At 55.6% G+C, this 70,495-nt stretch overlaps 2 protein-coding genes across 2 annotated transcripts; one reads left to right on the top strand and one right to left on the bottom strand.

Moving 5' to 3' along the window:
- Window positions 1-26,088: 26,088 nt before the first annotated feature.
- Window positions 26,089-28,324, top strand: LOC133887340 (UPF0481 protein At3g47200-like). The gene is made up of 2 exons (XM_062327269.1): window positions 26,089-26,763; window positions 27,465-28,324. Exons 1-2 carry the CDS (start codon window positions 26,164-26,166, stop codon window positions 28,212-28,214), a joined length of 1,350 nt encoding a protein of 449 aa, XP_062183253.1. The 5' UTR covers window positions 26,089-26,163; the 3' UTR covers window positions 28,215-28,324.
- A 168-nt stretch (window positions 28,325-28,492) lies between these two features.
- Window positions 28,493-36,037, bottom strand: LOC133887091 (uncharacterized). Its single transcript, XM_062327008.1, has 13 exons — window positions 35,820-36,037; window positions 34,748-34,885; window positions 34,538-34,619; window positions 34,317-34,393; window positions 34,070-34,182; window positions 33,840-33,951; window positions 33,403-33,519; window positions 32,175-32,266; window positions 32,034-32,100; window positions 29,634-29,712; window positions 29,435-29,526; window positions 28,823-28,966; window positions 28,493-28,709 (listed from the first exon to the last, which is right to left on the bottom strand). Exons 1-13 carry the CDS (start codon window positions 36,021-36,023, stop codon window positions 28,683-28,685), a joined length of 1,344 nt encoding a protein of 447 aa, XP_062182992.1. The 5' UTR covers window positions 36,024-36,037; the 3' UTR covers window positions 28,493-28,682.
- Between the last annotated feature and the right edge of the window lie 34,458 nt (window positions 36,038-70,495).

The following is a 70,495-nucleotide window of genomic DNA, read 5'->3' on the forward strand; positions in this document are numbered from 1 at the left end:
GTTTATCCGCGGCATCACCAGCCGCTTTGGCGTCCCGAACCGGATCATCACCGACAACAGCACCCAGTTCACAAGTGCTTTGTTCGGGGACTATTGCGAAGACCTCGGCGTCAAGCTCTGCTTCGCTTCCGTCGCTCATCCTCGGAGTAACGGGCAGGTCGAGCGCGCCAACGCAGAGATACTGAAGGGCCTCAAAACCCGGACCTATAACGTGCTCGCTAAGCACGGGAAGGGATGGGTGGATGAGCTGCCAGCCGTGCTGTGGGCTAATCGGACTACGCCAAGCAGCGCCACCGGGGAGACTCCGTTCTTCCTCGTCTATGGCGCCGAAGCAGTCCTCCCCTCCGAGCTCACTCTGGGCTCCCCTCGAGTACATGCATACTCTGAGGGTGAGCAGGAACGGCAAAGACACGACGACGTGGACTACCTGGAAGAGCACCGGCGGCGTGCCGCTGTCCGGGCGGCTCTGTACCAGCAGAGCCTACGGCGTTATCATCTGCGCCATGTCCGGGCCCGGTCTTTCGAGGTAGGAGACCTAGTTCTCTGACGCGTCCAATCGCGCGAAGGAATGAATAAGCTATCCCCTGTGTGGGAAGGTCCCTTCACCGTGATCGCGGTCCCCCGGGCGGGTTCTTTCAGGTTAGCGACGGAAGGGGGATAGCCACTCCTAAATTCGTGGAATATCGAGCATCTCCGACGCTTCTACCCGTAGAATGGTCGTGCTCGCAGCTCAGGTCGGCAAGGCCGGGGGCTTCTCCCCGTCCAAGTAGTCCAAGGGCTCCGACCCCTTGGGTAAGTTGCTATCACCCAACCTTGTAAATATTGTACATTCAGTATTTCAATAAGCAATCACTGTGTCGAAATACTTTTTATGGATTCCGTATGTTTAATCTGTCTGGTGAGGTGCTCGGTTGTGCGAGAAAAAGTTCGCTCTCTCATTTTCCCCGCTGATAAAAGAATCCCAATCGGTATGCATGCGAGCAGTCGCCGCTGACTTACGTCCTGCATGGTAGGCTGTGGTGTTCGGTGTCGTGACAGGTTCCCGGGCACTACCAAGTTTCGGGGTCCTCTGGGTAATCCCATCGCTCGAGCTACTCGAGTAGTCCGGAGCTCGGGCCCTCGGAGCGGGCTGTCGGTGCTCGGTCTGGTCTGTCATACCCGGGCGCCACCGAACCATAGGACCTCTGGGTTATGCCTCTGTCCGCTCTTGTCCGCCGGTTTGGGTATTCGAGAGGTCTCGGGTCGAAAACGAGAGCAGTCTATAGCAAGTACCGCACTAACAGAGCGCACCAGACAAAAAATTCTATATTCTCTCTTAAGTCACAGGCTGGCAATCACGAGCAGTTCGGCCGCGAGGGCTTCAATGCCCCGGTCTCTGGTTGGCCCCAAGGGTCCTCGGGTGGTCCTACCACTTAGGCATGGGAGGTCGAGATCACCCGACCCTAGGAGCCTCGTATGCCTCTGTGCGCTCGGGCGCTCCGTTGAAAGAATCAAGTCCCCGAGCACCCGAGCTCGGAAGCACACTCCTCCTGGATCGGTGGGCCGGAAGGCCGACAGCTGTCCGGTGAGTGGTTATATTCAGATAAGTCTGCTTTCAGTAAATTTATCTTCCCGAGTCATTCTCGGGGGCTCTCGCGCCTTAATCTGTTCGGTGAGGTGGTTTCCTCGCACGCAAAAACCCTGCCGCGCGTCTACTTTTTCCCAGAACGACAGAACAGTTTGCAGAAAGGAGTAGCGCGCGTGCGGTAATGTCTGACCGAAGCCCTTCGTGGTGGTCATGGTGTTCGGTCCGCTTTTAAGGACCCCGAGCACTACCGAGTCCTCGGGTACCCTGGGTAATCCTATCGCTCGAGCTGCTCGGGTAGTCCGGAGCTCAGGTCTCGGGGGCGGGCTGTCAGTGCTCGGTCCAGCCCGTTTTAAGCCCGGGCACCACTGGACCGCGAGGACTCTTGGTCACATTCTCGCCCGCACGCGTCTACCTTCTACTAACTGAGCGGTCGCAAAGTGAAAAAGTGTTCACTAGGTATGGCGTGTTCCGAGCGGGATCGATCTATCTCCCGGGCAAGGAAGTCTGTGTCTTTGTTTCTTAACTTAGGCAATGCGGACTCGCGAGAGCTCGAAGGCCGACTACGCCAGCAGCAGCGATCAGGACAACTTCATTTTCGGGGACGGGAAGGTCGGGAACGGCCCGACTGAGTACTCCCCGGGACTTCCGGACAAAACACCAGAAGAAACATCAAACACTCAGAAAAACTGGAGTTGCGAGCCCAAGGAAAAACTGCCATTAGTATTCACAGGATATATACAAGGCATTTTCTAAGGGTTCACTCCTACATCTACATTCATCAAGACAACAAAAGAAAAAAGACTACAAAAGGTCTAGTCGGCCGCAGAGGCGTCGGCTGATTCCTCTGAGTCGTCCCCGGGGGCTGGCGGTGGCGGCACCTCTCGCCTGAAGCCGGCCGCCACCACAGCGACGGTACTCCGGACCGCTACCCGGGCGGCGTCTCCCTCAGCCTCGACCACTCCCTCCCGCGCCGGCTCCAGCGGGAAGTTTGGGTCCCTGCTTCGGTAGCAGGCCAGAACGTGCTCGGCCACTGCATGTGCCAAGCCACGTCCCTCCAGGGCGGCGAGTTCCTGGACTGCCCAAGGCAGGGCCTCGAGGCGCTCGCAGACCTGCTGCAGCCCCAACACCTATCGTGCGGGGCCGTCGCCCTTCTCGCCTTCAACGAGCCGTCCGAGACCACCCTTCTCTACTGCCCGCCGCATCCGCCGGAGTACGTCTTCCAGCATATGCTCGAGGTTGACCCGCGAGACAAAGGCGGTCTCGAGTTCTCCTTGGCGGCCCGCAGCTGTGCCTTAAGTCCCTGGTCCCCGACCGGACCGGAAGAACCGCCAACTGCTGCGGGGGCGGCAGCCTGCTTCGCCTTGGCCACCATCTCGGATAAAGCACGTTCACGGGCAGTCAGTACCGCCTCGTGCTTCGCGTTCTGCTCCGCCCTAGTCGCCATGGCCGCCGCCGCCGCGTCAGCCTCGCCCTCTCGACGACTCAATTCGCCTTCTCGGTGACTCAGCTCGCCCTCCCGCCGGGCCAGCGCGTCCTCCTTCTCGGCCACCGAATCCTCCCGAGCACCGAGATCCGACGCCGACAACTCATTGTCCACCTCCTGGATGGAGACATTCTCCTCCCAGCGGTAGATCTCTTCTCTGATCTTCCGGAGGTCGTCTTCCCAGCGCTGGAGGTCGGCGCGCGTCTTCTCAGCCGCGCCCTCCCGGCTTGCCGCTCCTCCGCCGCCTGCTCCCGAGCTGCGACTGCCATCTCCCTCTCCTGCGCCTGCCCCATCCTGGCAAGGGCCTCGGTAGCTTGCTGCTTCGACGCCTCAGCCAGGCGGGCGGCGTCTTCTCGTCCCCGCACGGCCTCTGCCCGCACGGTCTTCAAAATTTCTTGTTCCCGCGCGGCTTCCGCGCGGATGTCTTCCAAGAGCTTCTACTCCCGTGCGGCCGCCGCACGGGCCTCCTCCTGGGCGCCCGCCAGCTGCGCCTTCTCCAACGCCAGGCGGGCGCGCTCAGCTTCAAGCTCCCCCTCCTTAGCGTCCACCGCTGCGCCCAGCCGCCCGACCGCTACTTGGACGCCTTCAATGGCGGCTAGGAAAGGGTCGACGGGCTGGCCGGGCGCCGGTGGGGCCCAGGCTTCTCCGCAGAGTGCCTCCAGGGGGGCCGAGCTCTCTGCAGGGCCCTGCGCTGCCATCCGCCCCGGGCTCTGCCTGCCCGGGGTAGGCTCCGCTGGCGCCGAAGACTCGGACAGCGGCCGCATTCCCGCATCGGCCGCCCTGTCCACCGGCCCCGGCAGGGCATCCACCTCCACCGTCATCCGCCCCGGGCTCTCCGCGCCTGGGGTAGGTTCCGCCGGTGCCAAGGATTCGGACGGCTGCTCCGCCTCTCTCCCGCTGGCCGTCGCCTCCGCCTCTCTCCCGCTGGCCGCCACGACAATTGGCGCCTCCGCCGTTCCGGTGCCTGCCTCCGACGCAATGGCAGGCGGGCTCGGTTCTGGTCTCGGCGCCCGCTCTTTCTCCGTCGCAGTAGCGCCTGCGACCGGCCTACGGGAGACAAATGAAAAATGCCGAAGCTTAGTTCGGGCCAGAAATGCCCATGAAAAAGCAAGAAAGGAGACTCACCGATACCGCCATTTGGCCGCTGGGAGCCTGATGTCCGGGTCCGGCGCCGTCGGTCCGGACTCCTCCCGCCGCCTCTTCCGCTGGGGGCTCGGCTGAACCGCTGCGCAGGCCTCAGGTGCCGCCGCGCGGGTCCCAGTTTCCGCCATGAGGGTCGCAGGCGCCGGCGCAGGCCCCATCCGCACCAAGCGGGGCTCCAGTACCGGGAATGCCGCCGCTGCCGTTGGCGACGGCGGAGAGTCTGGCACTAGGATCAGGGCCCGGGGACGCTTTCCCCGATCTCCCGGTGCCACCTCTTCGACGACTTTAGTCGCGCCCTCCTCCCTGGCACAGCGGCTGCTGCCTGCGGCGACCCCTTCACCAGCCCGTGCCGAGCTGCCAGCGACCTCCTCGCCAAGTAGCTCCTCCAGCCCGGGGAGTTCGGAGGCCTCGGGACTCCGGCTTCTTGGCCGATCCACAGGTCCCTGGGCGTCGAACTCCGGCAGCCCCGCCATAATGGCTACCCGGTTGGGGTTGGCGCAGAGCGCCATCTCCGGCCACGGGAGCTCCGTCCGACCCATGTCCTCCGTTCCGGTGATCACCCGTGTCATCCCCCGCAGTTCCGCCTGCCCCAGATCCCAGCTCGCGCCGATCTGGGTCCTGGTGATGTCCTCCGACCCGGTATAGAACCAGCTCGGCCGGGCCCGCTCTCGCAAAGGCGCCAGCCGACGGCGCAGGAAGTCCACGACCACCATGACGGAGGTCAGCCCGGACTCGCGCAGCTCCAGGATGCGCTCCAGCACCGGCTTCAGCCTCGCATGTTCTGGTGGCGGCGCCTCCCACGTCGATCGCCGAGGTTCCGCCGCCGCCTCCGGCAGCTCGAGGCGCTCGTGGGGGTCAACATCGACGAAGAACCAGTCCCGTCGCCACTCCTCCCACTTGCTGCGCAGCACCTGGGGAATGTAATGATCCCCCAGGCTGTCCCGGAGCCGAAGGTTGCAGCACCCCGCGACGTCCGTCGTGGAGTGCCCCCTCTTCTTCCCCACCGGTCGAAGGACGAAGAAATGGCGAAGCAGCGTCGCCGACGGCATCACCCCCACGAACATTTCGCAGAAATGCGCGAAAGTCGCCAGCGCCACCACAGAGTTGGGGCTTAGGTGCACCAGCTGAATACCGTACGTCTCCAACACTTGCAAGAAGAAGGTGGAGAACGGCGGCACCAACCCCACCGCCACAAAAGAAGTGAAGAGGATGATCCGCCCAGGGACGGTCGTCGCCAGCGTCAGAGTCGCCGGCCTCACCACCACAGCACCTTCTTGCCCCTCCGGCACCAGCAGCTTCCTGATTTTGTCCGCCACCTCCTCGTTCCTCAGACGAGACTCCGGCAAGATGCTGACCGAAGCCTTGTCCCGGCGTCCTCCTCCAACCCTCGTCATCTCGGCAAGGATGGAAGGTATTTTGGTGGTGGAAAGAGAGAGAGAAGGAAGAATGCTCCGGTTGCCTGAGAATTTCCTAAGGGCTTCGGAGCACAAAGAAGGCAAGAGCACGAGTCCAAGAAAGCGTAAAGAGGGGAACGGACCGATCCATTCCCCCTTTTATATCTCAAAGTTCAAAAACTGCCGCCCAAACGGTTCGCTCGGCGAAGCGTCGCCTCGATCGACGCAACTGTCAGGCGAATCTCCCGCCGATCGCGCGATATCAGCGGCTGCCAGGCGTATTTTCCTCGATCTGCGCGGCGACCGCGCGTGCCGCCCGTATGGTCATCATACACTTCGGAAGTTGTGTGGACACGCGTCCACTCATTTTCCCGTTGGGGCGTACTTGAGGTCTGGGTCTGCAAGGGCCACCTCTCGAAAGCTTGCCACATGACGTTTGCACCAGCCTCGGCCTCGGCCGCGACGAAGGGCCCATTCGCAGTCTCCGTCCCGTCACCTACCAATGGACCCGGGGGCTACTGTCGGTGTATTAGGAACCAGGGGTCCCTGAGTCCCGAGACCGGACCGGCCGTCCGCCACATGTCACCATCCCGCGGGGTCCACCCTGCGGGAGAAGAAGAAACTAAGTACCGGGGGAAGGTGCTCGAGGCCGTAGCCTCTAGGTTCCCGACCACCCCGCTTCCCCGATGATCCGCAGAGTCCAAATACCGGGAAGGAAGTACTCGGGACAGAGCACTTGGGGCTGCACGTGGCAGCCCCCGAGGACTCGGTTTCCTGAAGGTCTCATCCAAGTGCTCGGGAGAGAGTGCTCGGGGCTGCACGTGGCAGCCCCCGAGGACTCAGTTCCCCGAAGGTCTCATCCAAGTGCTCGGGGATGCGCGTGGCAGCCCCCGAGGACTCGGTTCCCCGAAGGTCTCATCCAAGTGCTCGGGAGAGAGTGCTCAGGGCTGCACGTGGCAGCCCCCGAGGACTCGGTTCCCCGAAGGTCTCATCCAAGTGCTCGATAGCTAGTGCTCGGGGCTGCACGTGGCAGCCCCCGAGGACCCGGTTCCCCGAAGGTCTCATCCAAGTGCTCGGGAGAGAGTGCTCGTGGCTGCACGTGGCAGCCCCCGAGGACTCGGTTCCCCGAAGGTCTCACCCAAGTACTCAGGAGAGAGTGCTCGGGGCTGCACGTGGCAGCCCCCGAGGACTCGGTTCCCCGAAGGTTCGCGCAAGATCGTCCGACGACTCGAAGGGTCCCATCGTCGGGGTGTCAGCCAGTCAAAGGCCCAATGCCGCATTTAATAGGCACGCGCGGCCTGACATCCTGACATCCTGACATTCTCAGCTGCCCACGCCCCAGTGTCAGACCCTGCCATGCACTGGCAAGAGGGCGTGGGTCCATTAAATGCACGGGTCCCGTCCCGTTTTTATCTGGATGCCTCGGGATAACGTTGCCAGAATCGAAGCGCTCTGCCTGCCACCCTTCCCTGGCAGAAGAACAAGACAGGGTGGGCGCACCGGGCACCTTTGAGGCTGCACGGTGGGCCCCCTTAATGGCGCCGGAGGGCATCCACAGTGGCGGGTTGCCGGATGCGCGCCGCATTTTTCCACCGCCTCTGTCACTTCGCCAAGATGGAATGATAACACCTTTCTCCGTGGCACCTTGGTATTTGCGCCCCCTCTTTCCCATTCTGGATAAGTCAAGGTCGGCACGCCTATAAAAGAAAAGGATGGAGAGCTCTCGGTAGACAGACGAAAAAACAAGGAAAACAAGGCAAGGAAGCCTAGATAAAAAGGCGAAGAACATCACAAACAAGAAAAAGCCAAGCTAGAACACGAGAACCTCAAGCTCTCTGTAGGTAGCTCACCCCTGTAACAGATACATCTTTGAAGAATTCCCTTCAAGAAGAGATATAACACACACACAGGAGTAGGGTGTTACGCCTCCGTGCGGCCCGAACCTGTCTAAACCCCGGTGCACCCATCTTTCTCGCACTAGGGCGATTATCTCCCACCAGCCACTGCATTTATTTCCGTTCTCGCTTATTTCCCAAACAAGCTTATCCAGGATCATCTCCCCGGCCGAATCTCTAAAAAGGGGTCTGTCGGAGGGTGAACTCCTGTCGCAGGGATCCCGAGAGACCCCTTTTTAGAGATTCGGCCGGGGGGATGATCCTGGATAAGCTTGTCTGGGAAATAAGCGAGAACGGAAATAAATGCAGTGGCTGGTGGGAGATGATCGCCCTAGTGCGAGAAAGATGGGTGCCCCGGGGTTTAGACAGGTTCGGGCCGCGCGGAGGCGTAACACCCTACTCCTGTGTGAGTGCTATATCTATCCTTGAAGGGAATTCTTCAAGGATGTATCTGGTTACAAGAGAGAGCCACTTACAGAGAGCTTGAGGCTCTCGTGTTCTAGCTTGGCTTGAGCTGGTTCGAGCGTCTGCGTCCTCTTTCTTTTTTTCCTCCTTTTTACGTGTTCTCCATCCTTTCCTTTTATAGGCGCGCCGACCATGACATATCCTAAATGGGAAAGAGGGGATGCGAGTGCCAAGGTGCCACGGAGAAAAGGCGTCATCTTTCCGTTTTGGCGAAGTGACAGGGGCGGTGAAAAAATGCGGTGCGCATCCGACCACCCGCCACTGTGGATGCCCTGCGGCGCCATTAAGGGGGCTCACCGGGCAGCCTCAGAGGTGCCCGGTAAGCCCACCCTGTCTTGTTCTTCTGCCAGGGCAGGGTGGCAGGCGGAGCGCTTCGATCCTGGCAACGTTATCCCGAGGCATCCAGATGAAACGGGACGGGACCCGTGCATTTAATGGACCCACGCCCCCCTGCCAGTGCATGGCAGGGTCTGACACTGGGGCGTGGGCAGCTGAGAATGTCAGGATGTCAGGATGTCAGGCCGCGCGTGCCTATTAAATGCGGCATTGGGCCCTTGACCGGCTGACACCCCGACGATGGGACCCTTCGAGTCGTCGGACGATCTTGCGCGAACCTTCGGGGAACATAGTCCTCGGTGGCTGCCACGTGCAGCCCCGAGCACTCTCTCCCGAGTACTTGGGTGAGATCTTCGGGGAACCGAGTCCTCGGGGGCTGCCACGTGCAGCCCCGAGCACTCTCTCCCGAGCACTTGGGTGAGACCTTCGGGGAACCGAGTCCTCGGGGGCTGCCACGTGCAGCACCGAGCTCTCTCTCCCGAGCACTTGGATGAGACCATCGGGGAACCGAGTCCTCGGGGGCTGCCACGTAAAGCCCCGAGCACTCTCTCCCGAGCACTTGGGTGAGACCTTCGGGGAACCAAGTCCTCGGGGGCTGCCACGTGCAGCCCCGAGCACTCTCTCCCGAGCACTTGGGTGAGACCTTCGGGGAACCGAGTCCTCGGGAGCTGCCACGTGCAGCCCCGAGCACTCTCTCCCGTGCACTTGGATGAGACCTTCGGGGAACCGGGTCCTCGGGGGCTGCCACGTGCAGCCCCGAGCACTAGCTCCCGAGCACTTGGATGAGACCTTCGGGGAACCGAGTCCTCGGGGGCTGCCACGTGCAGCCCCGAGCACTCTCTCCCGAGCACTTGGATGAGACCTTCGGGGAACCGAGTCCTCGGTGGCTGCCACGCGCAGCCCCGAGCACTAGCTCCCGAGCACTTGGATGAGACCTTCGGGGAACCGAGTCCTCGGGGGCTGCCACGTGCAGCCCCGAGCACTCTCTCCCGAGCACTTGGATGAGACCTTCGGGGAACCGAGTCCTCGGGGGCTGCCACGTGCAGCCCCGAGCGCTCTCTCCCGAGCACTTCCTTCCCGGTATTTGGACTCTGCGGATCATTGGGGAACTGGGGTGCTCGGGAACCTAGAGGCTACGGCCCCGAGCACCTTCCCCCGGGACTTAGTTTCTTCTTCTCCTGCAGGGTGGACCCCGCGGGATGGTGACATGTGGCGGACGGCCGGTCCGGTCTCGGGACTCAGGGACCCCTGGTTCCGAATACACCGACAGTAGCCCCCGGGTCCATTGGTAAGCGACGGGACGGAGACTGCGAATGAGCCCTTCGTCGCGGCCGAGGCCGAGGCTGGTGCAGACGCCACGTGGCAAGCTTTTGAGAGGTGGCCCTTGCGGACCCAGACCTCAAGTACGCCCCAACGGGAAAAAAGAGTGGACGCGTGTCCACACAACTTCCGAAGGGTATGATGACCATACGGGCGGCACGCGCGGTCGCTGCGCAGATCGAGGAAAATGCGCCTGGCAGCCGCTGACATTGCGCGATCGGCGGGAGATTCGCCTGGCAGTTGCGCCGAACGAGGCGACGCTTCGCCGAGCGAACCGTTTCGGCAGCAGTTTTTGAACTTTTGAGATATAAAAGGGGGATATGATCGGTCCGTCCCCCTCTTTACGCTTTCTTGCTCTTGCGCTCTTGCCTTCTATGTGCTCCGAAGCCCTTAGGAAATTCTCAGGCGACCGGAGCACTCTTCCTTCTCTCTCTTTCCACCGCCAAAACACCTTTCATTCTTGTCGAGATGACGAGGGTTGGAGGAGGACGCCAGGACAAGGCTTCGGACAGCATCTTGCCGGAGTCTCGTCTGAGGAACGAGGAGGCGGCGGACAAGATCAGGAAACTGCTGGTGCCGGAGGGGCAAGAAGGTACCGTGGTGGTGACGCCGGCGAGCCTGACGCCGGCGACGACCGTCCCGGGGCGGATCGTCCTCTTCACCTCCTTTGTGGCGGCGGGGTTGGTGCCGCCGTTCTCCACCTTCTTCCTGCAAGTGCTGGAGACGTACGGCATTCAACTAGTGCACCTAAGCCCCAACTCTGTGGTGGTGTTGGCGGTCTTCGCGCATCTCTTCGAAATGTTCGTGGGGGTAATGCCGTCGGCGACGCTGCTTCGCCATTTCTTCGTCCTTCGGCCGGTGGGGAAGAAGAGGGGGCACTCCACGGCGGACGTCGCGGGGTGCTGCAACCTTCAGCTCCGGGACGACCTGGGGGATCATTACATTCCCCAGGTGCTGCGCAGCAAGTGGGAGGAGTGGCGACGGGACTGGTTCTTCGTCGACGTCGACCCCCACGAGCGCCTCGAGCTGCCGGAGGTGGCGGCGGAACCTCGGCGATCGACGTGGGAGGCGCCGCCACCAGAAGATGCGAGGCTGAAGCCGGTGCTGGAGCGCATCCTGGAGCTGCGCGAGTCCGGACTGACCTCCGTCATGGTGGTCGTAGACTTCCTGCGTCGTCGGCTGGCGCCCTTGCGAGAGCGGGCCCGGCCGAGCTGGTTCTATACCGGGCCGGAGGACATCACCAGGACCCAGATCGGCGCGAGCTGAGATCTGGGGCAGGCGGAACTGTGGGGGATGACACGGGTGATCACCGGAACGGAGGACATGGGCCGGACGGAGCTCCCGTGGCCGGAGATGGCGCTCTGCGCCAACCCCAACCGGGTGGCCATTATGGCGGGGCTGCCGGAGTTCGACGCCCAGGGACCTGTGGACCGGCCAAGAAGCCGGAGTCCCGAGGCCTCCGAACTCCCCGGGCTGGAGGAGCTACTTGGCGAGGAGGTCGCTGGCAGCTCGGCACGGGCTGGTGAAGGGGTCGCCGTAGGCAGCAGCCGCCGTGTCAGGGAGGAGGGCGCGACTGAAGTCGTCGAAGAGGTGGTGCCGGGAGATCGGGGAAAGCGTCCCCGGGCCCTAATCCTAGTGCCAGACTCTCCGCCGTCGCCAACGGCAGCGGCGGCATTTCCAGTGCTGGCACCGCGTCTGGTGCGGATGGGGCCTGCACCGGCGCCCGTGACCCGCATGGCGGAAACCGAGACCCGCGCGGCGGCACACGAGACCCGCGCGGTGGCACACGAGGCCCGCCCGGTGGCGCCCGAGGCCCGCGCAACGGTTCAGCTGAGCCCCCAGCGGAAGAGGCGGCGGGAGGAGTCCGGACCGACAGCGCCGGACCCGGACATCAGGCTCCCAGCGGCCAAATGGCGATATCAGTGAGTCTCCTTTCTTGCTTTTCCATGGGCATTTCTGGCCCGAACTAAGCTTCGGCATTTTTCATTTGTCTCCCGTAGGCCGTCCGCAGGTGCTACTGCGACGGAGAAAGAGCGGGCGCCGAGACGAGAACCGAGCCCGCCTGCAGCTCCGACGGAGGCGGGCACCGGAACGGTGGAGGCGCCAATCGTCGTGGCGGCCAGCGGAAGAGAGGCGGAGGCGACGGCCAGCGGGAGAGAGACGGAGCAGCCATCCAAATCTTTGGTGCCGGCGGAACCAACCCCAGGCGCGGAGAGCCCGGGGCGGATGATGGGGGAGGTGGATGCCCTGCCGGGGCCGGCGGACAGGGCGGCCGATGCGGGAATGCGGCCGCTGTCTGAGTCTTCGGCGCCGGCGGAGCCTACCCCGGGCAGGCAGAGCCCGGGGCGGATGGTAGCGCGGGGCCCTGTAGAGAGCTCGGCCCCCCTGGAGGCACTCTGCGGAGAAGCCTGGGCCCCTGCCGACCCTTTCCTGGCCGCCATTGAAGGTGTCAAAGTAGCGGTCGGGCGGCTGGGCGCAGCGGTGGATGCTAAGGAGGGGGAGCTTGAAGCTGAGCGCGCCCGCCTGGCGATGGAGAAGGCGCAGCTGGCGGGCGCCCAGGAGGAGGCCCGCGTGGCGGCCGCGCGGGAGCAGAAGCTCTTAGATGACATCCGCGCGGAAGCCGCGCGGGAACAAGAAATTTTGAAGACCGTGCGGGCAGAGGCCGCGTGGGAACGAGAAGACGCCGCCCGCCTGGCTGAGGCATCGAAGCAGCAAGCTGCCGAGGCCCTTGCCAGGATGGGGCAGGCGCAGGAGAGGGAGATGGCAGCCACAGCTCGTGAGCAGGCGGCGGAGGATCGGCAAGCCGAGCTGACCCGCCGGGAGGGCGCGGCCGAGAAGACACGTGCCGACCTCCAGCGCTGGGAAGACGACCTCCGGAAGATCAGAGAAGAGATCCACCGCTGGGAGAAGAACGTCTCCATCCGGGAGGTGGACAATGAGTTGTCGGCGTCGGACCTCGACGCCCGGGAGAATTCGGTGGCCCAAAAGGAGGACGCGCTGGCCCGGCGGGAGGGCGAGCTGAGTCGCCGAGAAGGCGAACTGAGTCGTCGAGAAGGCGAGGCTGATGCGGCGGCGGCGGCCATGGCGACCAGGGCGGAGCAGAACGCGAAGCATGAGGCGGAACTGGCCGCCCGCGAACGCGCTTTATCCGAGGTGGTGGCCAAGACGAAGCAGGCTGCCGCCCCCGCAGCAGTTGGCGGTTCTTCCAGTCCGGTCGGGAACCAGGGACTCGAGGCGCAGCTGCGGGCCGCCAAGGAGAAGCTCGAGACCGCCTTTGTCTCGCGGGTCAACCTCGAGCATATGCTGGAAGATATACTCCGGCGGATGCGGCGGGCCGTAGAGAAGGGTGGTCTCGGACGGCTCGTTGAAGGCGAGAAGGGCGATGGCCCCGCACGACAAGTGTTGGGGCTGCAGCAGGTCTGCGAGCGCCTCGAGGCCCTGCCTTGGGCAGTCCAGGAACTCGCCACCCGGGAGGGACGTGGCTTGGCACATGCAGTGGCCGAGCACGTTCTGGCCTGCTACCGAAGCAGGGACCCAAACTTCCCGCTGGAGCCGGCGCGGGAGGGAGTGGTCGAGGCTGAGGGAGAGGTCGCCCGGGTAGCGGTCCGGAGTACCGCCGCCGTGGTGGCGGCCGGCTTCAGGCAAGAGGTGCCGCCGCCGCCAGCCCCCGAGGACGACTTAGAGGGTTCAGCCGACGCCTGTGCGGCCGACTAGATCTTTTGTAGTCTTTTTTCTTTTGTTGTCTTGATGAATGTAGATGTAGGAGTGAACTCTTAGAAAATGCCTTGTACCTATCCTGTGAATATTAATGGCAGTTTTTCCTTGAGCTCGCAACTCCAATTTCTCTGAGCGTTTGATGCTTCTTCTGGAGTTTCACCTTGAAGTCCCGGGGAATACTCAGTCGGGTCGTTCCCGACCTTCCCATCCCCGAGGATAAAGTGGTCCTGATCGCTGTTGCTGGCGCAGTCGGCCTTCGAGCTCTCGCGAGTCCGCATTGCCTAAGTTAACAACAAAGACACAGACTTCCTTGCCCGGGAGATGGATCAATCCTGCTCGGAACACGCCGTGCCTAGTGAACACTTTTTCACTTTGCGACCACTCAGTTAGTAGAAGGGAGACGCGTGCGGGCGAGAATGTGACCAAGAGTCCTCGTGGTCCAATGGTGCCCGGGCTTAAAACGGGCCGGACCGAGCACTGACAGCCCGCCCCCGAGACCTGAGCTCAGGACTACCCGAGCAGCTCGAGTGATAGGATTACCCAGGGTACCCGAGGACTCGGTAGTGCTCGGGGTCCTTAAAAGCGGACCGAACACCACGACCACCACGAAGGGCTTCGGTCAGACATTACCACACGCGCGCTACTCCTTTCTGCAAACCGTTCTGTCGTTCTGGGAAAAAGTAGACGCGCAGCAGGGTTTTTGCATGCGAGGAAACCACCTCACCGAACAGATTAAGGCGCGAGAGCCCCCGAGAATGACTCGGGAAGATGAATTTACCGAAAGCAGACTTGCCTGAATGTAACCACTCACCGGACAGCTGTCGGCCTTCCGGCCCACCGATCCAGGAGGGACATGCTTCCGAGCTCGGGTGCCCGGGAACTTGATTCTTCCAACGGAGCGCCCGAGTGCCAAGAGGCATACGTGGCTCCTGGGGTCGGGTGATCTCGACCACCCATGCCTAAGTGGTAGGACCACCCGAGGACCCTAGGGGCCGACCAGAGACCGGGGCATTGAAACCCTCGCGGCCGAACTGCTCGTGATTGCCAGCCTGTGACTTAAGAGAGAATATAGAATTTCTTTGTCTGGTGCACTCTGTTAGTGCGGTACTTGCTATAGACTGCTCTCGTTTTTGACCCGAGACCTCTCGAACACCCAAACCGGCGGACAAGAGCGGGCAGAGGCATAACCCAGAGGTCCTATGGTTCGATGGCGCCCGGGTATGACAGACCAGACCGAGCACCAACAGCCCGCTCCGGGGGCCCGAGCTCCGGACTACTTGAGCGGCTCGAGCGATGGGATTACCCAGAGCACCCCGAAACTCGGTAGTGCCCGGGAGCCTGCCACGACACCGAACACCATAGCCTACCATGCCGGACGTAAGTCAGCGGCGACTGCTCGCATGCATACCGATTGGGATTCTTTTATCAGCGGGGAAAATGAGAGAGCGAACTTTTTCTCGCACAACCGAGCACCTTACCAGACAGATTAAACATACGGAATCCAGAAAAAATATTTTGACATAGTGATTGCTTATCGAAATACTGAATGTGCAATATTTACAAGGTTGGGCGACAGCGACTTACCCAAGGGGCGAAGCCCTCGGACTGCTTGGGTGGGGAGAAGCCCCCGGCCTTGCTGACCTGAGCCGCGAGCACGACCATCTATGGGTAGAAGCGTCGGAGATGCTCGATGTTCCACGGATTCGGGAGTGGCTGTCCTTCCTCCGGCGCCAACCTGAAAGAACCTGCCCGCGGGACCGCGATCACGGTGAAAGGACCTTCCCACACAGGGGACAGCTTATTCATTCCTTCGCGCGACTGGACGCGTCGGAGAACTAGGTCCCCCACCTCGAGAGACCGGGCCCGGACATGGCGCAGATGATACCGCCGTAGACTCTGCTGATACCGAGCCGCCCGGACAGCGGCACGCCGTCGGCGCTCTTCCAGGTAGTCCACGTCGTCGCGTCTTTGCCGCTCCTGCTCACCCTCAGAGTATGCATGCACTCGAGGGGAGCCCAGAGTGAGCTCGGAGGGGAGGACTGCTTCGGCGCCATAGACGAGGAAGAACGGAGTCTCCCCGGTGGCGCGGCTTGGCGTAGTCCGATTGGCCCACAGCACGGCTGGCAGCTCGTCCACCCATCCCTTCCCGTGCTTATCGAGCACGTTATAGGTCCGGGTTTTGAGGCCCTTCAGTATCTCCGCATTGGCGCGCTCGACCTGCCCGTTACTCCGAGGATGAGCGACGGAAGCGAAGCAGAGCTTGATGCCGAGATCTTCGCAATAGTCCCCGAACAAGGCACTTGTGAACTGGGTGCCGTTGTCGGTGATGATCCGGTTCGAGACGCTAAAGCGGCTGGTGATGCCGCGGATAAACTGGAGTGCCGTGTTTTTGGTCACCTTGATGACTGGGACCGCCTCCGGCCACTTGGTGAACTTGTCGATAGCGACATATTGGTATGCATAGCCCCCGATTGCTTGGGGGAATGGACCCAAAATGTCCAAACCCCAGACCGCGAAAGGCCATGACAGGGGAATGGTATGAAGAGCCTGAGCTGGCTGGTGAATCTACTTTGCATGGAACTGGCACGCCCTGCAGCGCCGAACCAGCTCGGAAGCATCCTGGAGAGCTGTAGGCCAGTAGAAACCTTGCCGGAAGGCCTTCCCGACCAGCGTGCGGAACGATGAATGGCCACCGCACTCGCCCTCGTGGACCTCAGCGAGAAGATCGCCGCCTTCTGCCCGGGAGATGCATTTCAGGAGGACACCTCCTGTGCTACGCCGGTAGAGATCCCCATCTACTATGGCATAGCGTCTGGACTGCCGAGCAACTCATTCGGCAGACGCCTCATCCTCGGGTAGGAACTTTTCTTTCAAGTACCCTCGGATGTCAGACATCCACGAGGCATCTTGAGAACATTCGGCGAGCACAGCACACTCACCGGACGGCGGCGCCCTGACGGGGCTTCCCACTGAGGGCACCGCCGGGGTCCCCTGAATTGAGTTCGAGGTTTCCCCTTCATCCTATTCGGTAGGCAGGATGGAAGGCCGTGCGAGTCTTTCTTCAAAGACTCCGGCAGGGACGCGCGCACGTGAGGAGGACAGGCGAGAGAGCTCGTCGGTCGGAGCATTGTCGCGGCGAGGGATATGCCGCAATTCGAGGCCGTCGAAGCGTCTCTCGAGCTTCCTGACTGCAGCCACGTACACCGCCATTTGAGGATCCATGCACTGGTACTCCTTGGATACCTGGTTGACGACCAGTTGGGAGTCCCCTTTGACCAGGAGGCGACGAATCCCGAGCCCCACCGCAGCCCGGAGGTCGGCGATGAGACCTTCATACTCGGCCATGTTGTTGGATGCACGGAACTGCAACTGTACGACGTACCGGAGCTCTTCACCCGTTGGGGAGGTGAGAACCACTCCGGCCCCTGCGCCTTTCAGCGAGAGGGAGCCGTCGAAGTGCATGACCCAGTACCCGGGCGCGTCGTGCCCGGGATAGGCAGAGACCTCTTCTGGGACGACGCAGGGGACGGGCGTCCACTCGGCCAAGAAGTCAGAGAGCGCCTGGCTTTTGATTGCCTGGCGACTGACGAAGTGTAGGTCGAACTCCGCCAGCTCTACTGCCCATTTGACAACGCGCCCGGTGCCTTCCCGGTTCCGGAGAATGGGTCCCAGTGGATAAGTGGTAACCACCGAGACCTTGTGCGCCTGGAAGTAATGGCGCAGCTTCCGGGAGGCAACGAGCACGGCATAGAGTAGCTTCTGTGCCTGGGGATACCTTGTCTTGGCTTCCCGGAGGACTTCGCTGACGAAGTACACCGGTCGCTGCACCCGGCGAGCCCGGATGGCGGCTCCACCCGGGGGGCTACTGCAGCCCCCAGTGTTGGCGGCACGGTCGGGGCTGGCCGGGCACTCGGGCTCGACTCCTTGGCTGGGAAGAGCAGTGTGCTCGGGCTCGACCCCTTGCCCAGGGGGAGCCGCGAGGACAAGTGAGTGGTCGGGGGCCTCTGGGAGCTGGGACCCAGCACCTGGCCCCAAATACTCGTCGCGCTCCACCACCAGCACTATGCTCACGACCTGAGGAGTGGCCGAAACGTAGAGTAGTAGGGGCTCACCTTGAGAGGGAGCCACCAGCACGGGTGGCGAAGTAAGGTACTTCTTTAAGTCGCGGAAGGCCTGCTTGGCCTCCGGCGTCCAGTCAAAACGACCGGATTTCTTCAGAAGCTTGAAGAGGGGGAGCCCTCGCTCCCCGAGCTTGGAGATGAAGCGCCCGAGGGCTGCCATGCAGCTGGTGAGGCGCTGGACCTCCTTGAGTCGAACCGGGGGTCGCATCTGCTCGATGGCCCGGATCTTTTCTGGATTGACCTCGATCCCTCGGCCAGAGACCAAGAAACCAAGGAGCTTGCCCGCCGGCACCCCGAAGACACACTTCTCCGGGTTAAGCTTGAGGCGGGTAGAACGGAGACTGTTGAAAGTCTCGGCAAGGTCCTCGAGCAGGGTGGCACGGTCTCGGGTTTTGACCACGAGGTCGTCGATGTAAGCCTCGACGTTACGGCCAACCTGCGAGTCAAGAGTAATACGAATAGCGCACTGGAAGGATGATCCAGCGTTGCGCAGGCCGAAAGGCATTGACATGTAGCAATAAGTCCCCACCGGGGTGGTAAAAGCAGTTTTTTCCTCGTCCCCTACGGCCATGCGAATCTGGTGATACCCAGAGTTTGCATCTAGAAAGCATAAAAGATCGCATCCCGCAGTTGAATCTATAATTTGATCAATGCGAGGTAAGGGGAAGGGATCTTTAGGGCAAGCCTTATTTAGGTCGGTGTAGTCCACACACATGCGGAGCTTGCCATTGGCCTTTGGGACGATGACTGGGTTTGCTAGCCAGTCGGGGTGGAGGACTTCTCGGATGAATCCGGCGTTGAGGAGCTTGCTGACTTGTTCGCGGATAAACTCCTGGCGCTCTGGCGCCTGCCGCCGGACCTTCTGCTTCACCGGGTGGGCGTCCGGACGCACCGCCAAGTGATGCTCGATCACCTCCCCAGGGATCCCGGGCATGTCGGACGGTTGCCAGGCAAACACGTCTACATTAGCCCGGAGGAAGGCGACGAGCGTGCTTTCCTATTTGCTGCTCAGGTTGCTGTCGATACGGACAACCTGGGTAGCGTCTTCGCCCACCACGACCTCCTTCGTTGGAACAGAGGTGTCGGCGGCGAGTCGGGGTTTGGATGAAGAGGGTCCCGGGCCCCCTGTAGAGCCATCGACCTCGGCCTGCGCTGAGACCAGAGCCATGTATGACTGTTCAGCGCAGGAGACGGCGCCGCAGGAATCGGCGATCACAGAGATGGAGCCTGCGGGGCTGGGCATCTTAACCGTAAGGTATGCATAATGCACGGCCATCATAAACTTGGCGAGCACCGGACGCCCGAGGATGGCGTTGTAGGGGAGAGGGAGCTCCGCGACATCGAAGAGGACGCACTTCGTGCGGAAGTTGTCCCGGCTCCCGAACGTGACAGGCAACTCAACCTGCCCGAGGGGCAGGGAGTGCCCAGGGGTCACTCCACAGAAAGGGAGCGACGGCTTTAGGCGTCGGGAAGACACCTACAGCTTCTCAAAAGCCTCCTTAGAAAGGAGGTTGAGGCCAGCACCACCGTCGATCAGCACCCTGCCGACCTTGACATTGCAGACAGTGGGGGACACTACCAAAGGTAGTCGCCCCACGGCTGCAGTACTGGCGGGGTGATCAGCCATGCTGAACGTGATCGAAGTATCCGACCACCTTAGGGGCATTGCGGCCTCCTCGCTCGGGGTTGCCGAGCACACCTCACGTTGCATGACCTTGATGCCATGGCGCGAGGAAGGCATATACGCGCCCCCGTCGATGAAGGCGACGGTGTGCTCGGGCTCCTGGAAGCCGAGCTCGGCGTTGTCGGGGGCGACCTCAGTATCGCCTCCTCCACGGGACTCGTCGCGCTCCCTCTGGCGCTGCTCCACGAGTCCTTTGACCGTATGACACTCCGTGAGGTCGTGCCATCTGGTCTGGTGTATGGGACACCATTTACCTGGCTCGGGCCCCGCGGGAGCGGGGGCCCTCGCTGGAGCGGGAGCTCGGCCAGGGGCCGGGGCTCTCGCTGGAGCTGGTGCCCTTGCTGGAGCCGGGGCCCTCGTAGGCACGGAGGCCCGAGGAGGAGCCCGAGCAGGGGCCCTGACGGGGCGTCGATCGACACCCGGCCGGCGCTCTTGCCGGTGATCGGGCTCTTGCAGTACCCTGCAAGTGGGGACCTGGGTTGGCTCAACGGGAGCGGCCTCGCGCTTCCTTCTCTTCTTCTTTTCCCGCTTGTCGGAGCGGGAAGAACTTGGCTAGTCGGAGGCGGGGCGAGGAGCATGCCACGCCCTGGCCTCCGCAGCCATGGCGCACTTATCGGCTAGTGCGAAGAGTTCCGCAGTGGTCTCGATCTCGTGCGTACCTAGATTTTCGAGCATCCGCTCATCGCGGACGCCCTGCCGGAAAGCAACAATAACAGCGTGGGGGGCCACTCGTGGAATGGTGTTGCGAACCTGGCTGAAATGCTGGATAAAGCATCGTGGCGTCTCCCCTTCCTGCTGTTGGACGGCGTGGAGGTCGCACTCCAAACCGGGACGCGTAAACGTGCCCTGAAAATTGGCCACGAACTGGTGGCACAGGTCATCCCAGGAGCCGATAGACCCTGGGGGTAAGTTCATAAGCCAAGAGCGGGCGGAGCCCCTCAGGGCAACATGAAAGTAGTTTGCCATCACCTTTTCGCTGCCTCCGGCCGCTTGGACGGCCGTTGTGTAGATCTGGAGGAACTCGACGGGGTCGATGGACCCATCCTACTTCTCTGGCAGCTCGGGGCGGAACTTGGAAGGCCACCTGACCCGGCGGAGCTCGGCGGTGAAGGCACGGCAGCCGGTGCCGTACCCCGCAGCGCAAGCGGGGGTCCTCGGTGGCGAGTGGCGGCGAGCCGGGGATCCCCGGCGGCCTTGAGCCGGGAGAGAGGAGGCCTGGTCCTCTGCCCCGACCCCCTACCGGGTCTCCCGCTGACGCTCGAGAGTAACTCAGGCATCCTCGTGGCCCCTCTGCTCGTCAAGGCGCAAACGAAGGTCCTGGGCTTCAGATACGACCAGGGGGACGGCACTCCGCCTGGAGACCCCTCGGCCCGTGCGGGTGTTGCCCGTTGAGGAGCCGGCTCTGGCGGCACCATGCCGGGAAGTGGTGCGAGGACTCCCGGCCTGCACCTGGCGACGAGCAGTGCCGACCAAAGCGACGACATCTTGTATCCACCGGCCTTCCGGAGTGTTCGGCGTGGCCTGAACGGGCGGGTGCCTAAGGAGAGCATGTGCTGCAAGCAGCACGCTCCCTGGGCTGGCCTCGCTGAAAGCGAGCCCGCGTCGTGGTGGCACCCGACGCGGTCCAGAGGCGGACCTGGCAGCCGGAGTCCCGACCACCTGCTGGGGGTCGGAAAGTGCGTCGGCAGCGGCGGCGGTAGCCCTGATGGGCCCAGCGCCTTGATCCCCTTGAGCGGGAAAAACCGTGCACGTGGATGGTGGCTGTTGCTGGTACGCAGCAGCGACTGGGCCTCCTCTGGCGTCGGGCAGCGCCCCGTCACTGGAAGTGGAGCCGGAACGCTGGAGGCGATGCCCACCGGCCATCTTTTCCTGTGGGAAGAAAGCGAAACAAACAATCCAGGGATAATCCCCCCTACCTGGCGCGCCAGCTGTCGGAGGGTGAACTCCTGTCGCAGGGATCTCGAGAGACCCCTTTTTAGAGATTCGGCCGGGGGGATGATCCTGGATAAGCTTGTCTGGGAAATAAGCGAGAACGGAAATAAATACAGTGGCTGGTGGGAGATGATCGCCCTAGTGCGAGAAAGATGGGTGCCCCGGGGTTTAGACAGGTTCGGGCCGCGCGGAGGCGTAACACCCTACTCCTGTGTGAGTGCTATATCTATCCTTGAAGGGAATTCTTCAAGGATGTATCTGGTTACAAGAGAGAGCCACTTACAGAGAGCTTGAGGCTCTCGTGTTCTAGCTTGGCTTGAGCTGGTTCGAGCGTCTGCGTCCTCTTTCTTTTTTTTCTCCTTTTTACGTGTTCTCCATCCTTTCCTTTTATAGGCGCGCCGACCCCGACATATCCTGAATGGGAAAGAGGGGATGCGAGTGCCAAGGTGCCACGGAGAAAAGGCGTCATCATTCCATTTTGGCGAAGTGACAGGGGCGGTGGAAAAATGCGGTGCGCATCCGACCACCCGCCACTGTGGATGCCCTGCGGCGCCATTAAGGGGGCCCACCGGGCAGCCTCAGAGGTGCCCGGTGCGCCCACCCTGTCTTGTTCTTCTGCCAGGGCAGGGTGGCAGGCAGAGCGCTTTGATCCTGGCAACGTTATCCCAAGGCATCCAGATGAAACAGGATGGGACCCGTGCATTTAATGGACCCACGCCCCCCTGCCAGTGCATGGCAGGGTCTGACACTGGGGCGTGGGCAACTGAGAATGTCAGGATGTCAGGATGTCAGGCCGCGCGTGCCTATTAAATACGGCATTGGGCCCTTGACTGGCTGACACCCCGACGATGGGACCCTTCGAGTCGTCGGACGATCTTGCGCGAACACTCTCTCCCGAGCACTTGGGTGAGACCTTCGGGGAACCGAACCCTCGGGGGCTGCCACGTGCAGCCCCGAGCACTCTCTCCCGAGCACTTGGGTGAGACCTTCGGGGAACCGAGTCCTCGGGGGCTGCCACGTGCAGCCCCGAGCACTCTCTCCCGAGCACTTGGGTGAGACCTTCGGGGAACCGAGTCCTCGGGGGCTGCCACGTGCAGCCCCGAGCACTCTCTCCCGAGCACTTGGATGAGACCTTCGGGGAACCGAGTCCTCGGGGGCTGCCACGTGCAGCCCCGAGCACTCTCTCCCGAGCACTTGGGTGAGACCTTCGGGGAACCGAGTCCTCGGGGGCTGCCACGTGCAGCCCCGAGCACTCTCTCCCGAGCACTTGGGTGAGACCTTCGGGGAACCGAGTCCTCGGGGGCTGCCACGTGCAGCCCCGAGCACTCTCTCCCGAGCACTTGGATGAGACCTTCGGGGAACCGAGTCCTCGGGGGCTGCCACGTGCAGCCCCGAGCACTCTCTCCCGGTATTTGGACTCTGTGGATCATCGGGGAACCGGGGTGCTCGGGAACCTAGAGGCAACGGCCCCGAGCACCTTCCCCCGGGACTTAGTTTCTTCTTCTCCTGTAGGGTGGACCCCGCGGGATGGTGACATGTGGCGGACGGCCGGTCCGGTCTCAGGACTCAGGGACCCCTGGTTCCGAATACACCGACAGGGTCTCTCGGGATCCCTGCGACAGAAGTTCATCCTCCGACAGACAGGGTGATCCCCTATCGCCTATTCTCTTCAATATTGTAGCTGATATACTTACTATTCTAATAGCAAGAGCAAAAGAGGATGGGCAGATCGATGGAGTTGTTCCACAACTTGTGGATGATGGTTTATCAATTCTGCAATATGCAGATGATACTATCATCTTCATGGATCATGATCTTGAAAAGGCTAAAAATATGAAGCTCATACTTTGTGTTTTTGAACAACTCTCTGGTCTGAAGATAAAATTTCATAAAAATGAACTATTCTGTTATGGTGACGCTAAAAAATGTGAGGCCCAATACGCATAATTATTTGGTTGTGATATTAGACAAGTACCTTTTCGATACCTCGGTATTCCAATGATGCATAAGAAACTAAGGAATACATATTGGAGAGAGGTCGAAGAAAGGTTCGAAAAGAAATTAAGCAGTTGAAAGGGGAAACTAATGTCTGTTGGGGGCAGATTAGTGATCATCAACTCATTCTTAAGCTGTCTCCCTTTATTTATGATGTTATTCTTTGAGATCCCCCAGGGTGTGCTTAAAAGATTGGACTATCTTAGATCCAGATTCTTTTGACAAGGGGATAACCACAAGAAAAAATATAGACTTGCTAGATAGAACATTCTTTGCCAGCCAAAAGACCAGAGAGGTCTTGGCATTATTGACCTCTCGATTAAGAATGTATGCCTCCTTAGCAAGTGGCTTTATCGAGTACTTAATGAGGATGGAGTTTGGCAAAGAATGCTTAGAAACAAGTATCTCAGTGGTAAAACTTTAACCTAAGTAGAAGGGAAACCAGGTGATTCTCATTTCTGGTCAGGGCTTATGAAGGTAAAAAATGCATTCCTCAAATGGGGTTCCTTCCAGGTCAAAAATGGATGCCAGACTAAGTTTTAGAATGATAGATGGCTAGACGATAGTCCTCAGTGTGCAATATCCGACACTTTATAATGTGGTTCGAGGGAGTCAAGCTACAGTGTCTGATGTTATGCAATCTTCACCATTGAACCTATCCTTTGGCAGACCCATTGTGGGGGATAAATTAGTTACTTGGCAACATATGGTGTCAAAAATTGCTTCGGTTCGATTATGTAATGAACAAAACACTTTCAGGTGAGATTTGCATGCACATGGAATATTCTCAGTTCAATCCATGTACAAGCAAATGAAATCTCAACCGACAATTAGCAATGCCAAATGTCTGTGGAAACTCAAGATTCCGCTAAAGATTAAGGTTTTCTTGTGGTATTTAGATAAAGGTGTTCTTTTGACCAAGGATAATCTGATAAAAAGGAACTGGGATGGTAACCAAAAGTGTTCTTTTGTAATCAAAATAAAACTATTAATCACCTTTTCTTTCAATGTCCCTTTGCTAGATCCTGTTGGCAAATAATCTCAATGGCCTTAGGTATTAAAAAACTTAGCAGTATGGGTCACATTATAGATGGTTGGTTAAGAGAAATGGGAACAAAAACTAAGAACAAGATGCTAGTTGGGGTAGCAGCCATCTTTTGGTCAATATGGATATGCCGAAATGATATAATTTTTAATCATAATCCTAATATTACCTTAATGCAGGCAATATTCAGGAGAACATATTGGTTACGATTTTGGAGGTTGCTACAGAGGGAGGGTCAAAGGGAAGACTTCTTGAGGGTGTCCCAAGCATTAGAGGTGATGGCGATGGATATGTTCGCCAAGCATGGGTGGCGGCTTAATTATAGATTATGCGGATAATTCTGATAATGAGACTATGTAATAATGAACAAGAGTCTATTTGCCTTATACGTTGCATTTTTTTCCTTTTGGTTCTTTAATCGTTCAGATCGAGACTTTGCAATAAACTTTTTGGGGCTGTATGCATCGGTGGATGCAAAAGGCCGGAATTATTTCATTTATCTAAAAAAAAATCAATGTACATATCAAATTCGCATGTCCAGCCCCCTATATTACCCTAAATTGTTTTCTTCAAAGTTGAGCGCATGGGCATCCGCCTCCTTGCTGTGCCGAAGTACCCAACCCTTTTGTCGCAAACCCACTCCACCTTCCTGCAGAGCCGTCCCCAACATGGAAATAAAAATTCATATAGAAACCTTTTTTTCTCGATGCAAATAAAACATACTAGATGAAAGTATATAATTGGAATTGCTCATACTCTTGTTGTTCAAGAGTATGTAACTCTTTGGATGGGAGTACCATACATGATGAACCAGTATAATTGGAATTGCTCATGTTGCATACTAGATGACAGCCTATGTGTCACTTGATTCACATGGACCTGGAGCTTCCTTTCTTGATTCCTCCTTCTCATCATGGAAGACCACTGAAAGCAGTGAGATGCCTCCCCTGCCCTCTACTCTATCGTCCTAGCACCAGATTTTCTCCTACATGCTGCCACCATCCCTAACAACGCCCAGCAGGGCGCCTTTTACATATTCCTCGCTTCCTCCGTGTTCCGGCCAGCTAGTCAGACATATCTTTCTCTCGCATAGTTTACGCACTGCATTAATTATGCTTAATTAATATGCTTCCTAAATTTCAGGTCCCTGAATTTAGGAGCGGTGATGAGGCAATGGTGGCTGCATGCGTATGCCATGGCCGGCAAGGTTTTGGATTCGGAGAAGGGATTTTCAGGGTCAGTGTGGTTTCAGGCTTAGAGGGATGCCTGGGAAGCAAGCCAGCCTGACGGAGGAGGTGGGTACAGGGGCGGGGCAGCGAGGGCACTGCCAACTGCAGACGACAAAGGACAGCTAGTGGGCTAGTGCCAGAGCGGAGGACGCAAGGAAGATAGGTTAGCATGGTGACAAGTGATGCGGGTGAGCAAAATGCCAGAGACAAATGTTGAAGAAAGAAGATCCACCGTTGGATTCAAATCGGTCAATCCAGGGCGTCGAGAAAAAAAATTCAAAAACAGGCACCTGATCATTAGCATTCGCCTGAATTATAAGTCGTTATAGCATATTGATCTCTTTACGTAAAGCCTGCCTAAATGCGGTAGTATTATATATATGCCTCTTCTCGTTATCCCTCAGCTGTAAAAGCATGTAGCTCGCAGTAACCGTCCCTGTAATACTCACCCTTTAACTAGGTCTTCGCATACGGTCAACTAGATTTACATAGACTCTCCTTGGTATTGAATTTCTATTTTGCACAGTGCTATCATAATTCCAAACGGAGCTGCCGCCATGCATGCACGTGAGTGACCGTGGCCTCTTTACGGTGCACCGAGCACGCGCGCCGTGGCATGCAACGCACGTAATCTCATATGCCTATATGAACGCTGATCTCTTCTACATATATATAACTATATATAGCTAGAGTTCTAGACTAGATTATATTCTGACTCCCCTTCATCAAGGCATAGATCAGTAACTGGCTATCTAGCTAGAAATCAAATTATTCTCCGGTTAATTCAGATATCACCATCAACGCACATACATATAAATTGCCGATCGGATCGGATCCATGGCGGCCGGCGGCGGTGGCAGGAGGGCGTGGGTGGTGGACGTGGAGAAGACGCTAAACGAGGCCGACGCGTCGGTGGAGGTGTCGCGGTGGCAGCGCCACTGCATCTACCGCGTGCCGGCGTGCATCAAGGACCTCAACCCCAAGGCGTACCGGCCGCAGGTCGTGTCGCTGGGCCCCTTCCACCACGGCGACGCCGAGCTGCGGCCGATGGAGGAGCACAAGCGCCGGGCGCTGCGTCACCTGCTGCGGCGGGCCAGGCAGCCCCTGGAGGAGTTCGCGGCCGCCGTGGAGGAGGTGGCGGAGCAGCTGGAGAGCGCGTACCTGGACCTCGGCGCCGAGTGGCGCGGCTCGGACGGCGGCAGGGAGAGGTTCCTGGAGATGATGATCGTCGACGGGTGCTTCCTGCTGGAGGTGATGAGGGCTGCCGGCCCTGGCCTGAAGCAGAACGTCGACTACGCGCCCAACGACCCCATCTTCAGCAGCCACGGCGTGCTCTACATGGTGCCCTACATCCGCCGCGACATGCTCATGCTCGAGAACCAGCTGCCGCTGCTCCTGCTCGAGAGGCTCGTCGCCGTCGAGACCTCCAAACCTCCGGTAAATTACAACTTTCTCTGCCCCTTAACGACAGGGACTAATACCAAGCATAGTGTCATAGTACGTAAATTATTTTCATTGTTAATTAGCAGGTTCTCTTTATATTATGCTTCGCTTTATCCAGGCATTGGAGGCAAAGCTAGATAATAGTATCTCACCATCGATCTCTGAGTTCTTTCACTTTTTACATCACATCATACTCTCCAGAAACCAGTTTTATTTTTATTTTATTTTTTTGTAACGCAGTAATTTCACATAGTAATTTATTTCATACCAAACAATTCAGTAACTGTAGGAAGCAAGAACAATTCACATGTTCCAAAACAGGAACTCAGTAAGGCCTTTTAGCACAACTTAGTCCAGCTTTTCGCCAAAACAAAAAAAAAATCCTCTGACATGATTTAGCTCCTTGGTGAATTGATTTCTAACATGTCACATTTTCCCCTTTTTTGCGACAAGTTTCTTTCTAGCGTTTCTAACTTGTGAATTCATTTCTAGCATGTACCAATTCTAACATGTCACAAATTAGAAACAACGCGATCAGAGTAAATATTATTTTACTTACTCTTTTTATGCCTTGCACTTTTGCCATTGCACTAGAACTAACCAACAAATACTTGCATATGTAAAAATACAATACCTAAAAAAACTAACCATCAAATACAACACTTGCATGTTCATGAATGAAGGGCGCCACGCAGAACGATGACGTCATCAACAGGACGGTGCTAAGGTTCCTGTCTCCGACGTCCCATCTGCCGCCGGCCGGCGTCGGTCTGGGGCTCCACCCGCTCGACGTGTACCGCCGGAGCATGCTCGGCACGTACCAGACGCGGCCTGGCTGGAACAACGAGCCGGAGACGGACATCATCCGGTCGGCGGTGGAGCTGTACGAGGCCGGGATCCGGTTCAAGAAGAGCAACTCGGATAGCCTCCACGACATCCGCTTCCGGCACGGCGTGCTGAGCATGCCGGCGGTGTCCGTCGACGACTCCACCGAGTACATGCTCCTGAACATGATGGCGTTCGAGCGGCTGCACGTCGGCGCGGGCAACGACGTGACGGCGTACGTTTTCTTCATGGACAACATAATCGACTCGGCCAAGGACGTGGCGCTGCTGAGCTCCAAGGGGATCATCCAGAATGTCGTCGGCAGCGACAAGGCAGTGGCGAAGCTGTTCAACAGCATCTCCAAGGACGTGGTGCTGGAGCCGGAGAGCCGGCTCGACGCCGTGCACCGGCATGTGAACGCCTACTGCCGGAAGCCGTGGAACATGTGGCGGGCCAACCTCATCCACACCTACTTCCAGAGCCCCTGGGCGTTCCTCTCCCTCGCCGCCGCCGTCTTCCTCCTCGTCATGACCATCATGCAGACCGTCTATACCGTGCTGCAATTCTACCAGCAGGGGAACGGCAGTGACAGCTCGTCGGCGGCGCCAGCTCCAATGTGATCTTTGCAGCGCAGATTTTGTGTTCGTCTGCATGCGCGCCGGCACCATGTACATTGGTGACCTGTTTGAGTTGGTTTTGCCCTTTCTTAAGGTGTGGTGTGTTCAATGTTGCGAATTCTATTTTATTGATTTTTTCGGGTCTTTCGTTTGCCCTATTTGAGTTGTTGAATTGAAAAAGTTTAGAATTATGGAAAATGTCATTTGGGAAACTCAGACTGCAATCCCTTTCAAATGTGGTGGGAAAAGAATAAATCAAACCAACAACTTATAAACCGAACATGATTGACTTTTCCATATTGTCAATTGACTTTTCCACATGTATGAGCCAATTCTAAATTTAGCATAGGCCTTTAAATTCTCGGACACGGTCCTACTTATAGGTGTGTGTTACAGCATGTCCATAGTGCACTATTTAGAAACCGGTATTTTATATTTCGTTGTTGTGCTCCAAAATCATGAGCTTCGCTCTCAGCCTCCTATTCTGATGAATTTCAACTGTTCAAAACAAAAAAAAACACCAGTATTTAGTAAGTTCAGATATCAATATTTCACATGATTTTGGAATACGAAAAGTAGAAAACCAACAGCTAAGATGATATATGCCTTACAAGGTTGCTATGTGATTCCCTCCAATAGAACCCCTGTACAAAGATTGGGAAGATGTTGCATGCCACTAGAACAAAAAACATCAGCGCATGCTTTCCCACCCACTCCATAGGGAAAGCCGACCTCTTGTAACCATAAACGTCCACCTGAAAATAAATATCATGTTGCTGGCATCACAAATCCATAGTACATACTTTTCATAATAATTGGCGTAAATTTGACAGGAGACTGGTATTTATTTCATCGAACAGTGGAAGGATTGTTCGAAACCCTTCAATTCGGTTCCTACATGAATATAAGGAAATTCTTACCTTTTAAACATGGCCTTGATTGAAATGGGAAAAAATTTGCAGAAAAGTGTATACTAGTTTTGGTTGGCTACAACTACAACTGGTTTGAATTAATTCTTCCATGAACTTAAAAAATGTTCTCTCTGATCCATAATACTTTTAATTTTACGGCACTGCTATTTCAAAAGAAAAAGGAATTTCAATGGTATTTAATTGCCACCAATTCTGGTGTCTCTCCTTCAGGTGTCTATTGTACCCTCTTCTTAAATAAAATGGCAATTTTCTTCTCGTGCCCTTGGTTTATTCAAGAAAATTGTCACTGACCAACAAATAGATTCCTGCGAAGAAGAGGCCAGCGGCGCCCGTGGTGACGCAGGTGTAGCTCAGACTGTACAACGACTTGTTCATGTGCAGCCCTGAATGTTAATCCAAACACATGCAGTTAACAGATCAGATACTAAATAACTGTAACTTCTGGCCGCAAACCCAATGCTTCGCTAATCGATTAATTTTATTTCGTTACCAAACAAGTCGAGCGAGAAGCCAAGAACTAGCAAGCTTAGAGATGGAATCAACCACTGTACTATTCTCTCGTCGTGCTCCTGCAGCCACAAATTCCAACAAAAGTAAGCAACGAAATCAGAAAAAAAAAATCGAAGCTAACTGGCGGGAGAACTGCCTGTATATATTAAAAAGTAGAAGTCAATTACAGGTTTGAGAAACCTAAAAGGGAGTGGTCTGATTGTGAGGGTGATCAGACCCAGACGACAATTTTTTTCTCGAACATACAGGAAAGTTGTGCGTTATTGTATTAAGAAGAAAAGTGACCCAGTTTATAAGAAAAACCGAGTCTAAAAAACTTAACAAGCATAGCATTACAACCCGCGGAGCCCAGGTCACACGTAAGACACAGCAAGAAAGAAAGAAAGAACCACCAAACCCCCTACACAACCGGATGACAAGCCACGGCTAAACACCATACAACCCGGCAACCACAACAAATAGCAAACAACCTAGCACTCCAGATCGACCAAACGGCACCCATGTCAAGCAACTGTGCTCAGGTAGCACCTCAACCAGGACAACCGGATAACTCAACAGGCAGAGCTCTGCTCCCACGCCTGATTATCCAACTCGATCGACGGCTCCCACGCCAAACCGCAAGCAACAAATAGGGACCTGGGACGTCAGAGCGCAGACATTGACGTGAAGCACCGAAGGTGATGAGAGTCCAGCTGAACAGGAGAGCAACAACGAAGGATAATGTGCCCTACAAGGTGTGTCACCAGTTGCAACAACAGAGAACAGAGGGATTCTCCGAAACAACGCCTTAAGGAAGGAAGCAGCAAAGAACCGCCATTGCTCGTCTGAGAAGCCGAACAGGGTTTTCATCTGGATAGATCCCAGAGGAAGCTTCGACATGGCACCTCAAAGGAGGTAATAACACCCGCGGATGTCACCGTTATCGACAATGGCATGATGCATGTCAAGGATTTCGCCTATACTTCCCCTAACATGGCACAACCCGATGAGCGTAGAGGCTCGACGAGCTACCAAACCACCAAGAGAACAGCTAGCAGTAGCACACACCACAAGAGCATGAAGGTCAGAACACATCCATCAGCAAAGAATGACCGAGGCAGATCCCCGCCCCGCACCCGCATGGGAGGTCACCGACGGCCCGACAGGGGGTGCAGGTGGCAACATCCAACAAAGCGAGAAGGCCTATCCGACTGCCACCACGGTATGCCACGGCCGGATGAAAGTCCGGCCAGGACCACTAGGCAGCGCTGAGCAAGCCGCACGGATCTGACAACAGATCAGGCGAATAGAGCGGCCCGACTGGGAGAAGCATGGGTCCGACCACAGCAACACTCCACTGGCGGAACCAGCAGGAGCAACAGGCAGCGCCAGGCAATCCACGTGGATCCGCAGGGAGGAAGTAGATTTGGCGAATAGAAGCGCGGCTCCGATCGAGAAGAAGCAGATCCGACGAGTAGAAGAGCGGAAATAGCCAGAGTAGGTGCAACACATGACAGAGGTAGGGGGAGGGGAGGGGAAGGAAGGAAGGGAGGGGGAGGAAACCGCGACGTCCTGACTTCGGTGGCGTCACTGGCCACCACCTCCAGCATCTATCCACCGACGGCGGCAGCCAGATCTAACTCGTTGTGGAGGAGTGGTGGACTGGAGGTGGAGTCGCCCCCGTGTTGTTAGAGCGACCGACGTGGGGGAGGGACCTTTGTGTATCCTCTTGAACAAGACCCAGACGACCAAATGGCGTCACATTTACATGCTTAGTGAGATGTAACACAATTGTTCAACTCTCAAACTTAACAGAGATATTTATCACAATAAACTTGCCCTCAAAGTTTCTAACCTTCGTGAGTTGAGCTAATAATCATTAGATTTCTTTTCCCTGACCACGAATCATCAAGCATTAATGGTTACTTATCCGGTTGCGCGGTTGGCAACTCCTATCTCAAGAATGAAGAAATGCATCGCTACTTCCAAATCCACATATTATTGTATTGCTATAGGAATCCTATTGCTATATGCAAGACTATCATATTATATGAAGAGTAATTAATTGATGTGTTGAAACAACTTCTTCCATGTAGAATATCATATTATTGTTTCCTAGACTCCCTATCCTTAGGCAATTAATTGTTGCATATTTTATGAACAATTATGTCATATGATATAACCCAATGCATCGCAATGTGGTTTTCTATTTTTGTATATCATATCCAAACAGTCTCTTGTATAAGATACAACTTTATTCTCTCTCATCATTAACTCATTGCCATATCAACAAAAATCCTACATGGCACATCAATTAATATGTATGATAGTACAACCCATTTAGAGTAGACTAGCTACGTGCTGATTGTAAATAATTTTTTTGGCAGTGGATAGAAGATACCATGAAGTGCACAATGACGTGCCCAATTTGGAGCCCGATCAAGCAGGTCACAATTGCCATCAAGGAACTGCAAATTGTAGAGAAAGAGAGAGTTTAAGACTAAAGAAAGTGACTTAGTAAATAATTAAATGCACTAATTACCTGAGGAGGCCTTCAGGATCAAAGGGAGCTTCACACCATGTCGGAGCGTCTGACAGAAGCAGCCCGTTTCGAGGGGAGTTGATGCTGCATTGCTGCAATTACCCAAACAAATAGACAGAATAAATTGTTGGTTGGTCGATAGTAATTGTAAACCATGGCCTTATAAATGCCAGGTAATTTGAAAAGCTTATATACGTTGAGGTTATCTCTTAGACCATGTTTCTTCTTAACTTCTATTAAGGGTATAACGGTAAGACACTACTACATAACATTACATATGTAGTGTCTTATCAGTACCGGTTCGATAGTAATCGGTACTAAAGACGTATCAGTGTTGGTTCTTAAACTCCCGCGCGTGAACAAAGCTGAGGAGATAAGAACCGGCACTGATAGATTTGAAACTTTTTAATTGAGGTCATTTAAATACCCAAATTATTATAATAAAGTTGCAGCAGTGGTCGATGACAGTTTATATTAAAAAATTCATAAATTTTTCACACGAAGTCGGATGGGGAAAAATATTATATGAAAATTGTAGCTCTCAACGAGATCTATAACTTTGTAGTTGATTACTTTTTTATTTGAGATCATTTTTAGATATCCAAATAGCTATTCAAATGTTCGGTCAGAAGATGTCAAAAGGATTTATTTTGCTACTATACTCACGAACGGACGATAACTGAGATGGTTAGAGGGGTCATATGTACGCACAGACTGTGAGGTCTTGAATTCAAGTCTTTGTTGCCGCATACGAGCGAATATCACGTGACTTTGCGAATATTGGGCGTGGTCAGGTGGGCAGCCTCTGGTCGTGAAAAAAAAATTTAAACTTTTTTTTGGCCTGAAAAACGTTGAATCGAGACCGACTATCAGTACCAGTTGGAGCCACCAACCGGCACTGATAGTGATTTTCAGTGCCGATTCCATACTCGGCACTCTCCAACCGGCACTGATAGTGATTTTCAGTGCCGGTTCCATACTCGACACTGATAGTCGGTGATTATCATTGTCGGATCAAAACCTATCACTCATGACGATTTAAACCGACACTGATGAGGTGTTTTGGTGCAGTGAGGATATTAGAGTTATATCATAGTCCTAGGTCTCCCTCATGTACGCCTATATATAGTGCTCATTGTGTCTTAATACAATTATCCATCATTTGTCCAATCTATTGTGAAACAATAACATGGTATCATCCAATCTATATATTTGCATTGCTTCATACCGTTGTTTTCAGGTAAACTGGGTGTATGTAGAGATGTTGGATTCCAAGAACACGTCGATCGACCATGCCAACGGCATTACAGCCGGGCCCTGTATCTCCCCTCACCCCACATTTCACCTGCATGCACCACAACCAAATCAAAAAACATATTTAAAAGAAGCATGAATTTTCCCTCGAAAACAAGGGAAGTGAATTATTCTAAGAACTAGGGATTTTAATTTCGTTTTACAAATTTTTTCGTTCATAGGCAAAAAGACCGAAATTTTGGTTATTTGTCATCCTCTGCTTTATGGATCCACGTATCAGTGAAAGAAAATTTCAAAATTAGATATTTTGTTCCTCTCCAAAAATTCCAAAAAAAATCACGCTAAGAACATAGTACAAATACAAGAACTAGGAATCATATTCATTAATTAACGACATTATAATTTAATTACCAGAAAATGCTTCAAATTGGAGTTCGGAGACGTGACCTCATACTCCCAGTCTGGCACGTACATGCCATACAAAAGCGCCGTGTAGGTGACCGTGAGAACCAAACCCACAAACCTTTGCAAATTAAAGGAAAGGACGATGGTGATGCATTTCAAACACAAATAACTAGATTAGCTAACCAACTGGCTACTTTATTATTTGAAGGTGCATGTTAAAGTTATAGCATGCTCACAGCTGATGACGGTATCTTCTGATCAACGAATAGCCACCAGATCCAACGTCACCGGCACCACCTCTCAGCCAGATTTCGCAAAGTGCCACCGCTAAGTATGCTACTGCAATCCTCTGCAAAGTGGATTAATATTATTAAGAAATTTAGGACGTGAGATATGCAACTCTCTTGCGTACTGTGGAAAAGAAAAGAGCGTGTGCAAGACCGATTCAGAGAGTGTGGATCACGCATGGATCTGTGGTGATACCTGAAGTACGCCCATCAACCTTATTTTGCGAATATCGACTCCGTAGGTAAGATCATGGATGCCGTGGAAGAAGCCACCTTGAAGAGAAGAGATCAAGTTATTGTTTATTTTCAGTGTTTTTGCTAGGCGATTAAAGAGGTATACATTTTGATACAAATCATTTAAATCAATCAATCGAAGATAGAGGATACGAATAATTGGAACAACCATGGATGTTATACCTTGCAGTAGAAGGCCTAGGAGGAAGAGCTTTGCAGCCCGGATAACAGCCTTGTTAGTTGCCAACGATTTGTTTGGCATCCTCTGTACAAAGATGAATTATTAGAAATCTTTTCAACATACTTGGACTAAATCACAAGAAATATGGTAATATAGCTACGTCTTGGCCATTTAGTACTATAATGTGCGCATTTGTATTTTTATTTAATCACCTTGTATGCAAAGGCCAAGGAGACTCCGACGATGAAGAGGAAGAAAGGAAACACGAAATCCGCTATTGTCACGCCGTCCCATGGTGAGTGGCTGATGGCAGGAACAAGACCACCAACATCGTCCACAACGATCATCAGCTGTGATATTTGCAGGTAACCATTAGTTGAGCGATCTTGATTTGCCTATGAAATATATAATGTACAAGCATAATAGCATGCCTTCAATTTTGTACACACATTGATGACAACGACACAAAAAAAAAAAGCAGATCCTTCCTTTTTGCAATATAATTTTATTTCTTGTTATTTCGCTACACAAGTTTGTTATTGTAATTCTGATGTGTAGCTACTTAACGTGTTTTCTCTGTACTTGTTGCTCGACGTATGAAAGATAAATTTAGCATGCATTGTCAAATTTACTCGTACGTCCATGTCCATCTTAACTGAAAAGTTAGGTGACGTCTTCTTCAACCTTAGCGCATCTCCTTTGAATTCTCTTATGATTTTATTTTATTTCTTTAGCTTACGCGCATCGTTGAGTTTGAGTCATATGTATTGCAAAAAAACGATGGATCGGGCAAAGCCGTGCGCGAGATGCGGCCCATCCGACCGTCCGTTTTGGATGGAGGGCACGAGGCCAGCGTTGCCTCGCTCGTTTGTAGGCAAGACAAGATGACAAGCCAAAACGTGCAAGCAGTTTTTGCCTATTCGCTGTGTGATGGAGAAGCCGCGCCACCCGGCGTACCCACCGCTGCAGGTTCTTTATCGCTAGCTAGCTGCTTCTCGCGGCCGAGCGCACGAGCATATTCCTCTCGATCATGATCCTCTCCTCCCTCGATCCATCCATCCATGGCAGCTAGCAAGCGATCGAGCGAGCCACCGCGCGCTGCGTGCACGTGCGTCACCATGCATGGCGTGATGGTGGGCGACACCTGCTTGCAATTCAGCTCGCGCGTGCGCGTCAGGCACCATGCATGGCGCCAGGTTATCTACGAGCACAGAGACCAGAACATGCATGCATGGATTTCACGGTGGAGAACGTATAGCTAGAGGGGTAGCTCAGCTGACTGACCGCGACGGTGATGCCCCTGAAGACGTCGAGCGAGGCGAGCCGCTGTCCCCTAGGCGCCGGCGCCAGCGGCGGAAGGCTCGACGTCGCTCCGCCACCGCGGCCGGACTCGATGTCGGCGCGCCCGTCTCCATCACTGCTGGGGTCCAACTCCAGCACTGAACCGCCGTTGGCGCGACGGACGTCGACGCACTTCGCCGTTGCCATGACGACTCTCGCGCGCAGTTGAGGTGGTTGTTGCTGCGCTGAGGGCACTCGCGCTTGCCGCGTATTTATACCGATCGACGTGCTGCAGGCTCCCGACTCCCGTGGCTTGCAGCTAGCTCGGTGCAACTGTTGGATTGAACTCGGCTCTAACAGTCACGTATCTTAACTAACTATTGAGTCCAAGGGTCACGCCATTCTCATCCCGCATCACGATCGGAGGTGCAACCAACGATTTAATTATGATCCTATTTTTATCAGCACCATAATAAAAAGGGGAACGTCGGGGCTCGTGGGGAGATCCATCTCACGCAGCTATACGCACTCCCGATATCCAAAACTCAAAACAGATCAAAAAGGACGTTGCAGTGGGACGAAGACCACCGTCGTTCCATCGCCAGCATCTACATCAAGCCAGCCACACCTGCATCACGCTAGAAACAACAACACCGACGATCTGCACGGCATCAACCATCATCATCACGCACGGCTACTCCTACGTCACACTTCTCAACCTCGTCTGATGGCGTCACCGAACGCAGGTATATATTTATGCTTCCGCAATTAAGAGGTGCTTAATCTAGAGCTAGGGCATCATGTAAATTAGCTAAGGATTAGAGCTAATATTTGGTATCAGAGCCTAACTTACCTCTAATCGAGCCCATTAGACCTTAATTATGTTAGATTGTGTTCGATTGATGTCGTTTTATTATCGATGATCAAACGGGCCTAATTAGTTTCGGTTTACATCAATTAGCTAGCAATTATGCATTAAAAGTTCACTTTAGGTTCAGATTAATGCTCATAATCATGTATTCGGGGTGTTTATGTCTCTGTCGGAGGATGAACTCCTATCGCAGGGATCCTGGGGGACTCCTTTTTTAGAGATTCGGCCGGGGGGATGATCCTGAATATGTTCGCCGGAGAAATAAATGGGTATGAATGCGATGGCCAGTGGGGTGGAATGATCTAATGCGGAAAGGAGTAAATGCGCCGGTGTTTAGACAGGTTCGGGCCGCACGGGGGCGTAACACCCTACTCCTGTATGGATATTATAAATGCCTTGAGAATGTCCCTCAAGGATATTGCTGGTTACAAGGATATTTGTCTATCTTAGAGCCTGAGGCTCCTTGTTCTTCGGTCTGTGTGTAGCCACCGGCTTTGGGTGCTCTTGATCTACTCTTCTCTGCTTGTGAGCAATTGTTTCGTCCTCTAAGGCTTGTCTTTTTTCCCACACTTGCTTTCTTCTGTGCCGCCGGCTAGTTTAAATACCCGCCGGCAGCAACGTGCCCCGAACGGGAGGGGGGCACGAGTTCCGAGACACCATAAATGGAAAGGACGTCATCATTACCTCTGGGCGAAGTGACCAGGGGTGGAAAATGCATCCCACGCCCGGTCATCCGTCACCATAAATGCACTGGCAACGGGCGCCGTGAAGAGGGCCCACCGGGCAGCCGCAGACGGGCCGCCCTGTCTTGTTCCCCTACCACAGCAGCGCGACAGACGGAACGCCTCGGCCCTTACGATGTTATCCCGAGACGGGCCGGATGGCACGGGATAGGACCCGTGCATTCAATGACCCCACACCCTTCTGCCAGAACGTGGCAGGGACTGACACTGAGCGCGGCGGGAGCAGTTGGAGGTGACAGGCCACACGCGCTCTTTAAATGCGGCCTTGGATCTTTGACTGGCTGACACCTCATCAGTGGGTCCCTCGGGGGCCACTGTCAGGGGGCTCTCTAGGTCGTCGGGGAACCGAGTGCTCGGGGGTCATTGTTCACCTCCCCGAGCACTCTCTCCCGAGAATGCCCTTTCTTTTCCTCGGGGAACCGAGTGCTCGGGGGTACTGTTTACCTCCCCGAGCACTCTCTCCCGGGCACACTTGTACGGTTCCTCGGGGGACCGAGTGCTCGGGGCTGCTGCACGCAGCCCCGAGCACTTTCTCCCGGAACTTCCTTCAGTGGGTCCTCGGGATACTTGGGTGCCCACGGGGCCACTGCTTGCGGCCCTGAGCACGTTTCTCCCGGTACTTAGCTTTCTTGACCGTCGGGGGACTCGGGTGCTCGGGGCCACCGTATATCTTCCCGAGCACTTTCTTCCCGGCACTTAGATTTCGTAGATCATCGGGGAACTTGGGTGTTCGGGGACCACCAACCGTGGCCCCGAGCGCCCTCTCCCGGGACTTAATCTTTTTTACCTTGCGGAGGAGACTCCGCGGGATGACGCCATGTGGCGGATTGCTGTCCTGGCCTCGGGATTTGGGGAACCCTGGTTCCTGATTCACCGACAGTCTCGGTTTATCCTATTTTAATCTTACTTAGCCCGAATTAGTATCGGATTAGATCACATGTTCATGAATTAGGGGTTTTAAGGCTCGGATTATGTGTAATTTATGCATATATGTGTGTGTTCTTGTGTGCTTTCATACTGGTTTAATGACCTTAGGGCATGTATAAGCCTCGGGTAGTATTTAGAAGAAGGGGATTTTGAGGAATCCGAAAGAACCCTAATGAAAACCTAAGAAAAATTCCTCAATTCTCCAAATCGGAGCCCCATTTTTTCCAATCGCGAAAGCCTAAACCGCAAAACCACCCAATCGGAACCCTAAACTAAGAAAGATAGAGGTCTTACATGTTTTATGAGGCATCTCTTGTTGTGGAGGACGTCGGAGTCGCCCAAACCCATCCTTCTCCGGCAAGTTCTCCTTCCCTTTAGGCTTGCCGCGCGCTGATCTCCTCAGTCCTGGCGTCCTTGCTCGTCACTGGTACACTTGTTTTCACCGCACGTGAGCTACCTTCATGTACACCACCATAGGTCTGCTTGACAGAGCCGCACGCAACCTTGGTCGTACACGCGCGCCAGCGAGCAGACTCAAGATGGCGCAGATCTTGCCCCTTACCCCTCTCTCTCTCTCTCTCTCTCTCTCTCTCTCTCTCTCTCTCTCTCTCTCTCTCTCTCTCTCTCTCTCATGGCGACAATCCTCGGCCGCATTGCTGCTCGAGGTGGGAGCGGAGTTTTCAGACGGGAGGAGAAAGAAATGGCGTTTTCCAGGGGAGAGATGACAACATGGTTTTGAACCTACGGAAATGCCGGTGAACCGTCGATGATGATCGGGTGATCAAGAGGTGTCAGGCTCGTGATCACAGGCCGGCGTGCGCGAGGATGGGCCAGCTCACGCGCTTGGGCAATGCGCATGCGCTGTGGGTTGGTGCTCAATTTTGGGCCGTAAGGCCAAATTTTGGGGTTTTCTCTAGTGATTTATTAATGCATTAGTGTTTATGCACTGGAATTTCTATTGAAAATAATAATAATATTTTATGCACCAAAATTATGAATTAATTCTCTGGTTGAATTGGAGCCAACGGGAAGATTTTTCCGGAGAATTTTATGTTTAAATTACGTAGGTTTATAATTACTTTCTGACCAAAGTTAACTATAATTATACGCCATTTTATGTGTTCAATTAAATTCTTTTCTGCATTCTGCCTAACAGAGATACTATTAGAATTTTAATTTTTGCATGACTTTAATCGTACCAACGTAGGGTTATTTTCATACGAATTATTTCTTGATGATAAATTTTGTAATCTGGTCTAATTTTTCTTTCCAGCTCTTAACGCTTCCTCTATTACTGCCACAATTGACGGCATAGAGCAACTTACGGGGAATAACTTTCCCGCTTGGAAAGCTAAAGTAACAGTTATCCTTGGTGTTTTGGACCTTGACTATACACTCAGAGTTGACGCTTACATTGCTCCTGCCATTGGCCTGAAGAATTATGATGAATTAAAGAAAACTTATAATGCACTTTCTGAGAAGTAGGAGCGGTCCAACCATATGTCACTTATGGTAATGAGGAACTCAATATCAGATACTATAAGGGGAGCAATTCCAAACTCAAAAAAGGCTGAGACGTACTTGCCATCTATGGAGGAGCAATTCAAAGGCACCTCCAAGGTTTATGCCAGTACACAAATTCAGAAGCTCCTCAACACTAAGTATAATTATAGATCTGGTAGCATAAGAGAACACATCATGATGATGATAGACATGACTACCAAACTCAAGGGCATGGACATGGAAATCTTTGAGGGTTTTCTTGTCCACTTCGTTATGACCTTTCTCCCTCCTAAGTTTAGCCCTTTTAAGATAAACTACAACACTCAGAAAGAGAAGTGAAGCATGAGCGACTTGATCGCGATGTGCGTCCAAGAGGAAGAGAGGGTGAGGGCTGAAAAGAAAAACTTTGTGAATCAATTAGCAGCCCAACAATAAAAGAAAATTTCAAGGGGATTTCAAGTCTAAAAAGAAGTTGTATTTTGTCGCTGAGCACGACAAGAAAGCACAAAGAGTGCCCAAGGCACCTTCTCCTTTCACTCCTGCCTCTCAGGAACCTAAGGGTGACAGATGACACTTCTACCATAAGAAGGACCACTACAAGAAAGATTGTGTTAGTTTCCTTAAGTGGCTCACAAAGAAAGGTAATGATTTAATAACATTCATTGATGAATCTCTTTATGATGTTTTCTCCCTTAATTTCTAGTGGATTGACTCAGGTGCCACTGTACACGTTACCAACTCATTACAGGGATTCCTTACCGTGAAAACATTAGGAAAAGGGGAGCGAAGTCTTAGAGTGGCCAATGGAAAGGAAGCTGAAGTTGAAGTTGTTGGATCCCTTCTATTAGTTTTTGATAGTAGTTTCACTCTTAGACTGAATAATATAATTTATGTTCCTTCTATGAGGAGGAATATCATTTTAGTTTCGATGTTAGACGATGATGGTTTTTATTGTAATTTTGGAGAAAATAATTGCATTATTAAGTTTAATTCAGATGTTATTGGTCTTTCCATCCGATAAGACAAACTTTATCTGCTTCCTCTTAATGAATACTCTGTGTCTATGATGTTTGTGATGTAAGCCATAAGAGAAAGAGAAGTACAATTAATGAGACTTCTTTGAAACTATAGCATTGTTGTTTAGGTCACATTTTGAGGGGGAGAATAGAATGTCTCATTAAGAAAGAGATTCTCTAACTCTTTGACTTCTTCGACTCTGACCACTATATAGATTGCATTAAAGGAAAATACGTTAAGCAAATAAAGAAGGGGGCCACTCGAAGCACTAGATTATTAGAATTAATTCATACAGACATCTGCGGTCCTTTTTCTGTGACATCGGTGGATAATTTTGATTCATTCATTGCATTCACTGATGATTTATCCTGTTATGGCTATATCTACCCCATTAAAGATCGATCTGAGTCTCTCAATAAATTTAAAGTATTTAAGGTTGAGGTAGAAAATCAGCACAACCTAAAGATTAAAGTAATGACATCAGATCGTGAGGGAGAGTATTATGGGAGACATGCCCCTTACAGGCAAATCCCTAGTCCCTTTGCCAGATTTCTTCAGGAAAATGGCATAGTAGCCCAATATTCTACACCTGGTGAACCTCAGCATAACAGGGTATCCGAGAGACACAACTGTATGCTCATGGAATGGTGTGAAGTATGCTCAGCTATTCTAGTTTACCATTTGGACTATGGATGGATGCACTTAAGACAGCCGCACATATTCTTAATCGGGTTCCTAGTAAATCAGTTTCAAAAACACCTTACGAATTATAGAATGGGAGAAAGCCCTCTTTGAAGTATTTGCGTGTGTGGGGTTATGTAACTGAAGCTAAAGTCTTTAATCCACATATTGGGAAATTAGATCCTAAGACAGTTATTTGTCACTTTATCGGATATTCCGAGAGATCAAAGAGGTATCATTTTTACTGTACAGACAGGATCACTAAATTGTAGAAATAAGACACACTATTTTTCTTAAGAACGAGGGATCTGGAGCCTAGGGAAGTTGATCTTGAGGAAAAGCGGGTTCATGTTCCTACACCGCTGATCCAAGAGCCCTATATTCCTAGGGAAATTTGATTATATGTACCAGAGTTGATCAACCTTTAATAATATGTCTGAAGTTGATCATCCTTTGATAATACATCGCACAGGGACCAGTTTGTAACAAAGTTTATCCTTCACCTCTCTTATCCAATACGAAATTTTGTTATAAACTAGTTCATGTGGAACATATGATCAAAGGATGATCAACTTTGAACATATTATCAAAGGATGATCAACTTGGGGACATATAATCAATTTGCCCACATTCCTGTACCCCACTGGTTGCACCTTCAAAAGAAAATAGCGTTAGTGCACCCCCTGTTGAGGTCTCTGAAATTTCCAACGATGCACCTAACGATAAGCCTCAGCACTCCCCTGTAGTACCCAGTCCTGGACTTGAAGTACCCAATGAACCAATTAGGAGATCACAACATGACAGGAGATCTGCCATCTCGAATGATTATGTTGTCTACATGAATAAGGATGTTAATGGCATAGGGAAGGCAGGAGATCCTAATTCATATAAAGAGGTCATGATGAATGACCATTCGTCTGAGTGACTTAATGCTATGAAGGATGAATTAAAGTCTATGAGCAATAATGATGTATGGGATTGAGTAGAAATCCCTGACGGAGTTTGTCGGAGGGTGAACTCCTGTCGCAGGGATCCCGAGAGACCCCTTTTTAGAGATTCGGCCGGGGGGATGATCCTGGAAAAACTTGTTTGGGAAATAAGCGGGAACGGAAACAAATGCGATGGCTGGCTGGAGATGATTGCCCTAATGCGAGGAAAAGATGGGTGCACCGGGGTTTAGACAGGTTCGGGTCGCACGGAGGCGTAACACCCTACTCCTGTGTGAGCGCTATATTTATCCTTGAAGGGAATTCTTCAAGGATGTATCTGGTTCTAAGGGGAGAGCCGTTTACAAAGAGCTTGAGGCTCTCGTGTTCTAGCTTGGCTAGAGCTGGTTCGAGCGTCTGCGTCCTCTTCTTCACACACTTTCGGTTTCTTCGGTCTTGTTCGTCGGGGGGTCTGGGTCCTCCTTTACGTGTTCTCCATCCTTTCCTTTTATAGGCGCGCCGATCTCAACATATCCTGAATGGGAAAGAGTGGATGCGAATGCCAAGGTGCCACGGAGAAAGGCGCAATCATTTCGTCTTGGCGAAGTGACAGGGGCGGTGGAGAAATGCGGCGCGCATCCGACCACCCGCCACTGTGGAAGCCCTCGGGCGCCATAAAGGGGGCCCACCGGGCAGCCTCAGAGGTGCCCGGTGCGCCCACCCTGTCTTGTTCTTCTGCCAGGGCAGGGTGGCAGGCGGAGCGCTTCGATTCTGGCAACGTTATCCCGAGGCACCTGGATGAAACGGGACAGGACCCGTGCATTTAATGGACCCACGCCCCCCTGCCAGTGCATGGCAGGGTCTAACACTGGGGCGTGGGCAGCTGAGAATGTCAGGATGTCAGGATGTCAGACCGCGCGTGCCTATTAAATGCGACATTGGGCCTTTGACTGGATGACACCCTGACGACGGGACCCTTCGGGTCGTTGAATGATCTTGCGCGAACCTTCGGGGAACCGAGTCCTCGGGGGCTGCCACGTGCAGCCCCGAGCACTCTCCCCCGAGTACTTGAGTGAGACCTTCGGGGAACCGAGTCCTCGGGGGCTGCCACGTGCAGCCCCGAGCACTCTCTCCCGAGCACTTCGGTGGGACCTTCGGGGCACCGAGTCCTCGGGGGCTGCCACGTGCAGCCCCGAGTACTCTCTCCCGAGCACTTCGGTGGGACCTTCGGGGCACCGAGTCCTCGGGGGCTGCCACGTGCAGCCCCGAGCACTCTCTCCCGAGCACTTCGGTGGGGCCTTCGGGGCACCGAGTCCTCGGGGGCTGCCACGTGCAGCCCCGAGCACTCTCTCCCGAGCACTTCCTTCTTGGTATTTGGGCTCTGCGGATCATCGGAGTACTAGGGTGCTCGGGAACCAGAGGCGGCGGCCCCGAGCACCTTCTCCCGGGACTTAGCTTCTTCTTACCTTGCAGGGTGGTGACATGTGGTGGATGGCCGGCCCGGCCTCGGGACTTAGGGACCCCTGGTTCTGAATACACCGACAGTAGCCCCCGGGCCCGTTGGTAGCCGATGGGACGGAGACTGCGAATGGGCCCTTCGTCGCGACCGAGGCCAAGGCTGGCGCGGACGCCATGTGGCAAGCTTTCGAGGGGTGGCCCTTGCGGACCTAGACCTCAAGTACGTTCCAACGGGAAAATGAGTGGACGCGTGTCCACACAACTTCCGAAGGGTATGATAACCATACGGGCGGCACGCGCGGTTGCCGCGCAGATCGAGGAAAATACGCCTGGCAACCGCTGATATCGCGCGATCGGTGGGCGATTCGCCTGACAGTTGCGCCGATCGAGGCGACGCTTCGCCGAGCGAACCGTTCGGGCGGCAGTTTTCGAATTTTGAGATATAAAAGGGGGAACGGATCGGTCCGTTCCCCTTTTTACGCTCTCTTGCACTTGTGCTCTTGCCTTCTTGTGCTCCGAAGCCTTTAGGGGATTCTCAGGCAACCGGAGCATTCTTCCTTCTCTCTTTCTTCACCACCAAAAAACACACCTCCCATCCTGTCGAGATGACGAGGGTTGGAGGAGGTCGCCGGGACAAGACTTCGGACAGCATTTTGCCGGAGTCTCGTCTGAGGAACGAGGAGGCGACGGATAAGATTAGGAAGCTGCTGGTGCCGGAGGGTCAGGAGGGTGCTGTGGCGGTGAGGCCGGTGACTCTGACGCCGGCGACGACCGTCCCTGGGCGGACCGTCCTCTTCACCTCCTTCGTGGCAGCGGGGCTAGTGCCGCCGTTCTCCGCCTTCTTTCTGCAAGTGCTGGAGACGTACGGCATTCAAATGGTGCACCTAAGCCCCAATTCCGTCGTGGCGTTGGCGGTCTTCGCGCATCTCTGCGAAATGTTCGTGGGGGTGATGCCGTCGGCGACGCTACTTCGCCACTTCTTCGTCCTTCGGCCGGTGGGGAAGAAGAGGGGGCACTCCACGGCGGACGTCGCGGGGTGCTGCAACCTTCGGCTCCGGGAAGGCCTGGGGGATCATTACATTCCCCAGGTGATGCGCAGCAAGTGGGAGGAATGGCGACGGGACTGGTTCTTCGTCGACATCGACCCCCACGAGCGCCTCGAATTGCCAGAGAAGGCGGCGGAACCTCGGCGATCAACGTGGGAGGCGCCGCCACCAGAAGATGCGAGACTGAAGCCGGTGCTGGAGCGCATTCTGGAACTACGTGAGGGTGGGCTGACCTCAGTCATGGTGGTTGTGGACTTTCTTCGCCGTCGGTTGGCGCCCTTGCGAGAGCGGGCCCGGCCGAGCTGGTTCTACACCGGGCCGGAGGACATCACCAGGACCCAGATTGGCGCGAGCTGGGATCTGGGGGCGGCGGAACTGCGGGGGATGACAAGGGTGATCACCGGAACGGAGGATATGAGCCGGGCGGAACTCCCGTGGCCGGAGATGGCGCTCTGTGCCAACCCCAGCCGGGTGGCCATTATGGCGGGGCTGCCGGAGTTCGATGCCCAGGGGCCCGTGGACCGGCCAAGAAGCCAGAGTCCTGAGGCCTCCGAACTCCCCGGGCTGGAGGAACTACTTGGCGATGAGGTTGCTGGTAGTTCGGCGCAGGCTGATGAAGGGGTCGCCGCAAGCGGCAGCCGCCGTACCAGAGAGGAGGGCGCCACTGAAGTTGTTGAGGAGTTGGCGCCGGGAGATCGGGGAAAGCGTCCCCGGGCCTTGATCCTAGTGCCGGATTCTCCGCCGTCGCCGACAGCAGCGGCGGCATTTCGGTGCTGGAGCCGCGCCTGGTGCGGATGGGGCCTGCATCGGCGCCCGCGACCTGCACGGTGGAGACCGAGACCCGTGCGGCGGCACCCGAGGCCCGCACGATGGCGCCCGTGGCCCGCGTAGTGGCTCAGCCGAGCCCTCAGCGGAAGAGGCGGCGGGAGGAGTCCGGACCGACGGCGCCGGACCCGGACATCAGGCTCCCAGCGGCCAAATGGCGGTATCGGTGAGTCTTCTTTCTTGCTTTTCCATGGGCATTTTCGGCCCGAACTAAGTTTTGACAATTTTCACTTGTCTCCCGTAGGCCGGCCGCAGGCGCTGCTGCGACGGAGAGAGAACAGGCGCCGGGGCCAGAGCCGAGCCCGCCCACTGCGCCGACGGAGGCTGGCATAGGAACGGCGGAGGCGCCAATTGACGTGGCGGCCCCTGGAAGAGAGGCGGAGGCGGCGGCCAAGAGAAGGGCACCGGCGGAACCTACCCCGGGCGCGGAGAGCCCGGGGCGGATAACGGTGGAGGTGGATGTTCTGCCGGGGCCGGTGGACAGGGCGGCCGATGCGGGAATGCGGCCGCCGTCCGAGACCTTGGCTCCGGCGGAGCCTACCCCGGGCAGGCAGAGCCCGGGGCGGATGGCGGTGCAAGGCCCTGCGGAGAGCTCGGCCCCCCTGGAGGCACTCTGCAGAGAAGCCTGGGCCCCACCGGTGCCCGGTCAGCCCGCCGATCCTTTCCTGGCCGCCATTGAAGGTGTCCAAGTAGCGGTTGGGCGGCTGGGCGCAGTGGTGAACGCCAAGGAGGGGGAGCTCGAGGCCGAGCGCGCCCGCCTGGCACTGGAGAAGGCGCAGCTGGCGGGCGCCCAGGAGGAGGCCCGTGCGGCAGCCGCGCGGGAGCAGAAGCTCCTAGAAGACATCCGTGCGGAAGCCGCGCGGGAACGAGAAACTCTGAAGACCGCGCGGGCAGAGGCCGCGCGGGAACGAGAAGACGCCGCCCGCTTGGCTGAGGCATTGAGGTAGCAAGCTGCCGAGGCCCTTGCCAGGATGGGGCAGGCGCAGGAGAGGGAGGTGGCTGTCGCAGCCCGGGAGCAGGCTGCGGAGGAGCGGCAAGCCGAGCTGGTCCGCCGGGAGGGCGCGGCCGAGAAGACGCGCGCCGACCTCCAGCGCTGGGAAGACGATCTCCGGAAGATCAGAGAAGAATTCAAGCGCTGGGAGGAGGACGTCTCCATCCGGGAAGTGGACAATGAGCTATCGGCATCGGGTCTAGGTGCCCGGGAGGATTCGGTGGCCCAGCAGGAGGATGTGTTGGCCCGGCGGGAGAATGAGCTGAGTCGCCGAGAAGGCGAACTGAGTTGCCGAGAAGGCGAACTGAGTCACCGAGAGGGCGAAGCTGCTGCTGCGTTGGCCGCCGCGGCTACCAGGGCGGAGGAGAACGCGAAGCATGAGGCGGAACTGGCCGCGCGCGAACGCGCCTTGTCCGAGATGGTGGCCAAGGCGAAGCAGGCTGCCGCCCCCACCGCGGCTGGCGGTTCTTCCGGTCCGGCCGGGGACCAGGGACTCGAGGCACAGCTGCGGGCCGCCAAGGAGAAGCTCGAGACCTCTTTTGTCTCGCGGGTCAACCTTGAGCATATGCTGGAGGACATACTCCGGCGGATGCGACGGGCCGTGGAGAAGGGTGGTCTTGGACGGCTTGTCGACGACACGAAGGGCGACGGCCCCGCACGGCAAGTGTTGGGGCTGCAGCAGGTCTGCGAGCGCCTCGAGGCCCTGCCTTGGGCGGTCCAGGAACTCGCCGCCCGGGAGGGACGTGGCTTGGCGCATGCAGTGGCCGAGCACGTCCTGGCCTGCTACCGAAGCAGGGACCCGAACTTCCCACTGGAGCCGGCGCGGGAGGGAGTGGTCGAGGCTGAGGGGGAGGCTGCTCGGGCAGCGGTCCGGAGTACCGCCGCCGAGGTGGCGGCCGGCTTTAGGCGAGAGGTGCCGCCGCCGCCAGTCCCCGGGGATGACTCAGAGGATTCAGCCGACGCCTCTGCCGCCGACTAGATCTTTTGTAGCCTCTTTTCTTTTGTTGTAGATGTAGGAGTGGACCCTTAGAAAATGCCTTGGAAATATCCTGTGAATATTAAATGGCTGTTTTTCCCTGGGCTCGCAACTCCAGTTTCTCTGTGTGTTCGATGCTTCTTCCGATGTTTTACTTCGAAGTCCCGGGGAGTACTCAGTCGGGCCGTTCCCGACCTTCCCGTCCCCGAGGATGAAGTTGTCTTGATCGCTGTTACTGGCACAGTCGGCCTTCAAGCTCTCACGAATCCGCATCGCCTAAGTTAAGAACAAAGACAGAGACTTCCTTGCCCGGGAGATGGATCGATCCCGCTCAGAACACGCCGTGCCTGATGAACACTTTTTCACTTTGCGACCACTCAGTTAGTAGAAGGGAGACGCGTGCGGGCGAGAATGTGACCAAGAGTCCTCGCGGTCCGGTGGTGCCCGGGCTTTAAACGGGCCAGGCCGAGCACTGACAGCCCGCCCCCGAGACCTGAGCTCCGGACTACCTGAGCAGCTCGAGCGATAGGATTACCCAGGGCACCCGAGGACAGGGTAGTGCTCGGGGTCCTTAAAAGCGGACCGAACACCACGACCACCACGAAGGGCTTCGGTCAGACGTTATCGCAAGCACGCTACTCTTTTTTGCAGACCGTTCTGTCGTTCTGGGAAAAAGTAGTCACGCGGCAGGGTTTTGCGTGCGAGGAGGCCACCTCGCCGAACAGATTAAACCGCGAGAGCCCCCGAGAGTGACTTGAGGACATAAATTTACTTAAAGCAGACTTGTCTGAATATAACCACTCACCGGACAGCTGTCGGCCTTCCGGCTCATCGATCCAGGAGGGATGTGCTTCCGAGCTCGGGTGCCCGGGGACTCTATTCTTTTAACGGAGCGCCTGAGTGCCCAGAGGCATACGAGGCTCCTAGGGTCGGGTGATCTCGACCACCCATGCCTAAGTGGTAGGACCGCCCGAGGACCCTGGAGCCGACCAGAGACCGGGGCATTGAAGCCCTCGCGGCCGAGCTGCTCGTGATCGCCAGCCTGTGACTTAAGAGAAAAAATAGGATTTCTTTGTCTGGTGCGCTTTGTCAGTGGGGTACTTGCTATAGACTGCTCTCGTTTTCGACCCGAGACCTCTCGAATACCCAAACCGGCGGACAAGAGCGGTCAGAGGCATAACCCAGAGGTCCTATGGTTTGGTGGTGCCCAGGTATGACAGACCAGACCGAGCACCGATAGCCCGCTCCGGGGGCCCGAGCTCCGGACTACTCGAGCAGCTCGAGCGATGGGATTACCCGGAGCACCCCGAAACTCGGTAGTGCCCGGGAGCCTGTCACGACACCGAACACCACAGCCTACCATGCCGGACGTAAGTTAGCGGTGACTGCTCGCATGCATACCGATCGGGATTCTTTTATCAGCGGGGAAAATGAGAGAGCGAACTTTTTCTCGCACAAACGAGCACCTCACCAGACAGATTAAACATACGGAATCCAGAAAAAGTATTTTGACATAGCGATTGCTTATTGAAATACTTAATGTGCAATATTTACAAGGTTGGGCGACAACGACTTACCCCACGGGGCGAAGCCTTCAGACTGCTCGGGCGGGGAGAAACCCCCGGCCTTGCTGACCTGAGCCGCGAGCACGACCATCTACGGGTAGAAGCGTCGGAGATGCTCGATGTTCCACGGATTCGGAAGTGGCTGTCCTTCCTCCGTCGCCAACCTGAAAGAACTTGCCCGGGGGACCGCGATCACGGTGAAGGGACCTTCCCACACAGGGGACAACTTATTCATTCCTTCGCGCAACTGGATGCGTCGGAGAACTAGGTCCCCCACCTCGAGAGACCGGGCCCGGACATGGCGCAGATGATAACGCCGCAGACTCTGCTGGTACCGAGCCGCCGACGCTCTTCCAGGTAGTCCACGTCGTCGCGCCTTTGATGTTCCTGCTCACCCTCGGAGTATGCATGCACTCGAGGGGAGCCCAGAGTGAGCTCGGAGGGGAGGACTGCTTCGGCGCCATAGACGAGGAAGAACGGAGTCTCCCCGGTGGCGCGGCTTGGCGTAGTCCGATCGGCCCACAGCACGGCTGGCAGCTCGTCTACCCATCCCTTTCCGTGCTTAGCGAGCACGTTATAGGTCCGGGTTTTGAGGCCCTTCAGTATCTCCGCATTGGCGCGCTCGACCTGCCCGTTACTCCGAGGATGAGCGACGGAAGCGAAGCAAAACTTGATGCCGAGATCTTCGCAATAGTCCCCGAACAAGGCACTAGTGAACTGGGTGCCGTTGTCGGTGATGATCCGATTGGGGACACCGAAGCGGCTGGTGATGCCGCGGATAAACTGGAGCGCCGTGTTTTTGGTCACCTTGACGACTGGGACCGCCTCCGGCCACTTGGTGAATTTGTCGATAGCGACATATAGGTATGCATAGCCCCCGACTGCTCGGGGGAATGGACCCAGAATGTCCAAACCCCAGACCGCGAAAGGCCATGACAGGGGAATGGTATGGAGAGCCTGAGCTGGCTGGTGAATCTGCTTTGCATGGAACTGGCACGCCCTACAGCGCCGAACCAGCTCGAAAGCATCCTGGAGGGCTGTAGGCCAGTAGAAACCTTGCCGGAAGGCTTTCCCGACCAGCGTGCGGAACGATGAATGGCCACCGCACTCGCCCTCGTGGACCTCAGCGAGAAGATCGCCACCTTCTGCCCGAGAGATGCATTTCAGGAGGACACCTCCTGCGCTACGTCGGTAGAGATTCCCATCTACCATGGCATAGCGTTTGGACTGCCGAGCAACCCTTTCGGCAGACGCCTCATCCTCGGGTAGGAACTTTTCTTTCAAGTACCCTCGGATGTCAGACATCCACGAGGCATCTTGAGAACATTCGGCGAGCACAGCGCACTCGCCGGACGGCGGCGCCCTGACGGGGCTTCCCACTGAGGGCACCGCCGGGGTCCCCTGAATTGAGTTCGAGGTTTCCCCTTCATCCTGTTCGGCAGGCAGGACAGAAGGCCGTGCGAGTCTTTCTTCAAAGACTCCGGCAGGGACGTGCGCACGTGAGGAGGCCAGGCAAGAGAGCTCGTCGGCCGGAGCATTGTCGCTGCGAGGGATATACCGCAATTCGAGGCCGTCGAAGCGTCTCTCGAGCTTCCTGACTGCAGCTACGTACGCTGCCATTTGAGGATCCGTGCACTGGTACTCCTTGGATACCTGGTTGACGACCAGTTGGGAGTCCCCTTTGACCAGGAGGCGACGAATCCCGAGCCCCACCGCAGCCCGGAGGCCGGCGATGAGACCTTCATACTCCGCCATGTTGTTGGATGCGCGGAACTGCAACTGTACGACGTACCGGAGCTCTTCACCCGTTGGGGAGGTGAGAACCACTCCGGCCCCTGCGCCTTTCAGCGACAGGGAGCCATCGAAGTGCATAACCCAGTACCCTGGCGCGTCGCGCCCGGGATAGGTAGATATCTCTTCTGGGACGACGCAGGGGACGTGCGTCCACTCTGCCAAGAAGTCGAAGAGTGCCTGGCTTTTGATTGCCTGGCGACAGACGAAGTGTAAGTCGAACTCCGCCAGCTCGACCGCCCATTTGACAACGCGCCCGGTGCCCTCCCGGTTCCGGAGAATGGGTCCCAGTGGATAAGTGGTAACCACCGAAATCTTGTGCGCCTGGAAGTAGTGGCGCAGCTTCCGGGAGGCGACGAGCACGGCATAGAGTAGCTTCTGCGCCTGGGGATACCTTGTCTTGGCCTCCCGGAGGACCTCGCTGACGAAGTACACCGGTCGCTGTACCCGGCGGGCCCGGATGGTGGCCCTACCCGGGGGGCTGCCACAGCCCCCAGGGTCGGTGGTATGGTCGGGGCTGGCCGGGCACTCGGGCTCGATTCCTTGGCTGGGAAGAGCAGCATGCTCGGGTTCGACCCCTTGCCCAGGGGGAGCCACGAGGACAAGTGAGTGGTCGGGGGCCTCTGGGAGCTGGGACCCAGCACCCGGCCCCGAACACTCGTCGCGCTCCACCACCAGTACTACGCTCACAACCTGAGGAGTGGCCGAAACGTAGAGCAGCAGGGGCTCACCTTGAGAGGGAGCCACCAACACGGGTGGCGAAGTGAGGTACTTCTTTAAATCGCGGAAGGCCTGCTCGGCCTCCGGCGTCCAGTCAAAATGACCGGATTTCTTCAGAAGCTTGAAGAGGGGGAGCCCTCACTCCCCGAGCTTGGAGATGAAGCGCCCGAGAGCTGCCATGCAGCCGACGAGGCGCTGGACTTCCTTGAGTTGAACCGGGGGTCGCATCTGCTCGATGGCCCGGATCCTCTCTGGATTGACCTCGATCCCTCGGCCAGAGACCAAGAAACCAAGGAGCTTGCCCGCCGGCACCCCGAAGACACATTTCTCCGGGTTGAGCTTGAGGTGGGTAGAACGGAGACTGTTGAAAGTCTCGGCAAGGTCCTCGAGCAGGGTGGCGCGGTCTCGGGTTTTGACCACGAGATCGTCGATGTAAGCCTCGACGTTACGGCCAACCTGCGAGTTAAGAGTGATACGAATAGCGCGCTGGAAAGAGGATCCAGCGTTGCGCAGGCCAAAAGGCATTGACATGTAGCAATAAGTCCCCACCGGGGTAGTAAAAGCAGTTTTTTCCTCGTCCCCCACGGCCATGCGAATCTGGTGATACCCAGAGTTTGCATCTAGGAAGCATAAAAGATCACATCCCGCAGTTGAATCTATAATTTGATCAATGCGAGGTAAGGGGAAAGGATCTTTAGGACAAGCCTTGTTAAGGTCGGTGTAGTCCACACACATGCGAAGCTTGCCGTTGGCCTTCGGGACGATGACTGGGTTTGCTAGCCAGTCGGGGTGGAGGACTTCTCGGATAAATCCGGCGTCGAGGAGCTTGCGGACCTGCTCGCGGATAAACTCCTGGCGCTCTGGCGCCTGCCGCCGGACCTTCTGCTTCACTGGGCGGGCGTCCGGACGCACGGCCAAATGATGCTCGATCACCTCCCTAGGGATCCCGGGCATGTCGGACGGTTGCCAGGCAAACACGTCCACGTTAGCCCGGAGGAAGGCGACGAGCGCGCTTTCCTATTTGCTGCCCAGGTCGCTGCCGATACGGACAACCTGGGTAGCGTCTTCGCCCACCTCGACCTCCTTCGTTGGAACAGAGGTGTCGGCGGCGAGTCGGGGTCTGGATAAAGAGGGTCCCGGGCCCCCTGTAGAGCCATCAACCTCGGCCTGCGCTGAGACCAGAGCCATGTATGATTGTTCAGCGCAGGAGACGGCGCCACCGGAGTCGGCGATCACGGAGATAGAGCCAGCGGGGCCGGGCATCTTAACCGTAAGGTATGCATAATGCACGGCCATCATAAACTTGGCAAGCGCCGGACGCCCGAGGATGGCGTTGTAGGGGAGAGGGAGCTCCGCAACATCGAAGAGGACGCACTCCGTGCGGAAGTTGTCCCGGCTCCCGAATGTGACAGGCAACTCAACCTGCCCGAGGGGCAGGGAGTGCCTGGGAGTTACTCCACAGAAGGGGAGTGACGGCTTTAGGCGTCGGGAAGATACTTGCAGCTTCTCAAAAGCCTCTTTGGAAAGGAGGTTGAGGCCGGCACCACCGTCGATCAGCACTCTGTCGACCTTAACATTGCAGATAGTGGGAGACACTACCAGAGGTAGCCGTCCCACGGCTGCAGTACTGACGGGGTGATCAGCCATGCTGAACGTGATCGGAGCATCCGACCACCTCAGGGGTCTTGTGGACTCCTCGCTCGGGGTGGCCGAGCACACTTCGCGCCGCATGACCTTGATGCCACGGCGCGAGCAGGGTGTGTAAGCGCCCCCGTCGATGAAGGCGACCGCATGCTCGGGCTCCTGGAAGCCGAGCTCGGCGTTGTTGGGGACGACCTCGGTATCGCCTCCTCCGCGGGACTCGTCGCGCTCCCTCTGGCGCTGCTCCACGAGTCCTTTGACCGTACGACACTCCGTGAGGTCATGCCATCTGATCAGGTGTATGGGACACCATTTACCTGGCTCGGGCCCCGCGGGAGCGGGGGCCCTCACTGGAATAGGAGCTCGGCCAGGGGCCGGGGCTCTTGCTGGAGCTGGCGCCCTAGCCGGTGCCGGGGCCCTCGCGGGCACAGAGGCCCGAGGAGGAGCCCGAGCAGGGGCCCTGACGGGGCGCCGATCGACACCCGGCCGACGCTCTTGCCGGTGATCGGGCTCTTGCGGCACCCTGTGAGCGGGGACTTGGGCTGGCTCGACGGGAGCGGCCTCGCGCTTCCTTCTCTTTTTCTTTTCCCGCTTATCAGAGCGGGAAGAACTTGGCTGGTCGGGAGCGGGGCGAGGAGCATGCCACGCCCTGGCTTCCGCAGCCTTGGCGCACTTATCGGCCAGTGCGAAGAGTTTCGCAGGGGTCTCGATCTCGTGCGTACCTAGCTTCTCGAGCATCCGCTCATCACGGACGCCCTGCCGGAAAGCAACAATAACAGCATGGGGGGCCACTCGCGGAATAGTGTTGCGAACCTGGCTGAAACGCTGTATAAATCACCGTAGCGTCTCCCCTTCCTGCTGCTGGACGGCGTGGAGGTCGCACTCCAAACCGGGACGCGTAAACGTGCCCTGAAAGTTGGCCACGAACTGGTAGCACAGGTCATCCCAGGAGCCGATAGACCCTGGGGGTAAGTTCATAAGCCAAGAGCGGGCGGATCCCCTCAAGGCAACATGAAAATAGTTTACCATCACCTTTTCGCTGCCTCCGGCCGCTTGGACGGCCGTCGTGTAGATCTGGAGGAACTCGACGGGGTCGATGGACCCATCGTACTTCTCCGGCAGCTCAGGGCGGAACTTGGAAGGCCACCTAACCCGGCGGAGCTCGGTGGTGAAGGCACGGCAACCGGTGCCGTAACCCGCAGCGCGAGCGGGGGTCCTTGGTGGCGAGAAGCGGCGAGCCGGGGATCCCCGGTGGCCGCGGGCCGGGAGAGAGGAAGCCTGGTCCTCTGCCCCAACCCCCTGCCGGGTCTCCCGCTGACGTTCGAGAGTAACTCGGGCATCCTCGTGGCCCCTCCGCTCATCAAGGTGTAAACGAAGGTCCCGGGCTTCAGACACGACCAGGGGGACGGCGCTCCGCCTGGAGACCCCTCGGCCCGTGCGGGTGTTGCCCGTTGAGGAGCCGGCTCTGGCGGCACCATGCTGAGAAGTGGCGCGAGGACTCCCGGCCTGCACCTGGCGACGAGCAGTGCCGACCAAAGCGACGACATCTTGTATCCACCGGCCTTCCGGAGTGTTTGGCGTGGCCTGAACGGGCGGGTGCCTGAGGAGAGCATGTGCTGCAAGCAGCGCGCTTCCTGGGCTGGCCTCGCTGAAAGCGAGCCTGCGCCGAGGCGGCACCCGACGTGGTCCAGAGGCGGACCTAGCGGCCGGGGATCCGACCACCTGCTGGGGGTCGGAAAGTACGTCAGCAGCGGCGGCGGCGGCCCTGCTGGGCCCAGCGCCTTGATCCCCTTGCGCGGGAAAAACCACGCACGTGGATGGCGGCTGCCGCTGGTACGCAGTAGCGACGGGGCTCTCTCGGTCGTCGGGCAACGCTCTGTCACTGGAAGTGGAGCCGGAACGCTGGAGACGGTGCCCGCCGGCCATCTTTTCCAGGGAAAAAAAAAGTGAAAACAAACAATCCAGGGATACTCCCCCCTACCTGGCGCGCCAGCTGTCGGAGGGTGAACTCCTGTCGCAGGGATCCCGAGAGACCCCTTTTTAGAGATTCGGCCGGGGGGATGATCCTGGAAAAGCTTGTTTGGGAAATAAGCGGGAACGGAAACAAATGCGATGGCTGGCGGGAGATGATTGCCCTAATGCGAGGAAAAGATGGGTGCACCGGGGTTTAGACAGGTTCGGGCCGCACGAAGGCGTAACACCCTACTCCTGTGTGAGCGCTATATTTATCCTTGAAGGGAATTCTTCAAGGATGTATCTGGTTCTAAGGGGAGAGCCGTTTACAAAGAGCTTGAGGCTCTCGTGTTCTAGCTTGGCTAGAGCTGGTTCGAGCGTCTGCGTCCTCTTCTTCACACACTTTAGGTTTCTTCGGTCTTGTTCGTCGGGGGGTCTGGGTCCTCCTTTACGTGTTCTCCATCCTTTCCTTTTATAGGCGCGCCGATCTCAACATATCCTGAATGGGAAAGAGGGGATGCGAATGCCAAGGTGCCATGGAGAAAGGCGCAATCATTTCGTCTTGGCGAAGTGACAGGGGCGGTGGAGAAATGCGGCGCGCATCCGACCACCCGCCACTGTGGAAGCCCTCGGGCGCCATAAAGGGGGCCCACCGGGCAGCCTCAGAGGTGCCCGGTGCGCCCACCCTGTCTTGTTCTTCTGCCAGGGCAGGGTGGCAGGCGGAGCGCTTCGATTCTGGCAACGTTATCCCGAGGCACCTGGATGAAACGGGACGGGACCCGTGCATTTAATGGACCCACGCCCCCCTGCCAGTGCATGGCAGGGTCTGACACTGGGGCGTGGGTAGCTGAGAATGTCAGGATGTCAGGATGTCAGACCGCGCGTGCCTATTAAATGCGGCATTGGGCCTTTGACTGGATGACACCCTGACGACGGGACCCTTCGGGTCGTTGAATGATCTTGCGCGAACCTTCGGGGAACCGAGTCCTCGGGGGCTACCACGTGCAGCCCCGAGCACTCTCCTCCGAGTACTTGAGTGAGACCTTCGGGGAACCGAGTCCTCGGGGGCTGCCACGTGCAGCCCCGAGCACTCTCTCCCGAGCACTTCGGTGGGACCTTCGGGGCACCGAGTCCTCGGGGGCTGCCACGTGCAGCCCCGAGTACTCTCTCCCGAGCACTTCGGTGGGACCTTCGGGGCACCGAGTCCTCGGGGGCTGCCACGTGCAGCCCCGAGTACTCTCTCCCGAGCACTTCGGTGGGGCCTTCAGGGCACCGAGTCCTCGGGGGCTGCCACGTGCAGCCCCGAGCACTCTCTCCCGAGCACTTCCTTCTTGGTATTTGGGCTCTGCGGATCATCGGGGAACTAGGGTGCTCGGGAACCAGAGGCGGCGGCCCCGAGCACCTTCTCCGGGGACTTAGCTTCTTCTTACCTTGCAGGGTGGTGACATGTGGTGGATGGCCAGCCCGGCCTCGGGACTTAGGGACCCCTGGTTCTGAATACACCGACAGAGTTAAAATAGTATACTGTAAATGGGTCTACAAAACAAAGCATGACTCTAAGGGGAACATCGAAAGGATCAAAGCGAGGCTCGTAGCAAAAGGCTTCTCGCAAAGAAAAGTGATTGATTATAATGAAACTTTCTTTCTTGTATCAAGTAAAGATTCCTTCAGAATAATTATGGCGCTTGTAGTGTATTATAATTTAGAGTTGCATCAAATGGATATAAAGACGATATTTCTTAATGGTGACTCGGAAGAAAATGTTTACATGACTCAACCAAAAGGTTTTGTCATGGAAGGCAAGGAACATTTAGGATGCTATCTTAAGAAATCAATTTATGGTCTAAAACAAGCATCTAGGCAACGGTATCTCAAGTTTGATAAAGTCATTAGAAATTTTAACTTTAAAGAAAATGAAGTTCATAACTGCATTTATGTAAAGTTTAAAGCTGAAAAATTTACCATCTTAGTTCTTTATGTAGATGATATCTTATTGGCCAGCAGCGATAAGGATATGCTATTTGAGACCAAGAGATTTCTAGCATCTACTTTCTATATGAAGGATCTCGGTGAAGCCTCTTATGTTTTTTGCATTGAGATTCACCGAGACCGGTCCAAAGGAGTATTAGGTTTATCTCAAAAGGCATACATTGACAAAGTATTGAATAAATACAATATGCATAAGTATTCTGCTATGCCTGCTCCTATTGTTAAGGGTGATAAGTTTGGGAAATTTCAATATCCGAGGAACCAATATAAAATTGATCAAATAAAATCAGTTCCTTATGCTTCAGCTATCGGAATCATTATGTATATTCAAGTATGTACTCGTCCTGATTTAGCTTTTGTGACCAGGATGCTTGGTAGATATCAGTCAAATATAGGACCGGACCACTGGAAAGCCGTTAAAAAAGTCCTCTGCTATCTGCAAAACACTAAGAACTACATGCTCATATTTAGAAAATTTGATAACCTCAAAGTTGTTGCTTATTCGGAAGCAGACTTTGCGGGGTGTCTGGATACTAAGAAATCCACATTAGGTTACATCTTCACTCTCGGTGGAGGCGCTATCTCATGAAAAAGCTTCAAACAGACACTTACAATGTTGTCAATGAGGCAAGCTAAGTTTGTAGTATGTTATGAGGCTACTGGGCAGGCTATATAGCTAAGGGACTTTATCCCGTGATTAAGAGTGGTCGACAGTATTTCAAATCCACTTACATTATACTGTGATAATCAACCCGTAGTTTTCTATACGAGTAACAACAAGTCGAGTGGTGCTGCCAAACACATCGACATTAAGTATATGTTGTGAAAGATAGAATCTAAGATCAAACAATAAGTGTCGAGCATATAAGTACTAAGTCAATGCTTGCGGATCCGCTTACTAAAGGTTTACCTCCCCATATTTTTTGTAATCATATTGCCGGCATTGGGTTATTGGAACCATTAAGCAAACCAACTCCCATTAAGCATAACAAATTTCCATTTCGATATGGAGTGGTACACTATAGGTATTTGGGTTTCAGTGGTATTTAATCAGCCGCTGTAATATTTTGCCTTAGTGTGTTGTTTCATTGAGAGTGACCTTATGATGTTAGCCTTACGATCAAGGAGGGAGAACGTTGAATTGATATTGGCTCTAACGGTCATGTATCCTAACTACCTGCTAAGTCCAAGGGGATCATGTCACCCTCATCCCGAGCCACGATCGGAGGCACAACCAACGACTTGGTTGCAGTCCCATTTCCACCAGTGCCACAATAAAAAGGGGAATGTCGGGGCTCGTGGGGAGATCCATCTCATGCAGCTAAACACACTCCCGATATCCAAAACTCAAAACTGATCAAAAAGGGCGTTGTAGTGGGGCGAAGATCGCCATCATTCCATTGCCAGCATCTACATCAAGCCGGCCACATCTACATCACCTGCATCATGCCGGCGACAACAACATCGACGGTCTGCATGGCATCAACCATCATCATCACACACGGCTACTCCTACATCATGCTTCTCAACCTCGTCTGATGGCGTCACCGAACTCAAGTACACATTCACGCTTCCGTAATTAAGAGGTGCTTGATCTAGAGCTAGGGCATCATGTTAATTAGCTAAGGATTAGACCTAATAGCAACCTATCGAGATGCAATGGTGGTTTGCATATTCAACAATGATAGCAGTGCTGAATCGACCAACCGCAGTAGGCCACACTTGCTATATTCAGTGAACGACTCAAAAAGTATTTTCAGTGACGGATCTATAGCTATGAACCAGAGGTTATCTCTTTTTCCTCCCCTCCTTTTTCGATCTTCTTCTTCCTCTTCCATGTCAAAATATTGATAGGAAGACTTGGGGGTTGAGAAAAAATTTCGATAAAATTTCACGAATTTCGCTAATTTTGGTCCATACCGAAATTAATCCATTTTGATTAAAAATCGGCCCAGAGAAATGGACCATGTCCTAATTAATTAATAGAGTAGTCCAAGTCTATTCCAAATCTAATCCTAACTCTCAAAATGTGCAGCCCGCTCTCACAAAATTTTATTTTTTTCCTTTGCCACCTTGAGCCTGTACGTCTTGTTTGGCCGGATGGGGAGGACCACCGGCGCACACTGCCGGTTGATAACGCCGGAAGTAGTTCCTCTGACGTTATGTTACAGGGTGACATGATCACTAACATATAGGATCCACTGAGAGTTAGCTCAAATACCAATAACTACGTCACCGTGACTTAACATTAGAGGATACAGCGCAGCCCGGTGTGTGTGCCGCCGCCAGAGAGTGGTTGAAGGGTGTCACCATCATACTATCTAGCACCAAATTGCAAGCAGAATAAATTAAATCCTTATCATCCTCGACCAACTTTAGTGTCTGCCACATGAAGATAACAGTCTGTATCCATGGTTGTTTGACGTTCTGGACTTCTGGTCATGTTTTCACTAGAACTTTTGGTGATTGTTTTCTACCCGTTTGAGGCAACTGAGTCTACTCAATTGGCGTCGAATTGGGAGTGCGGTTTCTGTGAGAAGCTAATCGTACTTCTCTGATGGTTCGTCGTGGGAATTGCTTCTAATACTCTGTCATTTTTGTGTTCTGTTGCTGCAAATTAAGGTTTGCCGAACTGTTTGATTCACTGGGCTGCAGTGCCTGTAAATTTAGGCTCTAATCTCGCGATTTCCCATACGTGCGCCTGTGCTCTGCTAGAGAGTAGAGACTAGATGATTAATTATGGTTTGCCCAACTGTTTGATTAATGAACTGTGATGCGTACAAGAATTGCATTGTTAATAGAAAAACCTTTGATTTTTGTATGGACTTTGTTACTATAGATATTCTTTGTTTACAAGTTTAGTTAGATTGATTGTGACGTATATTATAATTATTTACCTTTTTATCAAAATATGCTATCAAACGGGGGCTCAATCGTTGCAGCTTGGTCCGAAATTTTGATGATTTCGGTCAAACTTTGGCTGAAAGTTTTGAATTTTGTTTGGGTCATGTTGTCCGAATTTTTCAAAATTTCATCCAAAATTTGCGAATTTCGGCGATTTCACTGATGGGCGGAAAAAATAGCCAGCGAAATTTTGAACCCTGGTTGGGGCTCCGAAGTGCTCCCGAGGGGTTATAAACTTCTAAAAAAATGAGACTGTGTAGAAGAATGAAACTATTATCTTTGTTTACAGAAGGATTTTGGGGACATGAACACAAGGCTAATTATCAAGCTTGTGTCTTACCGCTAGGCCACATGAGTGTTCTTTATATCCTTTAATATTTGGTAATGCTTCCACTCCGGCGTCCAAATCCAACTGAGAAATTAGACGTCTCGGCTGCTCGCTAGTACTTTCCTCTAGTCCATCGCTCATCCAAATAAATTAATTGTTTATTTCAATGTAGCAACGTAGCTCATCAACCTCCATACACAACTAACACTATTCATCCTTATCCTGCCCAAGTTGCTACCGTCCAAACATCTCTCCAACATTCCCTCCCAAGCTCCTAGATCCCCTTCCTCCTCCTAGCTCCTGACCTTGCCTAGCTCCCATATGCAGCGCACTGCTCTCACGCACGGGTCAGCCGTAGGAGGTGCCACATGAAGCAGCTCGTCCAGATGGGACCAATTGCCGCCACATGCAGCACCGGCAACCTCACCTTGGGAGGCTACCCCAGCGAAGATGTAGCGGGTCGTGTCGCCCTTCTTCCCTTAGTGCACCACCTCTTTGGCTCCTCCGCGACGTCCCCGCGCAAGTACCTCACCCCAGGTGTGTTTTCTGCACCCATTACCCCGACCAACAATCGAGGCATGAGCTAAAAGTCACCTGTGTGTGACTTATCTGTTCGTTTGTGTTCGTCACAGATATTTATTGTAGGAGATGTCGATTTGGGTTAAGCTCATCGGTTGGAGCACAACAGATCCGTCACTGCCATAAGTAGAGTTCATTGGATGAAAAGGAAATGGGTGGTGAAAGATGCAACATGTGATTTTGGAGATGTTGTATTTTTTGATGTTGCATTAACCTATTTAAGAAGTTATGATTAGTGTTTTTTGATGTTGCAATTTGTGATTTGGGATGCTATTTTTTCAAGGGATGTGATTTGGGATGTTACAAATGATGATTTTGGATGTTGCAACATGTGATTAAGAATGCTGCAACAGATAGTTAGAGATGTTGCTACATGTGATTTGACTGGACTGATGTTGCAATTGGTGTTTTAGGACATTGAAATATGTGTTTTGAGATGTTGCAATAGTAACTTTTGGATGTTGCAGTTGATTATGATGGTTGATGTTGTATTTAGGGATGGAAAACTCGATTTTATAGATCTAGAATCTTTTTTATTCTATTTTTGTAGTGGGATTAGTCAAGGAGTCGATCTCATTTAAAAAATTTTGTATGAGCTCAAGGTCATTCCTGAGTTCTTGCTTCGCCCCTTCTCCCGCTTGGCGGGCTTGGTATGATATATTCGTGATTCCTCGGAATGGAAATGAGAGAATGTCCACAATACCTGGATTTAGTCAGATCCAATTCGAGTTGGATATTATAGTGAGAATGTATATTCTTCCTCAATTGCTATTGAGTGACTGTCGGAGGATGAACTCCTCAAGCGGGGATCCTGGGGGACCCCTTTGAGATTCGGCCGGGGGGACGATTCTGAATCTACCTCGTACGTGAATTTAATGTGTGTATATGAGATGTAGGCAGAACGGATGATCGACTGCTAGTGGGAGTAAATGCTCGAGGGATTTTAGATAGCTTCGGGCCACACGGAGTGTAATACCCTACTCCTGTGTGTATACTATTAATGCTCTGGGAATGCCTCTCTGTGGATCTCTTGTGTTACAAGATTTTCTGTCTAAGTCTAGAGCTTCGGTCTTCAAGTGCCGATCTCCCTGAGCTTCTCAGAGTTGTGCTTGAGCTTGTCCGAACTTGTCGCGTGTCTTAGTCTTGTTAGCTTCGGTTGTCCTCTTCTCCGGAGTGCACCCCCCTCTTATACTGCTGGGGGAGGCTTGGTGTGCCCAGAAAGGAGGGCACGAGTTCCCATGAGTCATAAATGGAAAGCAACCATCATGGGGCTGCAGCTTAATGTTATAGGGGGTTAAAAAATTGCCCTCGGCCGATCTTGTCGCTCATTACGCCAACTTTTAGCCGGCCCAGTGGGGGGGGGCCACCGGGCAGCCGCCAAACAACCCCGCATGCCTGCTCGGTCAGAGCTGGTCTGACACAGCAGGGGGGCAGGCGATATGCCTCGAGCCCAGCGACGATATCTCCAAGCCGTTTCCTTCATGGGCCCCGCAGGGTGACGTGCGATGGGACCCGTCGCATTAAATGTCCCCACGCCCCTGCCAGGCGGTGGCAGGGGCTGGCGTACTCAGTACGACAGGCGTGGGGGGGAGTGGTTGGAAGTGATAGGCCACACTCATTCTTAAATGCAGCATCGGGCCTTCCACCGATTGACACCTCACCGTTGAGCCCTTGTGGGGTCCACCGGCAAGGGGCTTCTCAGGTCTTTGGGGAACTACGGGTGCTCGGGGACCACTGTTCATGGCCCCGAGCGCCATCTCCCAGAACTTGTACTTCTCAGGTCCTCAGGGAACTACGGGTGCTCGGGGACCACTGTTCATGGCCCCGAACGCCCTCTCCTGGAAATTTTACTTCTCGGGTCCTCGGGAAACTACGGGTGCTCAGGGACCATTGTTCACGGCCCCGAGCACCCCTCCTGGAACTGGGTCTTCTCGGGCCTCGGGGAGATAGTCCCTGAGGGAAGGCGTCATGTGGCATTCTGCTGTCCTGGCCTTGGGACTCGGGGACCCCTGGTTCCCATGTCACCAACAGCAGCCCCCGGGCCCATCGGCAGGCGATGGCCCAGAGACTGCGGATGGGGCCCTATTTCTTCGAGGCCGACCACAGCATCGGTGCCACATGGCTTGTCGTCAGGCGCCAAAATCTTGTGGTCTTTGCAGTCTTTCTGGCCTGGGCTCTTGGTACAGCCCAGATGGGAAAACTGAAAGGGCGCATGCCCTTCTGACTTTCGAGGGGAATGATAACGAGGCGGGAGACGCGCGTGGCAACCGCACGGATCGAGGGTGGTGCGTCTGGCAACCGCGCGGATCGAGGGAGATGCGCCTCGCAGATTACGCCGAGGAATGTGCCGTTTGAATTCCCCACGATAAAAGGAGAGGGGCAACGAACCGTTGCCCCCATGCCATTCTTGCGGTTGCCATCCTCTGCCTTCTTCTTCCTTGCGCACCGGGAGCTCTCTCTTCAGCCCGCGGCGCACCTTGCTTCTAGCCTCTCCCAGCACACTCCCCACCCCCAAAAAATGTCGAGGGCAGGAAGCTACCGTTGGGACGCGTCGAGCTCCAACAGCGTCCTACCGAAGTCCCACCTCATGAATGAGGAGGGGGCAGAGAAGGTTCGCAAGTTGATGGTCCCCGCCAGCCAATGGGAGGCGTCAGTGGTGACACCAGCAAACTTTTCGCCCTCCACGCGCAGGCCCGGGCGGATCGTCATCTTTGTGTCTTTCATTGCCGCCGGGCTGGTGCTACCGTTCTCGATGTTCTTCCTGCAAGTGCTGGACACGTTCGGCGTCCAGCTGGCCCACCTAAGTCCAAACTCGGTGGTGATCTTGGTGATCTTCGCCCACTTCTGCGAGATGTTCGTGGGAGTGCCGCCATCGATCACGCTCTTCCGGCACTTCTTCGTCCTTCGAGCGACCAGGAAGAAGAAAGGATGTGACGAGGTGGAGGTGGTCGGCTGCTGCAACTTCCGCCTGCGGGAGGGCCTCGGCGACGTCTACATCCCGCAGGTGTTGCACGGCAAATGGGAGGACTGGCGCCAGAACTGGGTCTACATCGACGTCAGCCCCCATGACCGCCTCTTGCTGCCACAAATGTTGACGGAGCCCCACAGGCCGATCTAGGCCCCTGCGGAGGATGAGCGCATGCGCCCGATGCTGAACCGTATCGACGACCTGCACCGGGCGGGGCTTACCTCACTAATGGTGGTTGCTGATTACCTGCGCCGCCGTTTGGCCCCTCTGCGGGAGCGCGCCCGCTTCGCCTGGATGTACACCGGTCCAAGCGACTTGACGATGACCTGCATCGGCGAAGAGGAGGACCTCGACGAGGGGGCCCTGGCGACCCTTCTGAAGGTGGTGACCGGTGTCGACGACCTCGCTCGGGCGGTCCTACCCCACGAGAAGCTGGCGCTTTGCGCCGACCCGGGCTGGGCAGCACTGCAAGCGTCAATGCCGGCCTTCGACACCCAGGGGCTGGTGGACCGTCCGGGGCGGCGGGACCCCGGGACTATACACATCCCCGGGGTGGATGACAACGGAGGGAGGGGTGCCACCGCCAAAGACAGCAGGCCGACGACCCGGGGCGACAAGGGGAAGCGTCCTCGGGCGTATGTCCCTCAACCATCCTCATCCTCGTCGCCGTCACCTCCGCGACAACGACCGACGGCAGGCGGCGCGACGGCGGGCAGCCGAGGCGGCCAATCTTCGGGAGCGGATTCCGGGGCGGAGGCCAGAACTAGGGCACGGTAACCCGGGGGCCAGAGCCCGGCTGGTGGTGCAACGGCTGGCGATCAGACCGACCAGCCTTCGGAGGCAGGCTCCGGGGCGGCCACTGGGACTAGCTCACGACGGCCCGAGGGCTAGAGCCCTCCCCCGAAAAGGAGGAGGTCTGAGCCGAAGCCACAAAGCCCAGGCTTCCAGATCCTGCAGTCCCAATGGAGGTATCGCGGGCCCAAAGCCACGTAAGCTCCCTTTCTGTCTCGAGCACATTTTGCTTGGATTTTGGCTAGTTACTAACCTGTTTTCGTTTCAGGCCGCCCAAGGACTCCGCAGGAGGCCAAAAGACACCAGAGCAACCGAGGCCAGCTCCTGTCCTTGGGCCGAGCGCACCGGCGGACCTCGAGCCGAGGGCTCCAGCTAGTTTTGAGCCAAGAGCCCCGGCTGGTCCCGAGCAGAGAGCCCCGGCTGACCCAGCCCCGAGCCCTCTGAGGAAGGAGCGAGCGGCCGCAGGGGAGGTGGGGGCGATAAGGGCGGTGCCGGCGCGGCCGCCGTTGGGGTCCCCGAGCGCCTCTGCAGAGAGGGCTCGCAGGGGACCCAGCCCCCGGCCACCTTCTGGCCTGGCCTTGGAACCCCTCCCCGAGGTGCTGGGAAGTGCCCGGGAGGTCATCGGGTGGCTTGAAGTGGCCGTGGCGGTGGAGCGGGCCGAGCTCAAAAAAGAGCGCGCCGCCCTAGTCGATGAGAGGGGCTGGCTGGAGGAGGCTCGGAAGCTGCTGGAGACCCGCATAGCCTCATCCCGTGCATCCTACGAGAAGTCCAAGCGCGAGGTGGCCGAGGAGCGGGAGGCGCTGGAGGAGGCCCGCGACGAGGCCATCGCCGCGCAGGAGAAGGCCAGCCGCTTGGAGCAGCTCGCGGCGGAGCACGACCAGGCTTCGAGGAGACGCGCGGCAGAGTTGCTTGCTCACGAGCGGCAGGTGGTCTCTCGAGAGGAGGAGGCTGTGTGGTCTGCCCAGGCGGACTTGTCCCGGGAGAATGACGAGCTCGAGCGCGGCCGCGCCGACATCCTCCACCAGGAGGAGCAGGTAGCGCTGCGCGAGACAGACGTCGAAATAACGGCGTTGGCACTTGACGCCCGAGAGGAGCAGATCGCGCGGCGCGAGGCGGATGCCGACTCAACATCGTCAGCACTCACCGCCCGGGAGGAGCTGGTCGCCAAGCGGGAGGCCGACCTAGCTGCCCGAGAGTAGGCCGTCAAGGCCCGGGCCGAGCAGCTGGAGCGAGCTCAAACCGAGGTGGCCACCCAACACCGGGAGATCCCGACCACGAGGGGCGTCCTTATTAGCACCGCCGACGGTACCAGCCTCGAGGACCGGCTGAAGAACGCCGAGGATGAGCTTGAGACCGCCCTCGCCGAGCGGACGAACGTGAAGCTGATGATGCGGAACATCGTTCAGTAGGCACGGGACTCCGTGGAGGCGACCGGGCTCGGGCGCGTGTTCGTGGGTGACCAGTCACTGGTCAAGGAGACGACAGGCCACATCGTCATCGGATTTGCAGAGATCGCCCGGCGCCTCGAGGCCCTTCCTGCCGCTGTCCAGGAGCTGGCGACCCGGGAGGGGCGTGTGCTGGCCCAAGGTGTGGCCGAGCACATTCTCGCCTGCTACCGTAGCTGAGACCCCGCCTTCCCGCTGGAGCCAGCCCGGCAGGGCGTGGTTGAGGCAGAGGAGGCCGCCGCCCGGGAAGCCGTCCGCGCCGTCGCCACCGAGGTGGCAGAATGTTTTGTGCGGGAGCCGGACCCAAGCAGCGACAGCAGCAGGGATGCGTGCTCTCCTCCTCCTGAGCCTGTAGATAGCTAGGGTTTTTGCTTTTTGGAATGTTGTAAATATGGGAGTGATCCCCTCCTGAACGGTTCCTTTTAATGTAATAGAAACCACTCTTGGGATTGAAACTCCACTCTGCACTTGTTCTTTGTGTTTGTCTGCTTTTTGCTTGATGTCCCAAGAGGTACTGGCCGGACTGAGCCCGGCAATCTTCCCCCGAGAAGTTAGGTTGCCCCGACCACTCATTGTTCGAGTAGTGGGACCACCCGAGCGTCTAGCCCCCGAGCCCTCATGAGTCCGCAGTAGCTGAGTCAAAGAGACACAGACACGAACTTCTTTGCTCTGGAAACAAGTCCATCTGGCGCGGTACACGCCACATCCAGTGAACACTTTCCACCCTACGACCTCTCAAACAAGTAGACCGAAGACGCATGCGGGCAAAAATGCGACCAAGAGTCCCCACGGTTTGGTGGTGTCCGGGGTAGGACTGACCAGGCCGAGCACTGATAGCCCGCCCCTGGGGTCTGGGCGGTCCCAACCACTCTTTGTTCAAGCGGTAGGATTATCCGAGAACCCCAGAGGCTCGGTAGTGCTCGGGGTACTACCAAGCCGGCCGGGCACCACGGCCACCATAAAGGACCTAGGTCAGCCATCGCCGTCTGTACGGTACACCGACTACCGTCTGTTTTTGTCGTTCCGGAAAAGCGAGCACGTGGGAGGGGTTTTGCGCGCGAGGAGACCGTCTCGCCGAACAGATTAGCATGCGAGGGTCCCGAGGATAACTCGGGAATGATAGTCTGTTGCGTATGTATGAAAGGAAATTCATAAAACTTTAGTAACTCACCGGGTAGCTATCGGCCTTCTGGCCGACCGATCCAGGAAAGGGTAGATGCCTTGAGCTCGGGACGCCCGGGAACATGGGTTCCTTCGTGCAAAGCGCCTAAGCCCCCAGGACATCCTTTTAGCACCCGAGCACTGGAAACCTGGTGACAGAACCAGGGGCTAGGCGGTCCCGACCACTCATGTTCGAGCGGTAGGATTACCCGAGGACCCCATAGGTTCGAACAACGCCCTGGGCACTGAGGCCCTGTGGTCGGGCTGCTTGGTTCTTGATCATTGATCTGTAAACTTAGGAAATAGGCAAAGGTTCTTTGCTTGGTGCGCTCTGTTAGTGCGGTACTCATTATAGACTGCTCTCATTTTTGACCCGAGATCTCTCGAATACCCGGACCGGCGAAGTGTACAGACAGAGGCATAACCAAGAAGTCCAATGGTTCGGTGGTGCCCAGGGTAGGATTGACTAGGCCGAGCACCGACAGCCCGCCCCTGGGGTCTAGGCAGTCCCGACCACTCTTTGTTCAAGCGGTAGGATTACCCGAGAACCTCAGAGGCTCGGTAGTGCTCGGGGTACTGCCATGCAGCTAGGCACCACTGCCTACCACAACAGACTTAAGTCAGCAGCTACTGCCTGCGCGCATACCGACCGGGATCAGTTTTTATCAGCGGGAAAAATGAGAGAGCATGTTTTTCTCGCACAAATCGAGCATCTCACCAAGCAGATTAAACATATGGATTCCAGAGGAAAAAAACTCGAAATATGAGCGTATATTGACAATTTGTACAGAAATGCTAACTTACATGATTGGTGGCAGCCCTCGGCCAACTTGGGCAGGGGGAGGCCCCTGGCCTGGTTGGCCCGAGCACAAACAAGCTCACCTAGGGATAAAACTTGCGCAGATGCTCGATGTTCCACGCGTTTGGGAGAGGCTGCCCGTCCTCTATGGCCAGCCGAAACGAGCCTTGTCGAGGAGCACCAGTCACGATGAAGGGGCCTTCCCACATGGGGGAGAGCTTATTATTTCCTTCGCGCGTCTGGGCACGTCGGAGAACTAGATCCCCAATCTCGAGTGACCGGGCCCGGATGTGGAGTTGATGGTAGCGTCGCAGGCTCTGCTGGTATCTGGCGGCTCAGACGGCGGCTCGTCGCCGGCGCTCCTCCAAGTGATTGACGCCGTCGCATCTTTGTTGTTCCTGTTCGCCTTCTGAGTAAGCATTCACCCGGGGGGGAGCCGAGCGTGAGCTCAGAGGGGAGGACTGCCTCAGCACCGTAGATGAGGAAGAAAGGTGTTGGCCTCGATTCCTCAGCTGGAAACCAAGAAACCGAGGAGCTTGCCCGCGGGTACCCCGAAGACGCACTTCTCGGGGTTGAGCTTCAGGCGGGTGGTGCGGAGACTGTTGAAAGTCTCGGCAAAGTCTTCCAGCAGGGTGGCTTGGTCTCGGGACTTGACCACGAGATCATCGACATAAGCTTCGACGTTGTGACCAACCTGCATATTAAGGGTAATGTGCACGGCCCGCTGGAATGAAGATCCAGCGTTGCGCAAACCAAAAGGCATTGACATATAGCAATAGGTCCCCACCGGGGAAATAAAAGATGTTTTTTCCTCATCCTGTTTGGCCATGCGGATTTGGTGATAACCCGAATTTGCATCTAGAAAACATAAAAGATCGCACCCCGCAGTGGAATCAACTATCTAGTCTATGCGGGGTAAAGGAAAAGGATCTTTGCGACAAGCCTTGTTTAGGTCGGTGTAGTCGACACACATCCATAGCTTGCCATTGGCCTTCAGGACGACGACTGGGTTTGCCAGCCACTCGGGGTGGAGGACCTCTCGGATGAAGCCGGCGTCGAGGAGCTTGCTGACTTGCTCCCGGATGAACTCCTGGCGCTCGGGCGCCTAGCGCCGGATCTTCTGCCTCACCAGTCGTGCATCTGGTCGCACAGCAAAGTGGTGCTCGATCACCTCCCTAGGAATCCCGGGCATATCGGACAACTGCCATGCAAACACATCGAAGTTAGCCCGGAGGAAGGCGACGAGCGCGTTTTCCTATTTGTCGCCCAGGTCACCACCGATTCGGATGACCTGGGACGAGTCTTCACCCACCATGACCTCCTTTGTTGGGATGGAGGCGTCGGCAGCGAGTCAGGGTTTGGATGAAGAGGGTCCCGAGCCCCCTGGGTGTCCTTCGACCTCAGCCCGAGCAGAGACCAAGGCCGAGTATAGGTGCTCGACGCAGGAGACGGCGCTGCCGGTCTCGACGGGCACGGAGATAGGGCCAGCAGGGCCCGGCATCTTGACCGTGAGGTAGGCGTAGTGCATCACCACCATGAACCGGGCGAGCACCGGGCGCCCGAGGATGACGTTGTAAGGGAGAGAGACTTCTGCGACATCGAAGATGATGTTCTCCGTCCAGAAATTGTCCCGGCTCCCAAAGGTGACGGGCAGCTCGACCTGCTCGAGGGGTAGAGTATGTCCCGGCGTCACCCCGTAGAAGGGGAGGGACGGCTTTAGGCGCCTCGGTGGCACTTGCAGCTTCTCAAATGCCTCCTGGGACAGGAGGTTTAGGCCTGCACCCCCGTCGATCAACACCCGACTGACCTTCACATTATAGATGGTGGGGGATACTACGAGATGTAGTCGCCCCACCCCTGCAGTACTCGCAGGGTGATCCGCCTGGCTGAAGGAGATCGGGGTCTCCGACCACTTCAGAGGCCTTGCGGTCGCAGCGCCCGGGGTTGCCGAACACACCTCACGCTGTATGGTCTTGACGCAGCGACGGGAGGAGGGCGTGTACGCGCCTCCGTCGATGAAAGCGACGGTGTGCTCGGGCTCTTGGAACCTGAGCTCTTGGTTTTTGGGGGCGGCTCTGTC

This window comes from Phragmites australis, chromosome 12 (genome assembly GCF_958298935.1).
Source record: "Phragmites australis chromosome 12, lpPhrAust1.1, whole genome shotgun sequence".
NCBI lineage: Eukaryota > Viridiplantae > Streptophyta > Magnoliopsida > Poales > Poaceae > Phragmites > Phragmites australis.

Excerpts from the sequence above, each read along its gene's own strand:
- LOC133887091 (XM_062327008.1), bottom strand. The coding sequence starts at position 36,023 with ATGGCAACGGCGAAGTGCGTCGACGTCCGTCGCGCCAACGGCGGTTCA. Across the intron at positions 34,620-34,747 it reads CCTTGGCCTTTGCATACAAG|AGGATGCCAAACAAATCGTT; the intron begins GTGATTAAATAA and ends ATCTTTGTACAG. Across the intron at positions 33,952-34,069 it reads AGAAGATACCGTCATCAGCT|GTTTGTGGGTTTGGTTCTCA; the intron begins GTGAGCATGCTA and ends TAATTTGCAAAG.
- LOC133887340 (XM_062327269.1), top strand. The coding sequence starts at position 26,164 with ATGGCGGCCGGCGGCGGTGGCAGGAGGGCGTGGGTGGTGGACGTGGAG. Across the intron at positions 26,764-27,464 it reads TCGAGACCTCCAAACCTCCG|AACGATGACGTCATCAACAG; the intron begins GTAAATTACAAC and ends GGCGCCACGCAG.